This window comes from Triticum dicoccoides, chromosome 7B, assembly GCF_002162155.2.
Source record: "Triticum dicoccoides isolate Atlit2015 ecotype Zavitan chromosome 7B, WEW_v2.0, whole genome shotgun sequence".
Classification (NCBI taxonomy): domain Eukaryota; kingdom Viridiplantae; phylum Streptophyta; class Magnoliopsida; order Poales; family Poaceae; genus Triticum; species Triticum dicoccoides.
Genome location: NC_041393.1, coordinates 56790319 through 56847305, shown reverse-complemented (window position 1 = coordinate 56847305; position 56987 = coordinate 56790319). Strand labels below are relative to the sequence as shown.

The window sequence follows — 56987 nt, the reverse complement described above, 5'->3', positions numbered from 1 at the left end:
ACCACATCTATGTTCTGCTTGGATCCAGTTAGGTAACCCACCGATCTCTATCACGACTCCCGCCTGATTGCTTAAATGGCGCCTACAAAACATCATCATGCCTCCAAATCCCCACCGTCCCTACCTTCAGAGCATCGCCGCGCAAGCCCAACCACATGTCACGTGGAGGTCGAGGAGCTGATGGCGGTCCATGGCGTGATGGCCGCTGTGCGTGTTGACCCGGAGGAACACCTCATCACCGCCGCTGCCAACATGGTGTAGGCTCTGGCCCAGAAGAAGTGCCCCGGCGACTACCCCCCGGGACTTAACAAGTATGATCTGACCAACTAAATCTTACCAATACCACTTGCAATGGCTATGTTTTGTACGGTTGATGTATTAAGCATGTTCCTGCCTTGTTTATTTCAGTACTGCACACTATGTGATGTTCAAGTATTAACTATTCAGTTCAATTTAACCAATACCAGCAACAAACTTTGCTACCATGCTACTCTCCGCAATGAAGGTATACTAGAGATGCTTCCCATTTGCTATTTTTGGTGGATGCTAACCCTGTTGTACTTAACATGCCTATCCATGTACTTACGCAGGGCCATAATGGGCGATGTTGTTGTTTGTCGTCGAGGTTAGCTGTGTTCCATGTCTTACAATATTTTACATCATTTGTGCAATTGCAGTTTGGCTTCTAACATTTACTTGCTTCTTATAGGTACACATGTCGGGGGCACTGATCCACGCTTCGACCCGGAGGAAGAGCTTGCCTCGGCCGGCGCTGACTTTGGGCGGGCTCTGGCCAAGATGAAGTGCCCCAGCAACTGCCTCTCAGGACATGCCAAGTATGAACTCACCAGTTCAATCTTACCAATACCAGTTGCAATTAATGGCTATGTTTTGTACGATCGATGTCTTAAGCATCTTGTAGTAAACATGCCTAACATGTTTTACCTATTTCCCCTACCTTTTTATAGACAACTGGGCCATTATCTGCTCTGGCAGCACCTGCCTTGTGATGTTTAACTCTACCAATTGCATTTTTACCAGTACCGGTTTCAATGGTCATTAAGCCTGTTGCAATTAATAGTTGTATCCATTTTTAAACAGTTGTATTTCAATGACTACAAACTTACTAAAGATGAATTAGGATGTTGTTAAGCCTGTTGCAATTAACAGTTGTATCCATTTTTTAATCCGTCCATTTGCTACCGTGCTACTCTTTCACAATGAAGATATCACTACAGATGCTGCCATTTTATTACCATTTGCTATTTTTGGTGGATGTTAACCCTGTTGTAGTTAACATTGGCTTTCCATGTGCTTACATAGGGCTACAATGGGGGATGCTGTTGTTTGTCGTCGAGGTTAGCTGCATCCCATGTCTTATACACCATCTATTCCTAAATTTAAGAATTTTTAGAGATTCCAATATAGACTACATAAGGAGCAAAATGAGTGAATCTAGATTCTAATCCAAACTATATCTATAATTCTATATACATCTGTATGTAGTCATATAGAAATCTCTAAAATTACTTGTACTTAGGAATGTAGGTAGTTGTATTTTACATCATTTGTGCAATCTCATTTAGCTTCTAACATTTACTGGTTGCTTGTTGCTACGTCTTGAGCTTGCGTTGGTTTTCCTTGAAGAGGAAAGGGTGATGCAGCACAATAGCGTAAGTATTTCCCTCGGTTTTTGAGAACCAAGGTATCAATCCAGTAGGAGGCTCCTCAACAAGTCCCACGAACCTACACAAACAAAAAAAGAACTCGCAACCAACGCGATAAAGGGGTTGTCAATCCCTTCACGGCCACTTGCGAAAGTGAGACCTGATAGAGATAATATGATAAGATAAATATATTTTTGGTATTTTATAATATAGGTGCAAAAAATAAAGATGCAAATAAAATTAGATTGAAAGCTTATATGATAAAGAATAGACCCGGGGGCCATAGGTTTCACTAGTGGCTTCTCTCAAGATAGCATAAGTATTACGGTGGGTGAACAAATTACTGTCGAGCAATTGATAGAAAAGCGAATAATTATGACGTTATCTAGGCATGATCATGTATATAGGCATCACGTCCGCAACAAGTAGACCGACTCCTGCCTGCATCTACTACTATTACTCCACACATCGACCGCTATCCAGCATGCATCTAGAGTATTAAGTTCATAAGAACAGAGTAACGCATTAAGAAAGATGACATGATGTAGAGGGATAAACTCAAGCAATATGATATAAACCCCATCTTTTTATCCTCGATGGCAACAATACAATACGTGTCTTGCAACCCTTTCTGTCATTGGGTAAGAACACCGCAAGATTGAACCCAAAGCTAAGCACTTCTCCCATGGCAAGAAAGATCAATCTAGTAGGCCAAACCAAACCGATAATTCAAAGAGACTTGCAAAGATAACTCAATCATACATAAAAGAATTCATAGAAGATTCAAATATTACTCATAGATAAACTGGATCATAAACCCACAATTCATCGGATCTCGACAAACACACCGCAAAAAGAGATTACATCGAATAGATCTCCACAAGAGAGGGGGAGAACATTGTATTGAGATCCAAAAAAGAGAGAAGAAGCCAACTGGCTAATAACTATGGACCCGAAGGTCTGTGGTAAACTACTCACAACTCATCGGAAGGGCTATGGTGTTGATGTAGAAGCCCTCCATGGTGGAATCCCCTTCCGGCAGAACGCCGGCGACGGCTCCAAGATGGGATCTCGCGGATACAGGAGGTTACGGTGGCGGAAATATTTCTTCGGTGGCTCCCTGGATGTTTTCGGGGTATGTAGGCTTATATAGGAGGAAGAAGTACGTCGGTGGCCGCCCGAGGGGCCCACGAGATGGGGGGCGCGCCCTATAGGGGTGGGCGCGCCCCCCTCTCTCGTGGAGGCCTCGGTTGCTTCTTGACTTGCACTCCAAGTTCTCTGGATCAAGTTCATTCCAAAAATCACGCTCCTGAAGGTTTCATTCCGTTTGGACTCCGTTTGATATTCCTTTTCTTCGAAATACTGAAATAGGTAAAAAAAACAGCAATACGGGCTGGGCCTCCGGTTAGTAGGTTAGTCCCAAAAATGATATAAATGTGTAAAATAAAGCCCATAGACATCCAAAACAGGTAATATAATAGCATGAAACAATCAAAAATTATAGATACGTTGGAGACGTATCACTTGTAGGTATGTATATGAGCGATACTAATCCACGCTTCGATCCCTTTTGCGTATGGGGCAATGAGATATTCATGAACAAGCGTCAAGTGAAGAAACTAAGAAAGATTGTTAGGCAAAGAAATGGGTGATGGGAATTAAGCTCTTTATTTACACTTTGTCCAAGACATCAGTGAACTTTAGGATGGTAACTAATCGGTTGCCTTTTCCCCTGCCCACAACAAGTTACTTTATTAGACCTCATGATCTGATATTTTTCTCTTTTCAGTGGTTTCTGAAGCTATTTACTGGTGATTACCTTGCAACCAGGATAATGCTCTAGAAGTCTTCCTGAAGGCAGTGAAGGATGAACGGGCGATCGTCACAAGGGGTTGGACAAAAGTTGTCCATGCCTATGGCATGCAAGAAGGAACATTATGGGCATTCCGCTTATTCAACAATATTGGGAGTCAAAATGATTTACACTTGTCTCTTCACCTTTACCACCTGTAAATATTGTGGTTCATCATTGTTAATTGTTGTCTAATGCTGTGATTACTGAACATATTGTACTAACAATTTTATTTATGGATTCGTTGTTGAAACGTTGTGCTGAGAATTTGAATTGCACGTTTCATATTTCAAAAATTCCAATTCGAATAATAAATTACAGCCAAAAAAATTGTACAGGAGCGAATAAAATAATGTGCACACGGTTAGAAAGAAAACAGCGTGTGCGATGAAAAAATAAAACAAACGGTTCTATGACGTGAAAAGTTTGCGATGCCCTTCGGACGCACACATGGTTTCGTCTCATATGCGTGTGCGATTCATGGTAATACGGCAAATGTTTCAAACCAGTGTGCGTGTGTGATAGGAATACCAATCGCATATAGTTACAAAAATGTATACGTTGGCATTAGTAGAGGCACCGCACACATTTTATATTCTTGAACCGTGTACGATAACGTACCTATCACAAACATATCGGCAGATTAAATGTTGATGTCCACCTTTTTCACACGACTATAGCGGCCTAATCGTTTGGGATGTACATACGAACGGAAACATTTTCCTTGGATTGATTGTGTGGGATGTACATACGAACGGAAACGTTTTTCCTGGATTCACTGTGTGAGATGTACATAAGAACGCAAACGTACTCCTTGGATTGACTGTGTGTGATATACATACGAACAAAAATGTTTTTCTGGGATTCACCATGTGGGATGTACATACGAACGGAAACAATTGGGTTTTCATGCCTCGCCCGATCGCACATGAGCCAGCTTGTGGGCCAGGAGGGCCTTTCCCGGCGGTTTCTGGGTCATGTGGGAAGGACCCCCTATCGCCCACACTCATTTGGCGACGGTTCCAAATGCCATCGCGGAAAGGGGTTTAAAACCGTTTGTATAGCACCGACGTGTACCAGTGCTAGTACATATAAGTTGTATTTGTTCCAATAAGTTACTACCGATTTATAGACTATGGGCAACCAAGTCACACAAACTTCACAAATTAGTCGTATATTTTCTAAATTATTACATGACATGTTTAGAAAGCTTGATACCAAGTTGTTAGTTTTATGCTTATCCTGCTTTCCTGAGTTCAGCATGTGTTCTCTGTAGATGCCGAATAGCAGCGACAACACTCATGCTTCAGGCGATGTATCTTCATCTGATTTCAACAACCCTAGGTCTTCAGAAGATGGTGAGGAATCAAGTAATCTTGAATGGGATAGAGCTGCAGCAATTACCCTTCTGGTCAGGACACAGAGGAACGCTCCAAGGAAGCCCACACACCAGCCTAAAGGTGTATATGAAGTAACTGAGATCAATTTAAAGTCTTGTGCTCCAACTAAACCAGATAAAGCACACACGAGGTTTAGGGGTGTGTGTGGATTTGTTGGCATGGCAAGGCTCAACATAAATCTCCCGGGGTTTCGGAAGGCTGACATAGAAACATGGCGATGGATAGTCCGGGAGACCATGGATCACTTCAACGTTCCAGGGCAGTGGAGAATGCAGGTGGAACACGCTGCACTAAAGAAGGCTAGGGATTCTTGGAGAAACTGGAAACACGTGTTGTACAAGAAGTACTTGAGTGAAGGAAAGGACCCAATCCCCGGATACCCCCAAATCACAAAGGCAGACTGGGAAGAGTTCAAAACGGTCAGGGCAACTAAAGAGTTTGGTGAGAAGAGTTTCAAGCAATCGAAACTTCAGAAGAAGAACACACACAACCATCGTATGGGTGTGGCAGGATACTACAGCATGAAACCGATATGGGACCAGGAGGACAAATAAGTAGTAGAGGCGGGTGGGAAACCAACCTTTAGTGAAATCAGGGGAGAACGCGCCAGAGACTACTTGCGGGCACGTGCAAGGAGGCAAGTTGACGGAACTTATTACTTTAAAAACTCACATGACGAAGAACTGTATCAAGTGATGGTAGAGGCTTCCAAGATCCCTGGAAGGTTCTACAGGAACTCAGGGCCATGTGACATTCTGTACGTTGCTTTGGAAACAAGAGAGCCCCCTGGTCGTGCAAGGGGTATAGGTGTTAACGTCTCGCACAAGAGGGCTTTCACACTCAGCAAAGAAGAGAGGCTCAACATAAAAAGCGAGGAGTGAAATGAAGAAGAATGAATTGTATGAAAGGTTGAGGAAGGAAATGTATCCAGCTGTTCGAAAGGATCTTGAGCTGTCAATGATGATTGGGAAGACTTTAAGACTAACAGATAGCCAGCAGATGGGAGGGGAAGCGGGCATGGAGGATGCTTCTTATTGACCGACAACACAACACAAGAGTAGTTGTGCATCAGCTAACCCCAGCGACACTGAGACTGCAGTTGCTCGTGATGAAGCTATATCTGATCTATCTGGAATGAAAGACAGACTAAAGGGCGTGCTTACACATTATGAAGGTACATTAAAATGTGCAACAGCCTGGGTTTGCCCACCCTTCTTGGACGAGGGCCTCTTGTTGGACAATGTGCCATTGAAGTCGGCCTGTGTGAAGTGCTATGTGACTGAAGTAAAGCCTGGATTCAATGAATTTTCCCTCAATAATGTCCTAGGAGACTTTGATGAGCAAAGGACCTTGGGAGAAACACTGTTACATCACATCTAGTGGCCATGAAAGGAAATAGAGTTCATCGATGAGATCCCTGAAGCCTCGCCAAGAGCAACCAATGTCTCCCCTCAACCGGTGACACTCTCCTTGCCACAAAAACTCTCGCGTGCTTCCCCCAAAGAACCTAATACTCGTAATCCAACGCCTGATGCATCAACCTGTGATCAACCAGCCCGACTTTGTGGCGTATAGGCCATATCATCCTCTGCCCCAAAGCAGCCAGTGGCAAGGCCTACAACTGGTGAAGACGCACCACTGTTTCAGATGCCGTCCACTGAAGCAGCAGGGGGAGACCTAGCTGCAACACATACTTAGTAGACCAACCTGGTGGAATGGACTACTAAGCAGTCTGATGCTTTGGAACCGCCTGCTAAGAAGTGTGTAGGTCCAGAACCGACTGCTCATCAGTCTGTTGGTCCGTAGTCACATGATCAGCATACCAATGCGTCAGCACTTCCTGCTCAGCAAAACAATGCATTGGCACGGCCTCCTCAGCACACCGACAAGTTGGCACCACCAGCATAGAAACCAGACATAGCTTCAACGCATGGTCAGCTGTCCGATGCCTTTTCTCCTATAGCCCAGCAGTCCGTCACAGCAGCACCGCCAGCTTAGTGGTCCGGCAAAGATAAACCGTCTGCTCGGTAGTCTACCTTGTAGCCAACCAGACGTTCTGCCAGAAATGCTTCAAGTACCAAGAAGGAAGTGGCCAAAAAGGCTACTCCCGCAGAGAAGCGTGGAGGGAGAGTGAAGAGGGAAGAGAATGATTGGCTCTTGCTTAAAGCACTCATCGCCTGGAACCAAATTAACAGCAGGTTGTTCGAATCGGGGAGTAATATTATTTCTGACACCATGGATGATGAAGAAGTAGAATTGTTGCTTGCTAAAAGTAAAGCAGACATACTTGAAGTATGCAATTACGTCCATGGCCAGCCATTTCTTGTTGGCGAATACTTTGATGAGTGCAGCTCAAGTTGCCGCAAGTTACATGAATATTGCATGGATCAAATGCCACCAGGTCATCATGGTTTGCTAGTCCACTTCAACAAATATCATTTCCGACATGATGCTGGTTCATTCGATGTGAGTTTCGAGGACTTACATCACTTCTTCAACTTCAACGAGCTCGATGCCACTCTTGTTAGATGCCTGATTTTGTAAGTACATAACAAACTCTCATCAACTTCTCCATACAAGGATGTAAATGATAAACAGCTAACTACATTTTATTCCTCTCAGGGGATTGAACGCGTAGAGAAGAAAAAGGGAGAGTGTGTATTTCATAGATCTTGCATTAGCAAATGGCACATCATTGTTGGGGAACGCAGTAATTTCAAAAAAAATCCTACGATCACGCAAGATCTATCTAGAAGATGCAAAGCAACGAGAGGGGAGAGTGTGTCCATGTACCCTCGTAGACCGAAAGCGGAAGCGTTTCAATAACGTGGTTGATGTAATCGAACTTCTTCGCGATCCAAGCGATCCAAGTACCGAACATACGACACCTCCGTGTTCAGCACACGTTCAGCTCGATGACGTCCCTCGTGATCTTGATCCAGTTGAGTACAAAGGTGAGTTACGTCAGCACGACGGCATGGCGACGGTGATGATGATGTTACCAGCGCAGGGCTTCGCCTAAGCACTACGATGGTATGATCGAGGTGTGTAATTGTGGAGGGGGGAACCGCACACGGTTAAGAGAAACTTGTCTATTCTAGGGTGCCCCCTTGCCCCGGTATATAAAGGAGGGGGGAACGCCGGCCGGCCCTAGGGGCACGCCCCAAGAGGAGGAGTCCTACTAGGACTTCCTAGTCCTAGTAGGATTCCCCTCCAAGGAAGAGGGGGAAAGGAAGGATAGGGAGAGGGAGTAGGAAAGGGGGGCACCACCCCCTTCCCTTGTCCTATTCGGACTCCAAGTGGGGGGCGCGGCCTGCCCTGGCTGCCCTCCTCTCTCTCCACTAAGGCCCATGGTGGCCCATTAGTTCCCCCGAGGGGTTCCGGTAACCCCTCCGACACTCCGTTTTTACCTGAAACTTTCCGTAACACTTCCAGTGTCCGAATAACATGGTCCAATATTTCAATCTTTATGTCTCGGCCATTTAGATACTCCTCATCACGTCTGTGATCTCATCTGGGACTCCGAAAAAACTTTGGTCATCAAAACACATAACTCATAATACATATCGTCATTGAAGGTTAAGCGTGCGGACCTTACAGGTTCGAGAACTATGTAGACATGACCGAGACACATCTCTGGTCAATAACCAATAGCGGAACCTGGATGCTCATATTGGCTCCTACATATTCTATGAAGATCTTTGTCGGTCAAATCGCATAATAGCATACGTTGTTCCCTTTGTCATGGTATGTTACTTGCCCGAGGTTCGATCGTCGATATCATCATACCTAGTTCAATCTCGTTACCGGCAAGTCTCTTTACTCGTTCCATAATACTTCATCCCGCAACTAACTCATTAGTCACATTGCTTGCAAGGCTTATAGTGATGAGCATTACCGAGAGGGCCCAGAGATACCTCTCCAAAACACGGATGACAAATCCCAATCTCGATCTATGCCAACCCAACAAACACCTTCGGAGACACCGGTAGAGCATCTTTACAATCACCCATTTATTTTGTGACATTTGATAGCACACAAAGTGTTCCTCTGGTATTCGGGAGTTGCATAATCTCATAGTCTGAGGAACATGTATAAGTCATGAAGAAAGCAGTAGCAATGAAACTGTAACGATCATAATGCTAAGCTAACGTATGTGTCATGTCCATCACATCATTCTCTAATGATGTGATCTTGTTCATCAAATGACAACACATGTCCATGGTTAGGAAACATAACCATCTTTGATTAACAAGCTAGTCAAGTAGAGGCATACTAGGAACCGTATGTTTTGTCTATGTATTCACACATGTATTAAGTTTCCGGTTAATACAATTCTAGCATGAATAATAAACATTCATCATGATATAAGGAAATATAAATAACAATTTTCTTATTGCCTCTAGGGCATATTTCCTTCAGTCTCCCACTTGCACTACAGTCAATAATCTAGTTCACATCGCCATGTGATTTAACACCAATAGTTCACATCGCCATGTGACCAACAACCAAAGGGTTTACTAGAGTCAATAATCTAGTTCACATCGCTATGTGATTAACACCCAAAGAATACTAACGTGTGATCATGTTTTGTTCGTGAGATAAGTTTAGTCAACAGGTCTGCTAAATTCAGAGCCGTATGTATTTTGCAAATTTTCTATGTCTACAATGCTCTGCATGGAGCAACTCTAGCTAATTGCTCCCACTTTCAATATGTATCCAGATTGAGACTTTAGAGTCATCCGGATCAGTGTAAAAGCTTGTATCGGCGTAACTCTTTACGATGAACTCTTTATCACCCCATAACCGAGAAACATTTCCTTAGTCCTCATTAAGGATAATTTTGACCGATGTCCATTGATCTACTCCTAGATCACTATAGTACCCCCTTGCCAAAACCATGATAAGGTGAACAATAGGTCTGGTACACAGCAAAGCATACTTTATAGAACCTATGGCTGAGGCATAGGGAATGACTTTCATTCTCTTTCTATTTTCTGTTCTGGTCGGGTTTTGAGTCTTACTCAACTTTACACCTTGCAATACATGCAAGAACTCCTTCTTTGACTATTCCATTTTGAACTACTTCAAAATCTTGTCAAGGTATGTACTCATTGAAAAATCTTATCAAGCGTCTTGATCTATCTCTATAGATCTTGATGCCCAATATGTAAGCAGATTCACCGAGGTCTTTCTTTAAAAATCTTCTTTTAAACTCTCCTTTATGCTTTCCAGAAAATTTTACATCATTTCTGATGAACAATATGTCATTCACATATACTTATTAGAAAGGCTGTAGTGCTCCCACTCACTTTCTTGTAAATACAGGCTTCACCGCAAGTCTGTATAAAACTATATGCTTTGATCAACTCATCAAAGTGTATATTCCAACTCTGAGATTCTTGTACCAGTCTACAGATGGATCGCTGGAGCTTGCACACCTTGTTAGTACCTTTAGGATCAACAAAACCTTCTGGTTGCATCATATACAACTCTTCTTTAAAAATATCCATTTAAGGAATGCAGTTTTGACATCCATTTGCCAGATTTCATAAAATATGGCAACTTCTAACTTGAATCAGATAGTTTTAAGCATCTCTACAGTTGGGAATATCTCATTATAGTCAACACCTTGAACTTTGTCAAAAAACTTTTTCCGACAAGTCAAGCTTTGTAGATAGTAACACTACTATCAATGTCTGTCTTCCTCTTGACGATCCGTTTATTTTCTATGGCTTACAGATCATCGGGCAAGTCCACCAAAGTCCACACTTTGTTCTCATACATGGATCCTATCCAGATTTCATGGCCTCTAGCCATTTCGCAGAATCTTGGCTCATCATCGCTTCCTCATAGTTCATAGATTCATCATGGTCTAGTAACATGACTTCCAGAATAGGATTACCGTACCACTCTGGTGCGGACCGTACTCTGGTTGACCTACGAGGTTCAGTAGTAACTTGATCTGAAGTTTCATGATCATCATCATTAGCTTCCTCACTAATTGGTGTAGGAATCACAGGAACTGATTTCTGTGATGAACTACTTTCCAATTCGGGAGAAGGTACAATTACCTCATCAAGTTCTACTTTCCTCCCACTCACTTGTTTCAAGAGAAACCCCTTTATAGAAAGGATCCATTCTTAGCAATGAATATCTTGCCTTCGGACCTTTGATAGAAGGTGTACCCAATAGTTTCTTTTGGGTATCCTATGAAGACGCACTTCGACGATTTGAGTTCGAGCTTATCAGGTTGAAGCTTTTTCACATAAGCATCACAGCCCCAAACTTTAAGAAATGGCAACTTTGGTTTCTTGCCAAACCATAGTTCATAAGGCGTTGTCTCAACGGATTTTGATGGTGCCCTATTAAACATGAATGCAGCTGTCTCTAATGCATAATCCCAAAATGATAGTGGTAAATCGGTAAGAGACATCATAGATCACACTATATCCAATAAAGTGCGGTTATGACATTCGGACACACCATTACATTGTGGTGTTCCAGGTGGCATGATCTGTGAAACTATTCCACATTGTTTTTAAATGAAGGCCAAACTCGTAACTCAAATATTCTCCTCCACGATCAGATCATAGAAACTTTATTTTCTTGTTACAATGATTCTCCACTTCACTATGAAATTCTTTGAACTTTTCAAATGTTTCAAACTTGTGTTTCATTAAGTAGATATACCCATATCTGCTCAGATCATCTGTGAAGATCGGAAAATAACGATACCTGCCATGAGCCTCAACACTCATCGGACTGCATACATCGGTATGTATCATTTCCAATAAGTCATTAGCTCGTTCCTTTTTTCCGTAGAATGGAGTTTTAGTCATCTTACCCATAAGGCACGGTTCGCAAGTATCAAATGATTCATAATCAAGTGATTTCAAAATTCCATCTTTATAGAGTTTCTTCATGTGCTTTACACCGATGTGACCCAAACGGCAGTGCCACAAATAAGTTGCACTATCATTATCAACTTTGTATCTTTTTGCATCAATATTATGAATATGTGTATCACTACGATCGAGATTCAATAAAACATCAACATTGGGTGTATGACCATAGAAGGTTTTATTCATGTAAATAGAATAACAAGTATTCTCTGTCTTAAATGAATAACTGTATTGCAATAAACATGATCTAATCATATTCATGCTTTAACGCAAACACCAAATAACATTTATTTAGGTTCAGTTCTAATCCCGAAAGTATAGGGGGTGCGCGATGATGATCATATCAATCTTGGAACCACTTCCAACATACATCATCACTTGACCCTCAACTAGTCTCTATTTATTCTGCAACTCCTGTTTTGAGTTACTTATCTTAGCAACCGAACAAGTATCAAATACCCAGGGTTACTACAAGCACTAGTAAGGTACACATCAATAACATGTATATCAAATATACCTTTGTTCACTTTGCCATCCTTCTTATCCGCCAAATATTCGGGGTAGTATCGCTTCCAGTGACCAGTCCCTTTGAAGGAGAAGCACTCAGTTTCAGGCTTTGGTCCGGACTTGGGCTTCTTCTCGGGAGTAGCAACTTGCTTGCTATTCTTCTTGAAGTTCCCCTTCTTCCCTTTGCCCTTTTCTTGAAACTAGTAGTCTTGTCAATCATCAACACTTGATGCTCTTTCTTGATCTCTACCTTCGTCGATTTCAGCATCATGAAGAGCTCGGGACTCATTTTTGTCATCCCTTGCATACTATAGTTCATCACGAAGTTCCAGTAACTTGGTGATGGTGTCTAGAGAACTCTGTCAATCACTATCTTATCTGGAAGATTAACTCCCACTTAATTCAAGCGATTGTAGTACCCAGACATTCTGAGCATATGCTCACTAGCTGAGAAATTCTCCTCCGTCTTTTAGGCGAAGTACTTGTCAGAGGTCTCATACCTATTGACACGAGCATGAGTCTGAAATACCAATTTCAGCTCTTAGAACATCTCATATGCTCCGTGGCGTTCAAAACGTTTTTGAAGTCCCGGTTCTAAGCCGTAAAGCATGGTGCACTAAACTATCAAGTAGTCATCATATTGATCTATCCAAATGTTCATAACATCTGCATCTGCATCTACAATAGGTCTGTCACCTAGCGGTGCATCAAGGGCATAACTATTCTGTGCAACAATGAGGATAAACCTCATATCACGGACCCAGTCAGCATCATTGCTACTATCATCTTTAGAAACACATATACAAATATAGGGAAGCTATACGCGAGCTATTGATCTACAACATAATTTGCAAAATACTATCTGGACTAAGTTCATGATAAATTAAAGTTCAAGTAATCATATTACTTAAGAACTCCCACTTAGATAGACATCCCTATAGTCATCTAAATGATCACGTGATCCAAATCAACTAAACCATGTCCGATCATCACGTGAGATGGAGTAGTTTTCAATGGTGAACATCTCTATGTTGATCATATCTACTATATGATTCACGCTCGACCTTTCGGTCTCCAGTGTTTCGAGGCAATATCTTCATATGATAGGCTCGTCAAGTTAACCTGGGTATTCTGCGTGTGCAAAACTGGCTTGCACCCATTGTATGTGAACGTATAGCCTATCACATCCGATCATCACGTGGTGTCTCAGCACGAATAAATGTCACAACGGTGCATACTCAGGGAGAACACTTATACCTTGAAATTTTAGTAAGGGATCATCTTATAATGCTACCGTTGTACTAAGCAAAATAAGATGCATAAAAGATAAACATCACATGCAAAAAAATATGTGACATGATATGGCCATCATCATCTTGTGCTCATGATCTCCATCACCGAAGCATCGTCATGACCTCCACCATCTCCGGTGCGACACCTTGATCTCCATCGTAGCATCGTTGTCGTCTCGCCAACTATTCCTTCTATGACTATCGCTACCGCTTAGTGATAAAGTAAAGCAATTACATGGCGATTGCATTGTATACAATAAAGCAACAACCAGTTGCCGATAACTCTGTTACAAAACATGATCATCCCATACAAAAATTTATATCACATCATGTCTTGACCATATTGTCGGCGTTCTGGGAACGGGGGTCCCCAGACTTGCCTGCCTGCGGCCTGCGGCGTGGCTCAAAGGGGGGCCCAGCACGGCCCATCTTCATCAACACAAGCTCAAGACCCTCGCGAGGGGCCAAGCCTCGCGGGGCAGACGACAAGGAGCTTCCTCAGGCACGGCCTCATTAGGTTGGCTCACGAGGAGGCGGAGAGTTCAAGGCGGGGTACCTCGCGAGGTACCCATGATGCAAGCCATGACGACCAAGGGCGCCAGCCGGGCGCCAGCCCGCGCAGTGTCCTTCTTTCCTCTTTGGTGCAAGGGGAGCAAGTGCAGGCGAGAGCATCAAGCAAAGGCATCCATTTCGGTGCAACAAGACCAAGACCGGTCCAACGGCAGGATGGAGGTCACCGTGGAGCCCAAGCCGGCGTCACCACCAGAGCCTTTGACAGGCGAGGACCAACTTTAGTCAGGATAAGTGTACTAGATGTTCCCCTTCAAAATGACCAATTGTTGGTGCCCTTCCCGCTCAATATTTGGGAAGAGGCCCAGGGCCTTTGCCTATAAATAGGACTAGCCACCCACAGGGTAGAGGCATCGGGATAGGAATCTGGAGATAGGATAGGCATCTAGAATCAACCCCTCCAAAGGGACAACACCACCACAAGAACAGACCCTCGCGAGGCTGTTCTTCCTTGTATTGTTCATCATCAGCCCAAGAGGCAATCCACCACACCGCACACTGGAGTAGGGTATTACACCACAATGGTGGCCTGAACCAGTATAAACCCTGTGTCTCTTGTGTTGTTCTTCTCGTAGTTTAGATCCTAGCGATTCGTTGAGGAACAGGTAGGTAGAAGGCGAAACCTCCGCGCGCACCCCAGTGTTCGAACCTCAAGGGTCTGCCGGAACCTTAAATCCGACATTTGGCACGCCAGGTAGGGGTGCTCCGGAATTTGTCTTCTGTCGCCTTGTTCTTCTCCGACCGTCGCGTCCATGTCTAACGCACGCCGGGTTCGCGCCGAGCGCCGAGCCGCCCTCGCTTCCCGCATCGCCCAGCCGGCTCCCGTCGGCGGGCGCCCTCGTCGTTCCCCGTCGCCTGCCATCAACACCGCCACCGGCCCGGCGGGGAACGAGCAGCAAGCATCGTCCCAGCACCCGTCCATGAGGCGAGACGGCCGCACCGCTACACCCTCGCTCACCCCTGCTGGTTCTTCATCCCGCGCGCCCTGCGCGGCCATGGAGGCTGGAGCTGCGCTCATCGCGGCAAACGAGCTCCTGCGCTACCGCCCAATCGACGACGTCTACGAAGAATGGCTCGACCGAGTCGCCGAACTCGTCCGCGCCGCTGGGGGCTCCCCCGCGCCATCTTTCTCGCTGCACCGCGCCCCGCCATGTGCGGGCAATGAAGCTCCTTGGGCGCCTTAGCCGCCTCCCCCTCAAAAAGGCGCCCTGGCTCCAAGGCGCGCGGCCCCTGGGCGGAACCCGCCCCGTCAGGAACCAGCGCGGCAGGAGCAGAGCTGCCAAGAAGTCCCTCGCCCTCGACAAGCTGCCCGAGCGCTCCCTGCTCCGGCTCGTCCCGACCACGCTCCTACCCCAGCACGTCAAGACCCCGCGCGGCACCCAGCTGCGGCGCACGGGGACCCGCAGGACCGAGCCCTTCATCCTCCAAGGCCTCCCGTGGCCACAGCAGGCTGCCGCGCCTTCACCACCGACCTGCGCACCGTCGCGTGGCCCGGCAAGTTCAAGCCAGACCTGCCTCCTCGCTACGACGGCACGGCTGACCCTGCAGAGTTCCTCCAGCTCTACGAGCTGGGCATCGAGGCTGCCAACGGAGACGAGAAGGTCATGGCGAACTGGTTTCCATGGCTCTCAAGGATGGGGCCCGCACCTGGCTTCTGAACCTGGCCCCAGGCACGATCTCCTCCTGGGACGAGATGCGCACCCGCTTCATCGCCAACTTCCAGGGTACTCACGACCGGCCACCCGCCGTGAGCGAAATGCGCCGCATCAAGCAGCAACCAGGGGAAACCCTGCAGAAGTACATCCAGCGCTTCAACAACGCGCGCCTCAAGATTCCCAAGGTGACCGAGGAGGTCATCATCTCAGCCTTCTCTGATGGCGTGTGTAACGTCAAAATGAAGGAGGAGCTCGCAATGCATGAAGATCTGTGCACTTCCTTGGAGCTGTTCAACCTGGCGACCAAGTGCGCCAGGGCTGAGGAAGGGCGTCTCTCCCTCCTTGAGTTGTCTGCCGCAGAGCCTGAAGAGAAGAAGCCCAAGGCCAAGGACGTGAAGCGCAAAGGGGCTGCCGTGCTTGCGGCAGAACCAGACACCAAGCGGGGCAGAGATCAGCCCGAATCCTCCAAGGGCAGTCGGTACTGCGTCTACCACGACCTCCACACCCATAACACCAATGAATGCTAAGAGCTCTGGGTGTGCGTGAAGGGCGGACTGGCCAGCGTCCCGACCACAGCGACCGGGGCTACGGCCGAGGAGGAGCAAGGAACGCAGGACGCTGGGAAGACCACAGCCCACGTCAAGGGTGGCGCGACCGACCTCGCGAGGATCGCTGGCAAGACCCGCCTCATGAGGGAGGCTGGAGGGATCAGCCTCGCAAGGATCGCCCGCAAGGTAACGCAGGCCTCCCTCCGCTACCGCTGCAGCCAAGGAGAAATGAGGACCGTCATCAGGGCGAAGGGGCTGGGGGCTTCCAGGAACCACGTGTGATCGCCTACATCCTGGGCGGAGCTCAAGCCCCAGCCTCTCAGCGCATCTTCAAGCAGTTCGCCCGCGAAGTGAATGCAGTCATCCCCAAGCTCGAGGCCACGCGCCCTCTCAGGTGGTCGGCGTGTGCCATCACGTTCAGCTCAGCGGATCAGCTCAAGTGCGCGGCCACAGCCGGAGTCCTCCCGATGCTTTGTTCCCCAATCATCAGCAACGTGCTAGTTACCAGGACCCTCATCGATGGCGGGGCAGGGCTCAACGTCCTATCCGTGGAAACATTCAACAATCTCCAAGTACCCTACAGTCAGCTTCAGCCAACCAAGCCTTTCTCCAGAGTCACCGACGGCTCCACGGTCCCGATTGGGCAGGTCCGCCTCCCTGTCACCTTCGGGGCACGCGACAACTACCGCACCGAGCTCATCGACTTTGACATCGCCCACATTCGCCTGCCGTACAACACCATCCTCGGGTACCCAGCGCTGGCCAAGTTCATGGTCGTAACCCACCACGGCTACAACGTCCTCAAGATGCCAGGAAGTGGCGGAGTCATCACGGTGCCCTGCGAAGAGAGAGACACAGTGTGCTCCCTGGAGCGAGCCTTTCAGGCCGCATCACTGGAAGACCCGGATCGCGGAAGCAGGAAGCTTCTCGAGGCCGCCCCCAAGAAGAAGACATCGACCGGCCTGGCCCCTCAGGAGGCAGGTCCCTCAGGACCCGCACCTGCTCAAGGGGAACCTCCTTCCATCGCATAGGGAAGCGCGCCTGGCGCCCTCCTCAGGCAGGGCTCGGGGGCTCTCCCCTGGAGGGCCGTCGACCTCGCCAAGGTCACAAGGGAGGCGCTTGGGCACCACGTGGAGGCGTGTTTCAAAGCACGTTTCCATCAAGAAGGAGCAAGGCAAGGAGGGACAAACCCTCAGGAGTTTGTCAGCAAGGCCATTCAGGAGCTACAGGAGTCAAGGGTCATGAGAGGCAGCCGCCGCTTACCCGCTGTGGCCCCCCATCCAGGCGAGGATGGTGGGCTACGCGCCTGCATCGACATACCAGGGCTCAACCAAGCCGCGTCTTAGGAGCGCCTCTGGCCTTCGCGAGTGGGACGCTGCGAGGGTCCGCCTCACAGCTAAGTTCGCATGCCTTACGGCTCGCCGAACGCGGCTGCTGCGTACCAGTGCATCATGAGGGCCATCCTGGAGGCTCAAGAGGTCAGGCGTTCCGCAGCACTAGTGGAGATGGAGACGGTCCGCGAGGAGCCACCAGCGCCTCCGGAGCCTCCCGAGGCCCCAGGGCCTGGGGGCTCGTGAGGATCTGCTCCCGCAGCCCACCGAGTATGCTGCATCAACACCCCTTCGTCTTCAGCATCATCACGTGACATCTTTCAAGTTTCATTTCCAGCTGGGAGCGCCCTCAGGGCTGCATTATTCCCAGGCCGCGTGGGTCCGTCCCTGTGGCGTGTATCTCTTTTATTTCATGTTCTTAGCTTACTCAGCTGGGGGCGCCCCTCGGGCTGCATTATCCCCAAGCCGCTCGGGTCAGACCCAGTGGCATGTACCCCTCTTGCATTTATCTTAGGGCCATGTTTTCGACCCATCACGCTTGTTATTTTGTGCTTGTTCATGGTACCTTTTTCTTCTTGGATGTCGCAAGCTTGCGCGTTAAAGGGGGGGTGCCTGAGCATCGCGACTCAGAGTTCCTACCGGCTCTCCGGCCCTCACCCTCTGGTCTTCCCACGGCATCGCGCCCCGGCATACCAACGACGGCTGAGACCAGCCCGAGAGCCGGGACCCGAGGACGTAGAGTTTCGACATCTAACCCAGCTTGCGCGTTAAAGGGGGGGGTGCCTGAGCATCGCGACTCAGGGCTCCTACCGGCTCTCCGGCCCTCACCCTCTAGTCTGCCCACGGCATCGTGCCCCGGCATACCAGCGACGGCTGAGACCAGCCCGAGAGCCGGGACCCGAGGACGTAGAGCACCGGCATCTAGCCAAATTTGCAGGAACACACTTCAAGATAAGGCTCGGTGCCGGGCGCAGCCCGCCTTGGGGTAGGGCCCCGTGAGTCCCGAGCTGGATCGCGGGTGAACCAGTACACCTCGCCAGGCCTTTCATGCCTCGCCGCCTCTCCAAAGCAACTAACGGCTAACCGTCGATTATCGCGTCGAACTCTCTTTTCTTCTGTGATGAGCCTGCAGGGTCTCCCCAGGAGCGTCGTCATGCGAGGCCCTCACGGTGTCTCCTTCACTCTCGTCCATGCAAACCGCTTGCACATTAAAGGGGGGGTACCTGAGCATCGCGACTCAGGGCTCCTACTGGTTCTCCAGCCCTCACCCTCTAGCCTTGTCCATGGCATCGCGACCTGGCATACCAGCAACGGCTGAGACTCGCTCGAGGGCCGGGACCCGAGGACGGAGAGCAGAAAGGGGAGCAAGGGCGAGAGGAGAGAAGCACGTGATGACCACGCCAAGCAACCCCCCGCCGGCCAAGGCACGGACCTAGCGCCGCACCAGGAAGCGTTCCTGACCCTCAAGATAAGTCACTCTCCGGGAACACTAGCTATCGCAGCACCGTCCCCGCACTTAATGCACCCCCGTCTTAGCAACGTCGCTCTCCTTTCTCACCGAATGATGGCTGCTTGAGCGCCAAGGGGGACCTCTTGAGCATCACGACTTAGGGGCTCTTACCGGGCCTCGGGTCGCTCACCTCCTGGCCTTGACCACGGCATCGCGACCTGGCATACCAGCGACGGTTGAAGCCACCTTGGGACTGGGACCTGTCGGCGCAGAGCATCAAGCCCTCACGAGGTCTGACAGGAAGAAACTAAGCTAAGACGGAATAACCATCTCGCACTACTTCATAATGAGGATCATATTGACGAACGGAGCTGCAAACATCTTACAAGCCCCCACGGGGTAAATTCTCGGTTCCTCGCAGGGACAAAAGACGCGAATCTTAAGGAGTCCTAACTACGGGGACCATCGCGGCAGATGCCATCATCAACAGTGGGCCGTCCAGCACCGGTGCCAACCCCATCCAGCTCAGGGGCGGTGATGGCCGGACGAGCCCGCCCTGCTCCGAGAGCGGCGCAGGCTCGGGGGCTCGTAGCTGTCGTCGCTCGTCTCCGGAGTCGCGAAGAGCTCGGCAGAGTTGCTGGATCCTCCGGTGCCTTCATCGCCTAAGGAGCCGCCAAGGGAGCGATTGGCCGGCCTCTGTCTCGCTGCAGCAGGGTCCCGACCGCCTCTCCCGGGGCAGCACTCCAGCCGGCGCCCATCTTCGTCGAAGACCTTGAAGAGCATCGTCGGAGCGCCATCGAACTCCAGGTGGATCACGAGGGCGCCCCTCGTCCTGCAAACCCGGGCGATCTTGCCCCAGCCCCGGGTCATGAAGACCTTACCTGGAGCGACGACCTCGACATCCGCATCGGTCGGAGGAGCCTGGCAATCGGCATGCTGCAGCCAGAGCCTGAAAGTCCCCCTCGGCGGAATCTCAGAGGCGAAGGAAGGAGGAAGGCGAATCCAAGATGGAGGAGGCATGGCGGCGTGGAGCATAAACTCTCGGGAGGAGCCCTCGGTGTGAACTCCAGGAGGGACAACGCGCACCGCCGTAACCCGCCGGCGCCGACGGCGGCGTCATCCATGGCGCTCGACATCAGCTCCTGCAGGGCCCTCAAGGTGGGCGTACAAAGGCAGCGGGAACCCTGGCGGCGGTCGCTCGCACCAAGGCCTCGACACCTCCTGCCGCGCGCCCTCATCTCGGCGGCAGAGGACCAACCGCTTCTTCAGCGGAAGCGGGTCAGGACCCTCTCGGGGGGCCTTTCCCTTCTCTTCTGCGGAGAACCGGCGGATGGGCGCCATCATCGTGAGACGGAGCGATGGCAAAGATGAAGAAGAGGAGGAATAGCAGAGGAAGATTGACTGGAATGGCTCGCGCCGTTCCGTACTTATAGCCAAGGGAGGCCAACTGTCGGCTTCCACGATCGCAGGTAATCATGACCGGTTTTTTGTATGCAGGGACTTGTCAGTTCGTGCAGTTTCCAAGGCGTCGTGGGGGAGCGGAGCCGCCCATGTCCAATCAACCGCCACGCGGCGCCCAAGGCCGCAGGCTGTTAGGGCCCGCGACGCTTCGCACTTGCCCTTTCGCCTCTCTGCTCGGCCAAGTCCGGGTGCGCCTTGGGCCCGGGGGCTACTGTCGGCGTTCTGGGAACGGGGGTCCCCAGACTTGCCGGCCTGCGGCCTGCGGCGTGGCTCAAAGGGGGGCCCACCACGGACCATCTTCATCAACACAAGCTCAAGACCCTCGCGAGGGGCCAAGCCTCGCGGGGCGGACGACAAGGAGCTTCCTCAGGCACGGCCTCATCAGGCTGGCTCACGAGGAGGCGGAGAGTTCAAGGCGGGGTACCTCGCGAGGTGCCCATGACGCAAGCCATGATGACCAAGGGCGCCAGCCCGTGCAGTGTCCTTCTTTCCTCTTTGGTGCAAGGGGAGCAAGCGCAGGCGAGAGCATCAAGCAAAGGCATCCATTTCGGTGCAACAAGACCAAGACCAGTCCAACGGCAGGATGGAGGTCACCGTGGAGCCCAAGATGGCGTCACCACCAGAGCCTTTGACAGGCGAGGACCAACTTTAGTCAGGATAAGTGTACTAGATGTTCCCCTTCAAAATGGCCAATTGTTGGCGCCCTTCCCGCTCAATATTTGGGAAGAGGCCCAGGGCCTTTGCCTATAAATAGGACTAGCCACCCACAGGGTAGAGGCATCGGGATAGGAATCTGGAGATAGGATAGGCATCTAGAATCAACCCCTCCAAAGGGACAACACCACCACAAGAACAGACCCTCGCGAGGCTGTTCTTCCTTGTATTGTTCATCATCAGCCCAAGAGGCAATCCACCACACCGCACACTGGAGTAGGGTAATACACCACAATGGTGGCCTGAACCAGTATAAACCATGTGTCTCTTGTGTTGTTCTTCTCATAGTTTAGATCCTAGCGATTCGTTGAGGAACAGGTAGGTAGAAGGCGAAACCTCCGTGCGCACCCCAGTGTTCGAACCTCAAGGGTCTGCCGGAACCTTAAATCCGACACATATCACATCATAGCAAGCCCTGCAAAAACAAGTTAGACGTCCTCTACTTTGTTGTTGCAAATTTTACGTGGATGCTACGGGCTTCTAGCAAGAACCGTTCTTACCTACGCATCAAAACCACAATGATTTTTCGTCAAATGTGTTGTTTCAACCTTCAACAAGGACCGGCTGTAGTCAAACTCGAATCAACTAAAGTTGGAGAAACAGACACCCGCCAGCCACCTATGTGCAAAATCACGTCGGTAGAACCAATCTCATGAACTCGGTCATGTAATGTCGGTACGGGCCGCTTCATCCAACAATACCGCCGAATCAAAGTAAGACGTTGGTGGTAAGCAGTATGACTATTATCGCCCACAACTCTTTGTGTTCTTCTCGTGCATAAAACATCTACGCATAGACCTGGCTCGGATGCCACTATTGGGGAACACAGTAATTTCAAAAAAATCCCACTATCACGCAAGATCTATCTAGGAGATGCATAGCAACGAGAGGGAGAGTGTGTCCATGTACCCTCGTAGACCAAAAGCGGAAGCGTTTTAACAACGTAGTTGATGTAATCGAACTTCTTCGCGATCCAACCGATCCAAGTACCGAACGTACGGCACCTCCGCGTTCAGCACATGCTCAGCTCGATGACGTCCCTCGTGCTCTTGATCCACTTGAGGATGAAGGTGAGTTCCGTCAGCACAACGGCGTGGCGATGGTGATGATGATGATACCGGCGTAGGGCTTCGCCTAAGAACTACGATGGTATGATCGAGGTGTGTAACTATGGAGTGGGGCATCACACACGGTTAATAGAAACTTGTGTATTCTAGGGTGCCCCCTTGCCCCCGTATATAAAGGAGGGAGGGGGAGGCCGGCCGGCCCTAGGGGCGCGCCCCAAGAGGAGTAGTCCTACTAGGACTTCCTAGTCTTAGTAGGATTCCCCTCCAAGGAAGAGGGGGGAAAGGAAGGACAGGGAGAGGGAGTAGGAAAGGGGGGCGCCGCCCCCCTTCCCTTGTCCTATTTGGACTCCAAGGGGGGGCGCATCCTGCCCTGGCTGCCCGCCTCTCTCTCCACTAAGGCCCATGGTGGCCCATTAGTTCCCCCGGGGGGTTCCGGTAACCCCTCCGGCACTCCGTTTTTACCCGAAACTTTCCGGAACACTTCTGGTGTCTGAATAACATGATCCAATATATCAATCTTTATGTCTCAACCATTTAGAGACTCCTCCTCACGTCTGTGATCTCATCCGGGACTCCGAATAAACTTTGGTCATCAAAAACACATAACTCATAATACATATCGTCATCAAACGTTAAGCGTGCGGACCCTATGGGTTTGAGAACTATGCAGACATGACCGAGACACATCTCTGGTCAATAACCAATAGCGGAACCTAGATGCTCATATTGGCTCCTACATATTCTACGAAGATCTTTATCAGTCAAACCGCATAACAACATACATTGTTCCCTTTGTCATCGGTATGTTACTTGCCCAAGATTCGATCGTCGGTTTCATCATACCTAGTTCAATCTCGTTACCGGCAAGTCTCTTTACTCATTCTATAATACTTCATCCCGCAACTAACTCATTAGTCACATTTCTTGCAAGGCTTATAGTGATGAGCATTACCGAGAGGGCCCAGAGATACCTCTCCGAAACATGGAGTGACAAATCATAATCTTGATCTATGCCAACCCAACAAACACCTTCGGACACACCTGTAGAGCATCTTTACAATCACCCATTTACGTTGTGACGTTTGATAGCACACAAAGTGTTCCTCCGGTATCCGGGAGTTGCATAATCTCATAGTCTGAGGAACATGTATAAGTCATGAAGAAAGCAGTAGCAATGAAACTGTAACGATCATAATGCTAAGCTAATGGATGGGTCATGTCCATCACATCATTCTCTAATGATGTGATCCCGTTCATCAAATGACAACACATGTCCATGGTTAGGAAACATAACCATCTTTGATTAACGAACTAGTCAAGTAGAAGCATACTAGGGACCATATGTTTTGTCTATGTATTCACACATGTACTAAGTTTCCGGTTCATACAATTCTAGCATGAATAATAAACATTTATCATGATATAAGGAAATATAAACAACAATTTTATTATTGCCTCTATGACATATTTCCTTCAAACATTACATGGTAAGGACGAACGGGACTGGGTCGTTAACACGGTCGTTCGTATCTTCGAAAACACGTCCCACGCAAAATCATTTCTCTAGACATATCTGTAACGGTGAGTCAAGTATACAACCACGCATACACTGATTGTGTTTCAGATTTTGACATAATTCGTAAGTTCATGGCTTTCTTAATATGTAGCAGTCACTGGATATTGGTATTCATTGTTCCAAACAAGAACACAGTTTACTACATCAATTCTCTCAGAGAGTCAACAAACGCTCAGGATCTGATGCATCTTCAGCAATTCATGGATAGGTATTGAACTCTATGATGTCGAAATTAATTTGCATTCATATCTGGTTCAGTAATTATTGTTGTCAAAATTCATCTTCATTTGCAGTGTGCTCGCATTGTGGAAAACTAAACCAGGGAACCTGTTCAAGACGGAACAACCTCTGCAGCACGAGATTGTTTCTCCGGTAACACACCAAAATTCGTTATTTTTGGAAAATTTATCCAATGGTCTGCAAATACCTTTTCTTACGCTAGTCAAATTTTCAAGCATCTAAATAAACCTCTTTCTATTTTGTCCAAAGAAAAAAATACATCTAACACCGATTAGGTTGTTCCTAACAGGACAAATACATGACTAATTCTGTACAAAAAAATTCAGTGTCCTCAGCAAGAAGTAGAGACCAACCTTTGTGGATACTATGTTTGCATACGCATGGTCTTCATCTGCAAATCTCCTGATAGTTGTGATGATCCTTGCGAATTAGTACAAGTCTATCTTAATTAATATCTTCTACTCCACTCATATGGCACATTCTGATCTTAAAAATATTGCAACTCATCTTAGAACCAAGGACCCCTGAACCGCTCACGGCTGGTGAATTGTTGATGGTTCGGAGATTTATCAGCGACTTCTTCCTGAATCACTACATCAATCCTACTGGTGATAATGAAGATTTCAGCATGCCTTCTCCTGAAACATTGAGTAAGAGTTAGCCGCTAAACATATACGCATGGATCCATTGTTTTCCATCTGATGAGGTCTTCGTATTTCATACACTATGATTAATTATGTAATGCATATATGTGTGCACAAATCATTGGAATTTAGCTACCATATGTTGCGAAATCTGATAAATGTTCTTCATGTGGACACTATTTGTTCAATTGAATATTGTGGCGAATTTGCTTTTTGTGTGCCGATTCAAAATGGGATATTTTTGTTTATTTGTTCAATTGAATATTGTGGCCAATTTGCTTTATGCGTGCCGATTCAAAATGGGATATTTTTGTTTCTTTGTTTAATTGAGTATTGTGGCGAATTTGCTTTTTGCATGCCGATTCAAAATGGGATATTTTTGTCTTAACCTGGCAATTGCTCTGCACACGGTTCAACTAAATGAGTGTGTGCGATCCACATCGGAAAGCGTACATCAATCATAGCGGAACCATCGGTGATACAGAGCAGATCGCAAACGATTTGCAGCGCTACTATGTGTGCGTAGGCTCTTCGGAACCGTTTGTGATATCAAGTTATCGCACACGAGAACTCAGAGTAAACTGTGCCCAATGAAAAATACAATCCCAGTCGTAATTTTTTCAGGAAACGTGTGGGATCCCAAACGAAAAGCACGCGTCACTCTAGCCGCAACTATCGGTGATACACAACAAATCACAAACGGTCTGCAACACTTGTATGTGTGTGAAGGGGCTCTTGAACCGTTTGTGATAGAACATTATCGCAGACGGTAAATGTTGAGAGAACGCGTGCGATGGAGTCTTGCATGGCAGATGGGTTCCGCAGAAAACTCATGTGTGATAGGGCACATATTGCACATAGTTCATATGTTCGTCCGTGTGCCTTACATACTGTTTCCCAAACGGTTCATTACGACACACCATTTGGTTTCACTACGTCATTAGAAACGTTTAATCACCGATCCTACGCGTGGAAAAGAATTTAGTGTGTGCTGCATCGCATACGATTACGTTTTGCAAGGCCTCTGGATCATTGCTCCATATCCTCAATGGTTTCTGGGTCATGTGGGAAGGACCCCCTATCGCCCACACTCACTTGGCGACGGTTCCAAATGCCGTCGCGGAAAGGGGTTAAAAACCGTGTGTATTGCACTGACGCGTACCAGTGTGAGTGTGAGCCATGGACATTAGCACTACGAGTGGAATAGAATGCGGTGGTAGAGGTATATAAGGGAAGTCAGAAGGGAAGAAAGTTTTGCATCGACTCGGTGGATCGTTAGGCAATGGAGAGGCCTTCCAATCGATATCAATGCGAGGAGTAGGGATTGCCATGCAGTGGAAGCACTAGAGCTATAAGTGTATGAAAGCTCAATATGAAACTAAGTGGGTGTGCTTCAACTTGCTTGCTCATGAAGACCTCGGGCATCTGAGGTCCGTCATTGGAATATACAAACCAAGTTCTATAATAAAAAATTCTCACTAGTATATGAAAGTGATAACTCAGGAGACTCTCTATATGAAGAACATGGTGCACTTTAAAGCACAAGTGTGGTAAAAGGATAGTAACATTGCCCCTTCTCTTTTTTTCTATAATTTTTTAGAATAATATCATGAACTCATCCCAACATGACCCATGAACTATTTAATGCCCATGGGGGAGCGAGCTAAGCAGGCCAAAACCCAACCCATGATCGGTAAGTCAGTAAAGCGGTACACCATGTTTTAATCGTAACCGTTGGACCTCCATCCGACAATCGACACCTTTTGTGAATTGAATTCAAATTTTTTGGGTCTAGTGAATAAATGGATAGAGCTTGGCTTCAATTCTGGTAAAATAAAAAACAATGAGCTTAACTTCCTAGTTGGAATGATCCCTACTCTAATTAGGCCGTTAAAAATAGAGTAGTGTCGTAGATCTGATCTCAACCATCACTCTGGAATTGCCATTTTCTGTTGAAAATCATCAATAGTCATGCCCGACGCCCCTCTCCCACCCTGCTCTCTCTCTCTCTCTCTCTCTCTCTCTCTCTCTCTCTCTCTCTCTCTCTCTCTCTCTCTCTCTCTCTCTCTCTTCCATGCGGGGCCCACCTAATAGGGTTATCATTGACCTCCCAGGCAGCGAACGTCGCCCATATCTAATGTACGATATGATCTCACGCATGACAGAGGTAGTTGACTTGTCCTTTAAATAGAGCCCGCTGCCCTCATAACTTCGTCCCTGCTCATGCCCCTATCACCGCGAGGTTGTCCCATATTTAACCCAATGCCACCGCCTTTGTTTCCATTGTTGTCTGTCAAATTCCGGCAACCGAGACCACGACTTTCCAGAAAAGAGTCACATGCCATAAAACCCTAGCCACCAGAGGTGATCCAACGAGAGGAGAGAATGGCTACCTCAGACTCTAGCGTCACGCGCATTCCACCTTCTTCGACTACTAGGGTGGCGGCGGGATGGAGCGGAACCCCAGAACCATGTTTCATGTGTGTCCATTAGTCTTGGCGTCTCAGTTAGGTGTCTGATTGTTCATACCTTCAGCTTAAATGACGGTGATGGCGGTGCTCGACAACTTTCCTCCAGACCGTGATCTAAGCGGTACTTCGCTCGACTATCAGTGTTGAATCTAGGAGATTGTCTATGTGACCTCGGGGTCCTTCATGTCTTGGGGCCGCTTTTCCTGTCTTCATGTCGGTGCTGAGGTAATGCTCATGTTATTCATACTTTTTCGTGATGGTGGTGTTGCGGGCATCTAACGGTGTTAACAGCAGAATGATGGCCCTTGGGACCGGGGTGGTGTTCCCTCATGTTTCTGCGGCAAAGATGAAGTTGTGGCGTTGTTTCTCCCCTTGGTTGTCTCCCTGACGTGACATGTTTGTACTCTGGGTGTTGTTGCTCCAACTCTAATGTAGCTGTGTTTTCTCCGTCGTTGTTGAGAATGCTGAAAGTTTTATTCAGAAGATGGTTGTTCTCTTGGATTTTTGATCTACGCAGAGACTTCTACAATAGTTGCTTATTCTCCGGGACGTTGGTTCAGCTAGATCTTAGCACAAGGACATTCCCGGTCGCATGATACAACATTATACATGCTCTGACAATGGGGCAACAACAATAGTGTTGTTTCATCTCATGTTGAAGATTGAGTTTTTCTAGCTCTTGGAGGAACCGATTGTAGTTTTCAACAATATCTCGTATCATTGGAAGTCTTTTTACTACAAAGTCTAGGGCTCAATTGATAAAAAATAATATAGGTAGAAGCCCAACAGGTGATGAGCTACCCATAACACGTTCTCTAGTTTTAGTTGGCAAACGACAACAGTATTTGGTACGTTCATGACACCTCTCAACAGAGCCAGATCCTATTCGCCACCTTAAGCGTCGCTTGCTACGTATTTTTCATCTGGCGCGCCACCCACGCCCTATATCATAATGTGCCGACCCATCTGAGCATGTAAAGAGCAATCTCATCCTAGATTTTGGAAGCTCATTGAAGCTTCTGATTGTTTTGTTTTTGTTTATGTTTGTAGTATTTCTGGACTGGTTTTTCCGTTTTCCTTATCACTTTTTATTATTTGTTTTCTTTTTTTTCAAATGCGAGATTTTAGAAATTCAAAAGAAAAAAATCAACTTAATGAACTTTTCTCAAATTCATCAACTTTTTTCGTTTTAAAGAACTTTTTCCAAATTCATGAACATTTGGAATTCAATGACCATTTTTTAAATTAGTATTTTTCTATTAAAATTTCCAACTTTTTCTCAATTTTGCGATTTTTTTCCCTTTTTTGGTTATATTTTTTCAAATTCGCGATTTTTTTTAATTTATGAACTTTTCAAAATTAGTAAACATGTTTCAAAATTTAAATTTTTTAAATATCCATGAGTCTTTCACATTTTCCAATTTTTTTTACTATTCTTGCACTTTTTCATATTTTACGAATTTTTCCATTTTTTAAATTTTGCTCCATATTTATAATTATTTAAAGTCAATGGTCAAAGCTCTTAGCGGTCAACAGTTTAATGATCGAGCGGTCAACCCTGAAAACCAAGCGAGGGGGAGCAGTGCTGGGTTCCTTGCTGGGCAGGACCACTTGTGTAGCGCGTGAGCGCCGCTGCGCTTACCTGGTGCAGAAGGCGGGAATTAGGGGAGGTCTCCTCGCCAGAATATCTTATTCTTGGCCCGCAACGAAGCATAGAGTCAACACAGTACGAATTATGCACCCATTCGCAGTAGCGGGATTGACATTCTGACGCGACCTTGTTTTTCCGGCTGTCATCTTTTCTTGTGACAGCTCGTGTTTTGTTACGGTTTTACTTTTCGTCACAAGTTTTCGTTCGATTCTTTTATATTTTGGTGTTTTCTATTTACTTTATTCAGGTTTTCACTGAATTTTCCTCCCCCTTATTTCCTTCTGTTTTTTCTCTTTTGGTTTTCAAAAATACATGATCATTTTTTAAAATTTGAGATCATTCTTAAAATTTCATGAAAGTTTTGAACCCTTAAATATTTTTAGAAATTTGTGAATAGTTTTCAAAATCCATGAACATTGTTATCATTCATAAACATTTTTTAAAATACGTGGCTTTTCTAAATATATGACCATTTTTAAAAATTGTTATGATTTTTAAAATCATGAACGTTTTTAACCACAAACTCTATAAACTCTGCATTATTCTTTATTAATGAAAAAGACTTACATTAGGCGATATTCCCTACTGCTTTTGTTCAAATAGAAATGTACGGCATTTTCAAGACCTTTCAAAGAAACTAAAGTCGTCTTTTTCCCGAGCCATGCTAGTTTTTCAGAGGGACGAGCCCCACAAATAAAAAAACTAAGTAGCAGAGCGAGACGAGCGGATGATGATAGGGATGCATTCGGCGAAAAATGCCAATGGTGGTCGCGCTGCAGGCAGGCCGGAATCTCGGCCGCTGCATGTGCACGGGGATGCGTGCTGGCGTTGTATATGTCATGTATTTGATTTGTTTTTGGCTCGTATTGAACTCGTCTGGCCCCACGCACATGCAAAAGGCAGCTAGGCTCCTGCTCATCTGGCATGTACGCACAGCGACCGCAGGCTCAAGACCAGTGCACACCCTTGTGCATGCATGCCGTGGAGGATTTTTGGCCAACGGAGCCCACTGGTTGCTCAAGTATGGACGTGGACCATTTTCGCCCACGCCCAGGGAAGACACAAGTTTGTTCACCATAGCCACCGTCCACTGATTACTTTTATTCTGTTTCACGCTAATACTACTGTCTGTGGGGGTTAGCAAGTGCTACAATGTTTTTTGCTCTAAAAAGCATCACGACTAACTTGGCACTTGGGTTCTATGTGTTCTGCACGAAATAGCTTAGCGTCATCTTTAGTGCTAAACTGCTAATGGTTTATGCGATAGAACAAACAGATTATTCTCAACTAATCACGCCGGAGTGCCACGTTCATGCCTAATTGTTTTATGTTCATGTTTCATTTGCTAAGAAAATGTGTACTGCACCCGCAAAAAAATAATGTGTACTGAGAATCTGACATGCTACAGCGTCGAATGAGTGTATTAGTTGTAATACCCATGTTTATGTACTGATGCATAGTTGTAATACCCATCACCCACCTTAACAATTTGACATGGTTCATAAATGGTACAAATCCATTACAATAATTACAAACATATACCCGAGTCGAATGGATTGCTGAGAGGGAACAACAGCCAAAGAAACAGAGCTTGCGCAGCTTCAACCAGGGATTTTGCTGATTTGGCCAGAAGGCAATATTACAAGATCACAACAGTAGGAAAATGCATCGGATTAAACGCCTTCTACTTCAGGGTTCAGGATACAGACCATATCAGCATGGTTCTGATCAAGAACAGAACAAAAAATCGCTTCATTAGAGGATGCTCCGAAGTAAGTTGTGCAGTGAACAAAGAACATGCCAATCAATCAATGCATTTAGACATGTAAAATTCATTTTGTGAATAAAGAAAACCCATCCATGCATCATCATATTATTTCCAAATATCTAACCCATAGAATGTTTCTTGCACAAGTGGCACAGAAGCCATGGAATTTGATTTTATATGATACTGATTTCGGGAGTGAAATGTGGTTGTATTCAAAATCTAACAAAGAACAAGGCCGACACATACTATGTTCTGAATTAAAGGTTTTTTGGAGCAGAACATTTTAATCTGAAATACCTTCTTGTCCAGCCACTTGTAGCTCCCGAACCAGCGTTTCCGGCAAGGAATGTGGCCTTGCCGCCACGGCACACTTGACCATCAACGTTGCTCAGTTCTGTGACTGTAGTGGGAAAGAGGTCAACAAAACAAGCTGAAATCGATGGAACAGAAGATCTTTGCAATCGGTGGTAGGAATTCAAACTTTACCCCACTTGAATGAAATAATTATCAACCTTGGATTAGCACATCAAGAACAGAACATCAAATCCACTATTAAGTTCCAGTACGATTAACCATCGATTATCCAAGTTAGAGGAATCTAAGAAATCACAAAAATTAAGCCGGTCTGGCACATAAGCATGGTTATGAATAAAAAAAATCTCTATATTGTCTAAAAATACATCATGGCAAATTCGGATCTGTGCAACAACAAGATGAGGAGAGACCTATCCAATCCGGACAAAGGGGATTACAAGTAAACAAAAGAAAACCGCATCTGTACAGAAGGAATAGATGGAAGGGGATTACAAGAAAATAAAGGAGAGCATTCTATTTTGGAGTCAACAAGAAAAGTGATATGCATCTCGATCGAGCCATACTGCTAGATCACCCGTACCAATGGAATAGATGGAACAAAATAAAAATCACCAAAAAAGTTCAAATCTGAAACTGATGAACAATAGCTAGGAGAAAAGCGCAAGTAATTGACGTGTGATACAGCCTCACCGACCGAAACAACGAAGAAAATGATTTTTCCCCTCCAGATCCGTGGACGAGGGCCTTGCCCTTGGCAGATCCGGTTTTCTGCAGATTGGAGTTGAGCCGCCGCCGGAGCAGGGAACCACCTAAGTGCTCTGTTTCTCTTTGCCTACAGACTGAACAGAAGGATTACATATAGAATAAACACATCCTCAATGTCAACCTTAATTTGTTGTTACGATCCACACCCGATACCAGCTACAATTACAAAATCAAACCTCCAAACCGATGCACATGTTAATTTTGTTTCCTTTTGCAGCGTCCACAAACGAGAATTTTATCTAGCACCATAACATCATATTCTCGGTAATCCTAGAATCAAAAAGGAGCGTCCCACACAGCCCAGATTGTACATCCATACTACACTGCTTGCTAATAATAAAAAAAAGGTTACGAAGAGCCGATGTCTGTGCAACTCACAATTCTAACTATGATAACTCTACTATGCTTCCCCTAGAAAGGGAGATGCCTCAGAACAAAATCCTGTTTATGCCTCGACACATCAGAAACTGAACTAAACTGGGAGTAGCAGTTTAAGCTCAACAGCTGCGAATAAAGCATGATTGGGACCAGGAAAAAACGCACCTCCTCGTCCGGCTGCTGGTAGCTTCAAAGCAGACCTCGTATCTCTGTCCATCTCCAGCTCCACGTCCTTCGCCGCCCTTCTCGAGCTCAAGAACTGGTGCACTCATAGAATCTTGGGATTCCACTGGAAACATCACAATCCCATCCACCGATGTGTGCTCCCCCCTCCTGCGACCAAGATCTAGCAGCATCAGTAGATGAACTTTGCAAAAGAACGGGAGAAGGAACTCGGGGGAAGAGAGACCATTGAAGCAATAGGAACATACCCGTCGAGCTCAAGTCCGTCCGTCGACATATCGCCGGTGGGGAATCGCCGCCGCGCCGCGCCTGTGTGAAATTACAGAGCAGCCGCCGGTGCGAGCCTTGTGTGGGAGAGAGGGTAATGTGAGCCAACCTGGTCGCGTGGATCTACATGCTCCACATATGTCACCGGGTCCATTTAGATGTGCTGTTTCGAAAACGTCATCCTGTACCGAAATGCCGGTCCATGCCAATGAGTGATCGAGCGGGCCGGGGGACAGGAACATTTGCTGGGCCGAACATCAATACGCCTATGCGAGGCTAGGTGTATCAGGGACTGTATTTCATCCACTAGGCCTGCCACGCTGCTGCAATGACATTGACTGATCCACAATCCCAAAGCCCATCCCGACGGACCAGATTATGGCCTGCCTGTAGCCCGGCCACCAAAAGCCCTCACCCTGCATTCGGGCCAAATCGATATGGAGCGAACGACTGCTCCGAGCTTATGTCAACAGGTCACGTGTGCGGAGATTCGTGCCAGGTATCTGACGGCTAAAAGAGTGTTCCCAAACTGACCTGTGGCACTTATCATTGAGAGCAACTAATTGAGGAGCGCTCGTTCAGGAGCCTTTCCAAGGAAACTTGGGGCGGGCTGAGAGCGCGTCACTTGGCGCGATCTCAGCCCGCCGCCACGTTTTGCACTTTGGGTACTCCCTCTGAATTTTTTTTCCGCACGAGTTTTTGGCTTTTTAGATTATTATTTTTTGACTTTTCGGGTTTTCACTGGTCTTTCCTAGCTTTTTGACAATGCAATTAAAAAAATACGCGAAGAAACGTGTTTTCTTGGCTTCCGCGAGAGACACGGTTTTGCTTTCACGAAAGTCATGGTTTTACTTTCGCGAGAGGTACGGCCATGCCTCTCGAAAACGAAAAAACGCATTTCTTAAAAAAAATCCTTCCGCGAGAGGCACGGCCGTGCCTCTCGGAAACGGATTTCAAAAAGGGAAAAAAATATGCTCATGGTGTGTTTTTTATATCCTTTTTTGTGAAAATAAAAGTTCGTGAAAACATATCAACATGAGATCTTGTTTTGAAGATCTCGATGCAAGGAATCGAACAGTGAAAACGGATCGAGATCTGGACGCATGGTTTACGAGATAAAATGTTTTGAATAAACGGATCTAAAAAACTTAAAGGTTGCAATAAGTGGCACACATGCAGCGTGCCACTTTTTTTGAACCAATAATAATTTATTCATTAAATAATAGCCAAGTCATTTTACAATGGAGTGAGAAATAAAGTCAGGGATAAACGATTCCTATAAAATAGAAGATTTATCACTAAAGGATTTTTGCGCTAATCTGTGTGCCACCTCATTCACCTCGCAGAAGCAATGTGAGCATTCAACGTTAGCAAAATCCGAAGCTAGATGCTTACACTCAGGGGCGGAGCTACGTACAGCTAGCCGGTGTCACTGGCATCGGGTGCAATTTGCACTTACTTATTGATTTAGTATGTAGCCCATTCAATTGTTTGATACGTAGGCATGTGTTTTTCTATTTGGACACCGGGCAATTTTAAGTCTGGATCCGCCCCTGCTTACACTCTAACTGCAGCAAGTCCAGCATGAGCATCCGGATTTTGTACTGATTCGACCACAAAGCTATTGTCTGATCCAATTAGGACCTTTTTGCATCCGATCTTTCCCGCTAAGTATAGGCCATTATGGATTGCCGTTGTCTCCGCTGAGTCAACAGTGCTAACCTGAGGGATGTATTAAGTTGTTGCAGCAATAAACTTCCCTTGACTGTCGCGGGCGATCGCACCTGTTGCTCCTGACAAAGTTTCAGCTTGGAAGGACACTTGTCATAACATAGGAAAATGAAAGTGATCTTTAAAAGGAAATACCTCTCAATTAATGATTTCGTTTATCATTGGGATGAAAAAAAAACTAAGTGGCGGAGCGAGACGAGCAAGAGAAGCAAGCGCTATTGGGCCCAACCCACCACGCGTTAACGGAGGAAATTCGTCGCGCAAGGCATTGAAACGAGACGCGAGGCAGGGCCCAACGGCCTCCTTCCATTTGAACGGACTCGGTCAGTCAGCGACGGATTTTTTTAAAAAAAAAATCGACAAGGACTTGGTCAGCGACGTCGACACCACTGACTGGTGGCTGCTAGTGCCAGCACTAGTAGTATAGTCCCAGGATCGGAAAAGTGGCGCCCAAAGCATCGTGCGTTCACTCTATACGGTCGGGTCAAACGCCAAAAGGTCAGACCACCAGTAGTACACACGGACGGGTTTTCAGCCAGCGTCACTCCCTATCCACGTCCCACCCACTGACCCACGCAGAGTTCGCTTCAAAATCTCACTGATCGAGCCGAAGACGGAGAAAATTCTCCCGATTCAGACGGTTTGCCAGCTTCCCCAGGTGGCCGGCGACTGCTCCCCCAAAAGCTTCTGTTTGTAGCTACACGTACGTACTTGCGGTCTGATGACTCACAAGTTGATCACACTTGTGCTAGTGGAAGAGTACGAAAGGAACAGCCCCTCGTCCTGGATCTGACCGCCACTCACTCGTGGATTAACAATGTGACTTTGCTCTAGGAATTCACGCGGTGTATATGAATAAATGACGAACTTCCACCGACCCCGGCGGTAATGACGGTGTTGGGGCTGCGATGGTAACGATGATGTGGGTAAGCGATGTCGGAGTCACGACAATGGTTGATGTAGTCGGTTCGGTCTGCAGCGGTGGGGATGATGATAAGCATCAGGTGGTGTGTTCGGTGATTTTTGATGGCGTTGGCCTTTGCATAGTTTTACTTCGTACTAGCTCTTTGTCAGAGCTGTGTTGCCCTTGTCGCGAGTGGCAGAGTGCTTGGCATAGACTTCTCTCACGCACCCTCTAGGCCTCTACAGGGTGGGTTGGATTGACGGTTGTCTGTTGTGAAGTCGGAATCGCTTACTAATGGAGAAGGGACGGCGATAACGCTTGCTCACGAAGAAGTGTTGACGGTGACATTAATGTGCTAGCTCGACGAGACCTTCTTTATACTGTTTGTATGGATTATCTCCTGTGTGCCCCTTAACGTATTGTGGCGTTTTTCACCTGTTTTCTGTTAACTAACCGCACAATTATCTTCTTAATTAATGGATGAAACAAATCTTTGACCTTCATTTAATAAAATAAAATAAATAAATAAATGACGAATTGACCAAAATTGCATTCCAGAAGTTCTCATCCATGGCGACAAGGAAAGAAATCACATCAACAATCCAGCATGCACGAGGCATGAGTTCGTGCGTGCAATCCAATGCAACTGCGACGGAGCTAAGGCACGGACGCCGTGCAGGCATCACCGCGGCCTCCGCTTCTTCCAGAGGTAGATTATCAGAGAGAACCCGCCGCCGCCGTCCCGCAGCTCGGCCTCCTCCGCCGTGACCCACTCGGCCACGGTCGCCACGCTCCCGGCCAACGACGACGCCGCGGATGTCGACGCCACGGACACCGTCGAGGACGAGTCGGAGCCCGTCCTGAACGGGCCGCGCCTCCAAGATCCCTTCATATCGCTCTCGCCGCTGCTGTCGGCATGGCGGCTCCGGAAGGAGTTCTGCCTTAACGCGTGCATGCCGACGTCTCCATCCTCGATGTCGTTGTCGTCCACCGGGTTCGCCCCGTCAGTGTCGAAGCGGAGGACGAAGACGGCGGCGGCGTCCGGGGCGAAGAGCCAGCCGTGGAGATCCCACGTGACGCGGACGGACCGGCCGCCGCGCGGGAGCTCGAGCCACTCGCTGCCGCGGAACTTCCACCGGAGGCGGCGGACCTGGAGGGCTCTCTTGCCGTCCACGGCCACCCACATGGCCGCCTCCTCCACGGCGACGGACACCTCGTGCTCCTCGCCCGCGACGGCTACGGTGGTCGTGTACGCGCCGCCGCATCCGGGAGGGTAGGCGTTCTCGCGGCGCGAGAGGAGAAGGCCCGCGGACGCCGCCGGCGAAGGCAACGACGACTGGAGGTCTCCAGCGGCCAGGGCGAGCTCGCCGTCGATTGACACAAGCACGAAGTACCCGGACAGCGGCTCCGGCCGGCGCGGCGCGAGGCGGGCGCGCGAGAGGTCCCACGAGAAGGCGACGGAGTGGCCGGACGCGCCGGAGAAGCGCTTGGACCCGCGCCGCCGCCACGGGAGCAGTGGCAGGAGCACGAACCGCGCGGGCGCGGCGGCGCCGGCGAGGCCGATGTCGACGGTCAGGACGAGGCCCAGCGCGGCACGGGACCACGACAGGTTGATCGCGCCGAGGTGCGTCCAGTAGACGGACGTCGCCGACGAGGCCTTGGCGGCGGAGGAGTCGGCCCGACCGCTGGCGAAGCAGGAGAGTGGCATCTGGTAAGCGCGCTGGACGCGGAGACGGTGGTGGGATTGGTTTTTGAGTGGACGACTCAGCCGGAGGTGGAGCCGGGAGTTGTTGCGCCAGTGAGCACGTGGCGGCGACTTGATGGGAAAGGGTGCCTGCCGAAGGTTAACGGGATTTGCTTCCATTTTTTCTTCTTTATTTTGGGTCGCTGTGGCCCGCACGGTACTCTATTGTGCCGTGTTTTTCCTTTTTAATTTCAGGCTTTCTAAAACACCCGGATTGCCTGCTTTCTACGTATTGTTTCTGTCAGGTAATAGTATCTTCATTTTCTAAAAAGAGGGAGTAATAGTATGAATCTTCTACCGCTTTGCCATCGCGCAAAATCGCACTCAACCTCTCGACCGTGTGATTTGCGACGATGCGGAGCGGAGAGCCGAAGACGACGGAGGAGATGAAGAAGGTCCGTGGTACATGAGGAGGTGACAGGGGAAAGGACTAATGCGCAGGGGGAGATTGCATGATGTGGCGGGGTTAGAGGGATGGATGACGGCATCGACATGATCGCCTTTGGTTTGGGTGAGGGCGGGGCAACTACGTGACGTAGTAATGGCGCCGGTTGTGAATGTGGAAATGACCGTGGGATTTGATCATTTGCCATAGGTTTCGCCACGGTTTTCATCGTCATTTATCTTTTGCATGCCTTTGCTAGAAACTTTACGATTTGCCGTTTTACCTGGTTCACACAATTTTTGTATTGCGTAACTATTATTTTTACGAGGGACTTTCAATCTATTCATCCTTAATCACGGCAATACAACGAACATCAAAAATAATAAAAATTATATCCAAATCCGTAGACCACCTAGCGACGACTATAAGCACTGAAGCGAGCGCAACTAAATTGACTAGCTAAATACCCGGACGTTGCCACCGAGTGGAAAAAATAGTATATGTTGTGGCATCAATGTAGAGGTACCTCAATTCTTTTACCACCTCATGAGAAGAATGAACATCTCTGTCTTTGCCGACCACCATTTAACTACCACAATGAGCCCGACCCAACACTCTTGTTTTGTTTTGAAACAATATCAAATTGCATTCACGTTAAAGATGTCAAAATGAACTAAAATATTTTTCATTGTAATATTTTGTTTGGATAAACCATTTGGACCACAATTCACATACATAAATCATATGCATAGCAAGCACATGTCATACATAGATCCATCTGCCACCCACACTTGGTCCAACCCATAATTACAAATTTACTCAAATATAACATACTCAAACACAACAGAAGCACTGCTCACTTCGGCTCCAACCCTTTATTCCGGAAAAATTCAGTACTTTCCTTATTATGAAGACAACTCAACTCATAGGAATTGCCAAATTATTTTTAGACATGTATTGATTTTATTGTCTGAAGAGTTCACCAAATCCTATATACCTAAGAAGTTCATCCCCACTATCTTATTTATCTTAACATACATCATATCCACCTCATCACATATGTCCCGCACATGCCACCTCTCATTTAAATGCACATGCAAGTCATCCACGTCATCAAGCATATGCAATCAATCAACTTTTCACTTTTCACCAGATGCCCGCCCTCCACAATCATCAAGCACCCATGCGACCATTCAACTTTTCACTTTCTACCATATGCAAGCCCTTCACATCATCAAAGAACATGAAAGCCCTCCACATAATATATTTTTTCAACAATAAATAATTGAACGTGAATGTCAGAAGACAATTTAACATGCATCCACTCTCCCTGTACCTCTAGGTTGAATGTGATGTGGTACTGTTCTCGTATATTCTAATTTTATTTTTGATAAGTTAATTGCTAAAAATATCGCAGTAACGCACGGGGCGTTATCTTGTTATTTTAGAGCTAGTGTCACTCTACAACTATCATGAACAACCGTAGAAGTACTACCTTATATGTGCACATGGATGCTAATGGGGCATATACCTACCGACAAATATTATCATTAAAGCATAAATGATAAAAACCATTCATATTGGTCCAGTTTAGATAATCTTAAGGAAAAAGGGCACTGAAATCCTAGTTGTGATTATTCACCGAAACACCATATGTCACACTGGTTCATAGTATTTTTCTTTATTCAAGCTCATCCATGGTTTTCCATTAAGTGCAACTTCTACTAGTATAACAATCAAAATATGGTTCAGCCTGTCACTGGTTCAAAGTGAGTGTTCCTCCTCATTTTGTAGATTTGTGGTCTCTTCAATTATTTAAGGATGAGCTGATATCCATAAGTCTCAACTCTCAACTTCACATTCCCGATGCCATTCTAGGATGACCCTGCTTTTCTCCTCGTTTTGCAGATTAGTAGTTTCATCAATTATTTTCAGGTCATCATATTGTTACGGTAAATGCAGCTAACCCAACAAGACATGACAATTGACATAATGGCATCATGCAAGAATAGAACATAATATAAACTGATTGAAAACAAATGTATTGTTCTCACCCTTCATGTACCGTCTCCTTCCCTTTTCCTGCTACATATCGATCTTCTTAGCCACAAGCTTCCTCATTGTAAAAATGGAGTGACAACATTCATTCAACAAGCATTTGAAGAGAGCTCTCCAAACAAAATATCCAGTTACCTACAATATAAATATTGGAAATTAAAAATCAGAAGCGCATTGAATTTCTCAATTTGTTTTAGAGCATCTCCGATTCTACCTAGGTGAAGAATTTTTTCACGTAAGTGATTAATTATTAGGGAATATTTCATAGCGAAACCTCATATGTATTTTCTTGTAGCATCTCGTTCATGGTGGAAACGATGGGTGCAACCAATGGTAAAGACTGCAATGAAAATAATTTTAAAATGAACTGCAATGTAGAAGTACAGATATTCCACAATACTTATTCGTGGGCTTGTTAAATACTCATGTGGAAAATAAATCACAGTATCACAACCATTCACCAAAAAATTGAACAAAGCTAGTTACACATTTAGGAACAAACCATTGTCAATGTAAATGTATCGAAGCAAAATCATCTCATTATTTGCGATAAAAAGATCTTTTGTTTACCTTTTTATTTGACAAGAATAGAGCAAGCAAGGGTGTACAAGATAGCATGTTGTTGGAGATTTGCTACAGCGGGGGAGAGAGGTAGCGCTATAGTTGTAATCTGAGTTGTGATGAACCGGCCCGCGTCCTCGATGGCGTCTCACACAGGACGTCCACAAGAGTGAGGTAGCTACCGGGGAGGGGCTACTCTCTTAGAAGACCTCGAGGTAGGTGCTACAGGTGTCCTGCACGCAACCCTCCAAACCCCGTTGCCAAGAGGTTCTCCATCTCCACGACCTTCTCATAAATCCATCCTTCCCTCACTTTCAATTTACTACTACCGATCTAGAACCAAGTTGACTGCAGGAATAATCACCGCCTACCCCACACAATTCATGGGTTGTGTGGCTAGCCGGGGTGAGTGTTGGCCGCAGTGGTCGTGGCCAGCTAGGGGAGGACGTGGGATGACAGTGATCATGGATAGTGAGCAGATGGTGTGCGGCGGCACAGAAGAGAAGCGCAGGGAGAAAAGGTATTTGGGATCAACCATGGCACTAGGGAAAGGGATGAGTCTTTTTTGCAAATCATTTTTATCCTCAAACCTGCATGAATGAAAGGAGGGGCGTGTCAGAGGACGAAAGGTAAAGGGGATGACGGATGAAACAAAAAAAGTGAACTACATACACCAACTCGCCTTTTAATAGTAGAGAAGAGACGACAAAATTGTCCTCCAAATCAATCAATTGATGTTGTCCTCGCCACCACAACTAGTTGCTCTTCGTGTCGTGCTTTCCTGCTAATCATTGTGCTTTGCTCCTCTCACCATCGGGCGCCTCCAAGTCGGGCAACTGCACAAAGCAATGTGTTTGAGGCCGCCATGCCATGGGTACAACAACAATAGACGACAGAGCATCACTTCAAACGAGCTTCTGTAGTCTTCCAATATCAGGGCCATGTTGCTCCTATGGTGGCGCTTAGAGGCCACCTGCTCAGCTCCATCTCTAGTGATCTCCTCATCAAAGGTGTAAGGGTTAACACCTTCTGAACTGCGGTTGTTGTTTCTCCTCTCCCCAAGAAGGTGTGCCTATGCCGTCGGCCAGGGCCGACCCTGAGGGGGGGGGGGGCGCCCTAGGCCCCCAATGCATTTGTTTCCTATATATATGTGTGTGATGTTTAACCTGTCGATTGATTCTCCAAAAGGAAATAAAAATTAACTCATCGATTAATTATCGGCTTATCGCACGTCATGTAGTCTTTTGGGCTTATACTTTCCCTCCCCAATTGGCAACAAATCGGCCATGCCATTGATGATGGCGCCCCGCCCGCTTGTCTAATCATGATTTTCGGCTGCTGGGCCTCATTAGTGGAACTATGTAATGCGGTTTCCAGATTCATCAATCTTATCTTCAACGCATAGTTTCACTTTCCTTCACTTTCTATGTTCTTGTTAGATCATTCATTCGTTTCCTAAAGATCCTCGTACATATCTCTTTCTCACTCCTATTTCTTGTATTGATTGGGATTAGAAAAGAGAAACTTCGCCTTTTGTTCGTGAACCTCGTATGCATCAGCAAAATCTTGCGATTACTAATTTTCTAGCCATCCAGGTACCTTGTCCCATGCCTTTCATAGCACTTCTTTCTAATTAGCAGCGCCCTTAATTTCTTGCATCATATGTTGTGTGTTATTTAGCAATATTGCTATTTATTTCACAAGATGCTATCAAGAAAGAATGCATCTGATAATGAGGAAAAAATGGGCATATGAGTTGATTGAGTCCAACATGAGTTGTTAGCATTTTATTAGAGCGGATACAAGTGTTCTACCGATTCCCCGCAAAAAACAATATTTCTACTGCTAGGAATTCCCAGGAGTTAGCTTTAGTTCTTGTTCAAGAACAACTAGTGAAAACTTTAGGAAGATAAAATTTGAGTAGGCATGTAAGTGTTACTAATTTACCTAATAGAAAAATATATATATGTAGATTTACAGGATCGATCAACTAGAACTGTGAATGTTTGTGACCCCAGTTTAATACTCAAGAAGACAAGACACCACAAATCAATAGTGTACCAAATATTTATTTGCAGTTGAAATAGAAAAATAAATATGCATATGTTTATGTGGCTTCATGGCCCCTCCGTGTTGTGTTGCCCTGGGCCCCCGAAATCTCAGGACCGGCCTTGCCGTCGACTCCTGATGAACTCATCTACCCAAGCTACGAACCATGCACCGGGTTAAAGATCGCCGAGAACACCTCGCATGGCATGCCCAGGAGGAGGCTGAACAAATAGAAAGTCGCCATATGAGCAAACCGGTCATTGCACGTCGAGCCCGACCATCGTGCGTAGTGCCGCCTTCTCATCTGTACTTCTTCGCCCTCCTCTAGCACCCTGCTTGGGGAGGTCCAAATTTTACATGCTCACATGGGATCATCGACCTCACCATCCTCATGCTCAATGACAACGATGACATGTGGGCCGCTCCTTCAGTCGGGTGAGCAACAAGGACGATGTGGGTAGAGGCACATCCACCTGTGCCAGAGCAGCAATGGTGGCGGGACCTATGGCTCCGGCTCAGGTCTTCCACGTTGAGATCCCCTTCCCAGCCGCCGCTGCTACCTCTACTCTGCTTGCTGGGATCCCCACACCTCCTCTCCGCCTTGTCTATGCTCCCTTCCACCCAACATTTGCATTTCTTGTCCTACAATCCCTTCCTGCATAACAATACAAGCCATGACATCAAGAGATAATATTGTCGGTGAGAGATGGTCTTGTTCGAGCCGAGGCTCAGCAGGGCAGTAGCATTTTGGACATTTTATAGTGGGTACATCTTGTCAGGGGAAACTCAAGTTTCTGGCAAAGGTGTAGCATAGGATCAGTCATCAATGACAATGAAAATAGGGGCTAATTATCAAAGCACAAAGATATCTAGGGCAAAAAATCAGCCCCCCTCAACAACCGGTTTGGATAGGTAAGGGCAACTCCAACATCATTCAACTAACGGACGACACCAAATGTCCGCGGACACATACATGTACACATGTGTCCACGGACAGCGGTCAAGGAATGCATCCAACCCACCGCACCAAATGTATGTCTTTTCTCCAAAAGAAAAATAGAATAAAACTAAACAAAATGTCTGCCATGCATCATCACTTTGAATCATCAATCAATACCAATTCAACCATACATTTAAATCCTAAAGCGCCGGATGTTCAAAAAGTTTTTAAATTCATTGATCCCAAATTCAAACATACTCCTTGAAAGCTGCCTTCGTCTCAAGCTTCATCTCCGTGAGTTTGAACTTCATAGACACCTCTTGTTTATCCCATTGCTTTGACTATTGAGCTTCATCCAACAATGCGTCAATGTGAATGACTTGCCCTTCATCCTTTGTACAACGTGCATGCGCATCCGGACTATATGATGACATGATCAACAAGTTGCAACATTGAGTAAATCAATGAATTGATGACACATTAAGTAACAAGAAGCAAAACTTACTTGCTATATGAGTGGCACACCATTTCGCCACCTTCTTTCCACTTGTACAATCGCACCATAGTACTTCATGATGGCGCTTTGAATGGTGTACCATCGATGGAGTAGCGACTTTGCATTGCAATCATGGATCACATCAAATTGTAAGGCACACAGTGCTTGTGCTCATGAAACCAATGAATATTTTGCCCAAACATCGTGCCCTTTTGCTTCATGCCTACAAACTCCGCACTTGTGGCCAACCATACATCATACAACAATTCATCCTCCCTCACCGAGTAGCCTGCCATCGTGCTTACTTCATGGTAAACAACTAGAATGTAAAAAATTATTCTCAATGGCATTTGGTCGAACACTTGCTGGGCGTGGTGTCTATGAGGGACAATGTTAGAAGAGGAGAACGATGCGTGGGATGCGGCCGGATCCGACATGCAACAACGGTGAAGTACAATGCGCCTGGGTGGAGCAGCGACAACCGGTGGGTGCAATACAGAGGGGAGGGGCGAAGTGGGGGAAGTGGAGATAAGAAGGGTTTTGGGTGGACCAGGTGTGTCAGAGTCCGACATGGGCATGTCTGGACTCCTCCAAATCTCCCACAAGTTTGCTTCCGGTTTGAGAGACTTTGGACATCCAGACAGGGTCGCAGACGTTTGATGCACGACGTTGAATAGGCAAAAGTGTTCGGGCTGTGTGATCTAGACATTTAGGGGCGATTTGATGAACCAAGTTAGAGTTGGCCTGATAGGACAATGGATGGAAGTTGACCTGAAGGTTGAAGACGAAGATAGGTCGTCTAATCGATTGTGACTAAGTTTTGTTGGACTTTCAGATGGTTGTTGTTTAGTTAGTTCTTATCTTCTAAGAGAATAATAATTTATTTTGATACTTAGACTATACAATTCTTATCTCCGTTTAGAGTTTATAGAGCTCGTTTGGTAGCCTAGAACCTTGACACGACTTGTTCAATATTCAAACTAAGACTTACATAGTTTGGAAAACACCTATCGCCTTGTTAATTAATTAACTTGTAAAAGGAAAACACATGTTGTGCTCTGTTTTTTCTAAGGGGCTTCATTGTACTTTGGATGTACGTACATAGCTTGTTCTTTCCTGACAATGTGACGTGTTGTAGCTTTCACAAAAAAAGACGAACAAGTAAACGGAGTACGAGTGTGTTTTTTCCCCAAAACCCTAAAACGCTCTAGCGGCGCTCAGGCGATTAGGTTTTTGACCGTGGAAACCAGGGTTCTGCCCGGAGATCCGTCGCCGGGGCTGATCGTACGTGCCTGCAAGCGCGGGCCGGTGGCTGCTGCCAACGCCTTTATGGGGGCGGGAGGGAAGATGACGAGCAAAGAGGTCGGGAGGCCAAGAAGAAACTAGAGGAAGCTTTGGGCAAACTTGATATATCAGAAGAAGAAGCAACTCCCCTGGTGATCGACGATCGGGTAGATGGCGGGCCGGTGAAGTGGCTATTGGCGGGTAAGGTTCTGCACAGAAATCACTTCCCCATCCAGACTATCACCAATGCGCTCCGACCGGCGTGGGGCAACCCATGGGGACTAAAGTTCAGATCAGTTGGTGTCAATATGTTTGTTGCTGAATTTGAGAATAAATGTGATAGAGATCGAGTCTAGGGTGGATCACTGTGGCACATTAACAAAAACGCCGTGGTGTTAGCGGGGTTTGATGAAAGCATGCGGCCAGACGAGGTCAAATTCGATCGTATGCAAATCTGGGCTAGGGTTGTTAATCTACCATATAACCTTAGAGATGAATCTTGGTGGTTGCCCATAGCTAAGCAGATGGATAAGTATGCCCAGTCTATTGTGTTTGATCATAATGTTGGTTTTCTGCGAGCACGAATTTCAATTGACGTTGAGAAACCACTTAGGAGATGGATCCTCATTGATTCTGCCAGGAGGAAGAAGGTGGACATGTATGATATTCAATATGAACAAGTTCCCTATTTATGTTTCTCCTGTGGCAAGTTGGGTCACTCAGATCTCTATTGCCCAACACCGGGGTCCCGAGATGTGAATGGTGACCTTCCGTTTGGATACTGAGAGCGCCCGAGGACTACAGGAAGCCGGCGTCTTCAGAGAATCCTCCAGGGAGCATAATGCAAGTAGCAAGACTAAAAATTCGAGCACTGCCAAAGAAGCTGGAGAGGAGGTGAACTCACGTGTAAAGACAAGCAGCATCATAAACGCAAGGAGGCTCCAAATCAGGTGTATAGGCCAGTTGCAAAAACTACGCTACTGCTTATGGATGGAGGTGCAGAGACTGATACGTCCATTTTGCATCATGCTTTTATGTCAATATTTATTGCATTATGGGCTGTTATTACACATTATATCTCAATACTTATGGCTATTCTCTCTTATTTTACAAGGTTTACCATGAAGAGGGGGAATGCCGACAGCTGGAATTCTGGCTGGAAAATGAGCAAACATTGGAAACCTATTCTGCATTGCTCCAAAAGTCCTAAAACTCCACGAAAAATGTTTTTGGATTTATTAAGAATTATTGAGCGAAAGAAATACATCAGGGGGCCCACACCCTGTCCAGGAGGGTGGGGGGCGCGCCCCCTCTACTGGGCCCCCCTGGTGGCCCTCCGATGTCCATCTTCCGCTATATGAAGGCTTTTACTGTGGGGAAAAATCGTGGGCAAGCTTACGGGACGAAACTCCACCGCCATGAGGCGGAACCTTGGCGGAATCAATCTAGGGCTCTAGCAGAGCTGTTCTGCCGGGCACACTTCCCTCCGGGAGGGGAAATCATCACCAACGATCCTCTCATCAGGAGGGGGTCAATCTCTATCAACATCTTCACCATCACCATCTCCTCTCAAACCCTAGTTCATCTCTTGTATCCAATCTTGTATCCAAAACCACAAATCGGTACCTGTGGGTTGCTAGTAGTGTTGATTACTCCTTGTAGTTGATACTTATTGGTTTACTTGGTGGAAGATCATATGTTCAGATCCTTAATGCATATTATTACACCTCTGATTATGAACATGAATATGCTTTGTGAGTAGTTACGTTTGTTCCTGAGGACATGGGTGAAGTCTTGCTATTAGTAGTCATGTGAATTTGGTATTCGTTCGATATTTTGATAAGATGTGTGTTGTCTTTCCTCTAATAGTGTCATGTGAACGTCGACTACATGACACTTCACCATTATTTGGGCCTAGAGGAAGGCATAGGGAAGTAATAAGTAGATGATGGGTTGCTAGAGTGACAGAAGCTTAACCCTAGTTTATGTGTTGCTTCGTTAGGGGCTGATTTGGATCCACATGTTTCATGCTATGGTTAGGTTTACCTTAATACTTTTGTTGTAGATGCAGATGCTTGCAATAGGGGTTAATCATAAGTGGGATGCTTGTCCAAGTAAGGGCAGTACCCAAGCACCGGTCCACCCACATATGAAATTATCAAAGTACCGAACGTGAATCATATGAACGTGACGAAAACTAGCTTGACGATAATTCCCACGTGTCCTCGGGAGCTCCTTTGTCATTATTAGAAATTGTCCAGGCTTATCCTTTGCTACATAAAGGATTGGGCCACCTTGCTGCACTTTATTTACTTTGTTTACTTTTTACTCGTTACTATTTATCTTATCACAAAACTATCTATCACCTACAATTTCAGTGCTTGCAGAAAACCTTATTGAAAACCGCTTATCATTTCCTTCTGCTCCTCGTTGGGTTCGATACTCTTACTTATCGAAAGGACTACGATAGATCCCCTACACTTGTGGGTCATCAAGACTCTTTTCTGGCGCCGTTGCCGGGGAGTGTAGCGCTTTTGGTGAGTGGAACTTGGTAAGGAAACATTTATATAGTGTGCTGAAATTTTTTGTTACTTGTTACTATGGAAACTAATCCTTTGAGGGGCTTGTTCGGGGCATCTTCGCCCTGACCAGTAGAGCAAAGAGTTGCTCCTCAACCTACTGAACTTTATGAAAATGTTTATTTTGAGATTCCTTCGGGTATGATAGAGAAACTGCTAACTAATCCATTTGCAGGAGATGGAATGTTGCATCCCGATTTACACCTTATCTTTGTGGATGAAGTTTGTGGATTATTTAAGCTTGCAGGTATCCCCGATGATGTTGTCAAAAGGAAGGTCTTCCCTTTATCTTTGAAGGGAGATGCATTGACATGGTTTAGGCTATGTGATGATACGTGATCTTGGAATTATAAGCGATTGAAGTTGGAATTTCACCAGAAGTTCTATCCTATGCATCTTGTTCATCGTGATCGTAATTACATATATAATTTCTGGCCTCACGAAGGAGAAAGCATCGCTCAAGCTTGGGGGAGGCTTAAGTCAATGTTATATTCATGCCCCAATCATGAGCTCTCTCGGGAAATGATTATTCAAAAAATTTATGCTCGGATTTCTCTTGATAATCGCAACCTGCTCGATACTTCCTGTACTGGTTCTTATATGCTGAGGATTATTGATTTCAAATGGGACTTATTGGAAAGAATTAAATGCAACTCTAAAGATTGGGGTTCCGACGATGGTAAGGTGTCAGGTATTGATGTCTACTATACAACCTTCTTCTTGTAGACGTTGTTGGGCCTACAAGTGCACATGTTTGTAGGACAGTAGCAAATTTCCCTCAAGTGGATGACCTAAGGTTTATCAATCCGTAGGAGGCGTAGGATGAAGATGGTCTCTCTCAAACAACCCTGCAACCAAATAACAAAGAGTCTCTTGTGTCCCCAACACACCCAATACAATGGTAAATTGTATAGGTGCACTAGTTCGGCGAAGAGATGAAGATACAAGTGCAAAATAGATAGTAGATATAGATATTTGTAATCTGAAATAATAAAAACAGCAAGGTAACTAATGATAAAAGTGAGCGTAAATGGTATTGCAATGATAGGAAACAAGGCCTAGGGTTCATACTTTCACTAGTGCAAGTTCTCTCAACAATAATAACATAGATAGAACATATGACAAGCCCTCAACATGCAACAAAGAGTCACTCCAAAGCCACTAATAGCGGAGAACAAACATAGAGATTATGGTCGGGTACGAAACCACCACAAAGCTATTCTTTCGGATCGATCTATAAAAGAGTTTGTACTAGAATAACACCTTAAGACACAAATCAACCAAAACCCTAATGTCACCTAGATACTCCATTGTCACCTCAAGTATCCGTGGGCATGATTATACGATATGCATCACACAATCTCAGATTCATCCAACCAACATAAAAGTAGTTCAAAGAGTGCCCCAAAGCTACTACCGGAGAGTCAAGAACGTGTGCCAACCCCTATGCATAGGTTCATGGGTGGAACCCGCAAGTTGGTCACCAAAACATACATCAAGTGGCACATGATATCCCATTGTCACCACAGATAATCACGGCAAGACATACATCTAGTGTTCTCATAAAGACTCAATCCGATAAGATAACTTCAAAGGGGAAAACTCAATTCATCACAAGAGAGTAGAGGGGGAGAAACATCATAAGATCCAACTACAATAGCAAAGCTCGGGATACATCAAGATCGTGTCATAGAGGAACACGAGAGAGAACACGAGAGAGAGAGAGAGAGAGAGAGAGAGAGAGAGAGAGAGAGAGAGAGAGAGAGATCAAACACATAGCTACTGCTACATACCCTCATCCCCGAGGGTGAACTACTCCCTCCTCGTCATGGATAGCGCCGGGATGATGAAGATGGCCTCCGGTGATGGGATCCCCCTCTGGCAGGGTGCCGGAACAGGGTCCCGATTGGTTTTTGGTGGCTACAGAGGCTTGCGGCGGCGGAACTCCGGATCTATGTTCTGTTCTGGAAGTTTTAGGGTACGTAGGTATATATGGGTGCAAGAAGTACGTCGGTGGACCGAAGGGGGGGCCACGAGGCAGGGGGCGCGCCCCAGGGAGGTGGGCACGCCCCCCACCCTCCTGGGCACCTCCCTTCTTCCCTGACGTGCACTCCAAGTCCATCGGGTGGCTTTCCTTCAAAAAATAACTTCTCCAGTTGATTTCGTTCCATTTCGACTCCGTCTGATATTCCTTTTCCTCGAAACACTAAAATAGGCATAAAACAGCAAATCTGGGCTGGGCCTCCAGTTAATAGGTTAGTCCCAAAAGTAATATAAAACTGTATAATAAAGCCCATAATCATTCAAAACACATAGTAATATAGCATGAATGCTTCATAAATTATAGATACGTTGGAGACGTATCAGCATCCCCAAGCTTAATTCCTACTCGTCCTCGAGTAGGTAAATGATAAAGGAAGAATTTATGAAGTGTGATGCTAGAGGTGCACATATTTGATCAATGATAATTGCAATCGCCTTTTCTAGCATGATAATATGTCATAACAGTAGTTCATCTCATAAAACTTTTCACGAACTAGTAACAAGCAATTCACATGTTAAAGCATAGACCATAAACCTTCTTGAAAACTAGCAAACTTCATTCTTAGTCATCAAAACAATTGCAATTCATCTTATTTTCAGGAATAGCAAACTCCACATACTCAACTATCATATAGTCTTCTACAATTGCTAACACTCATGCAATACTTGTGGTTATGAAGTTTTAATCAGACACAGAGAAAGATTGGGGCTTATAATGTTGCCTCCAAATGTATTCACCTTTGGGTGATGTCAACAATAATAGTTCATGCTAATGTACATCTAATTGGATATATATATTAGGATCACCCTAACACAAAGTGCTTGCCAAAGGATAAAATGAAAAAGGGAAAGGTGAAGATCACCTTCACTCTTGCATAAAAGTAAAAGATAGGCCCTTCACAGAGGGAAGCAGGGATTTGCAGAGGTGCCAGAGCTCGATCTTTAAAATAGAGATAAATAATTTTGAGATGTATGATCTCAATGTCAACATAACAACCAAGAGTTCCCAATATCTTCCATACTACATACATTATAGGCGGTTCCCACGCAGAATGGTAAAAGTTTATACTCCCCCAACCACCAACAAGCATCAATCCATGGCTTGCTCGAAACAACGAGTGCCTCCAACTAACAACAATCCTGGGGGAGTTTTATTTAATTATTTTGATTTGATTTTGATCTTTTTGATCATGGGACTGGGCATCCTGGTTACCACTACTTTCTCGTGAATGAGGAGCGGAGTCCACTCCTCTTGAGAATAACCCACCTAGCATGGAAGACACTGACGGCCCCTAGTTGCTACATGAGCAATTCGGGCATACAAAACAGATTATAATTTGAAGGTTTAGAGTTTGGCACATGCAAATTTACTTGGAATGACATGTAAATACCGCATATAGGTAGGTATCGTGGACACTCATGGCAAAAACTGGGTTTAAGGATATTGGATGCACAAGCAGTATTCTCGCTTAGTACAGATATTTAGGCTAGCAAGGGGAGAAAGGCAAGCTCAACATGTTTGAATGATCCATGACAATATACTTTAACTGAGATGCGAGAAAACATAACCCATTACGTTGTCTTCCTTCTCCAACATCAACTCTTTAGCATGTCATACATAATGAGTGCTCACAATTATAAAAGATGTCTATGATAATATATTTATATGTGAAGTCTCTCTTCCTTCAATATTCTTTCATGAATTGTTCAAATGACTAATACAATGCTTGCTAACCATCAATAAATTTACAACCTCTACTTCTTAGATGTGAAGTCATTACTCCCTATGGGATAAGAAAATGAAACATATATAAATTCAGATTTATGACATTCAACTCATTCAACCATTTACTCATAGGATATAAGTGAAGCACACGAATAAATGAAAAACTACTCCAAAAAGATATAAGTGAAGATCAATGAGTAGCTAAATAATTATGCAACTATGCAAGGACTATCTCTCATTAAAGAATTTCAGATCCTGGTATTGTATTCAAGCAGCAAGAAAAACAAAATAAAATGACATTGCAAGGATAGCACAACTCATGTGAAGAAGCAAAAACTTAGGCTCAACCGATACTAACCGATAGTTGTTGAAGAAGAAAGGTGGGATGCCTACCGGGGCATCCCCAAGCTTAGATGCTTGAGACTTATTGAAATATTGTCTTGGGGTGCCTTGGGCATCCCCAATCTTGAACTTTTGTGTCTCCTTAATTCCTCTCATATCATGATTTCTCTTCTTTTTATCAAAAGCTTCATTCACAACAAACTCAACAAGAACTCGTGAGATAGGTTAGTATAAACCAATGCAAAACCTTATCATATTCTACTGTAACAAATCACTTAAATTATTATTCAACATTGAATACTAAATGCCTCTGCATATTTGATACTCCTATCATCAAATAGAATCATTAAACAAGCAAACATATGCAAACAACGCAAACATAACAGCAATCTGTCAAAACAGTACAGTCTGTAAAGAATGCAAGAGTATCAATACTTCCCTGACTCCAAAAATTATGAACTAAAATTCCCACTGTAATAAATTTATCAGAGCTCAATACGCAAAAAGATTCAACATTAGACCATTCTCTGATTTTTCTAGGGAATTTTTGCAACAGCGGTAAACTTTCTGTTTTCAAACAGCAACATGCAAACTAGCAAAATAAGCATGCCAAAGGCTATCCTTGACTTTTTTATTGAAACTAAAGAGGCAAAATACAATTCTAACTAACAGCAAGAAAAAACTAACAAAATAAAATGACGCTCCAAGCAAAACACATATTATGTGGTGAATAAAAATATAGCTCCAAGTAAAGTTACCGATGAACGAAGACGAAAGAGGGGATGCCTTCCGGGGCATCCCCAAGCTTAGTTGCTTGGTTGTCCTTGAATATTACCTTGGGGTGCCTTGGGCATCCCCAAGCTTAGGCTACTGCCACTCCTTATTCCATAGTCCATCGAATCTTTACCCAAAACTTGAAAACTTCAACCACACAAAACTCAAAACAAAACTCGTAAGCTCCGTTAGTATAAGAAAATAAAACCACCACTTAGGTACTGTAATGAACTCATTCTAAATTCGTATTGGTGTAATATCTACTGTACTTCAACTTATCTATGGTTCATACCCTCCGATACTACTCATAGATTCATCAAAATAAGCAAACAACACATAGAAAACAGAATCTGTCAAAAACAGAAAAGTCTGTAGTAATCTGTATAAAACGTATACTTCTAGAACCCTAAAAATTATGATATAAATTGCTGGACCTGAGAAATTTGTCTATTAATCATCTTCAAAAAGAATCAACCTAAAAGCCCTCTCCAGTAAAAAATGGCAGCTAATCTCGTGAGCGCTAAAGTTTCTGTTTTTCACAGCAAGATCACATAAACTTCACCCAAGTCTTCCCAAAGGTTCTACTTGGCACTTTATTGAAACAAAAGCTATAAAACATGATCACTACAGTAGAATAATCATGTGGACACACAAAAACAGTAAGGGTAAATATTGGGTTGTCTCCCAACAAGCGCTTTTCTTTAATGCCTTTTAGCTAGGCATGATGATGACAATGATGCTCACATAAAAGATAAGAATTGAAACATAACTGGAGCATCATGAAGAATATGACTAGCACATTTAAGCCTAACCCACTTCCTATGCATAGGGATTTTGTGAGCAAACAACTTACGGGAACAATAATCAACAAGCATAGGAAGGTAAAACAAGCATAGCTTCAAAACTTTAAGCACATAGAGAGGAAACTTGACATTATTGCAACTCCTACAAGCATATGTTCCTCTCTCATAATAATTTTCAGTAGCATCATGAATGAATTCAACAATATAACCAGCACCTAAAGCATTATTTTCATGATCTACAAGCACAGAAAATTTTCTACTCTCCACATAAGCAAACTTCTTCTTTATAGCATACGTATCATCACAATAATCATCATAAATAGGAGGCATGCTTTCATCATAGTAAATTTGCTCATCAAAGCTTGGGGGACAAAAAATATCATCTCCATAAAACATAGCTTCCCCAAGCTTGTGGCTTTGCATAACATTAGCATCATGGATATTCAAAGAATTCATACTAACAACATTGCAATCATGCTCATCATTCAAAGATTTAGTACCAAACATTCTATAGATTTCTTCTTCTAGCACTTGAGCACAATTATCCTTTCCATCATACTCATGAAAGATATTAAAAAGGTGAAGCGTATGAGACAAACTCAACTCCATTTTTTTGTAATTTTCTTTTATAAACTAAACTAGTGATAAAACAAGAAACGAAAAGATTCGATTGCAAGATCTAAAGATATACCTTCAAGCGCTAACCTCCCCGGCAACGGCGCCAGAAAAGAGCTTGATGTCTACTATACAACCTTCTTCTTGTAGACGTTGTTGGGCCTGCAAGTGCACAGGTTTGTAGGACGGTAGCAAATTTCCCTCAAGTGTATGACCTAAGGTTTATCAATCTGTAGGAGGCGTAGGATGAAGATGGTATCTCTCAAACAACCCTGCAACCAAATAACAAAGAGTCTCTTGTGTCCCCAACACACCCAATACAATGGTAAATTGTATAGGTGCACTAGTTCGGCGAAGAGATGAAGATACAAGTGCAAAATAGATAGTAGATATAGATATTTGTAATCTGAAATAATAAAAACAGCAAGGTAACTAATGATAAAAGTGAGCGTAAACAGTATTGCAATGGTAGGAAACAAGGCCTAGGGTTCATACTTTCACTAGTGCAAGTTCTCTCAACAATAATAACATAGATAGAACATATGACAAGCCCTCAACATGCAACAAAGAGTCACTCCAAAGCCACTAATAGCGGAGAACAAACATAGAGATTATGGTCGGGTACGAAACCACCACAAAGCTATTCTTTCGGATCGATCTATAAAAGAGTTCGTACAAGAATAACACCTTAAGACACAAATCAACCAAAACCCTAATGTCACCTAGATACTCCATTGTCACCTCAAGTATCCGTGGGCATGATTATACGATATGCATCACACAATCTCAGATTCATCCAACCAACATAAAAGTAGTTCAAAGAGTGCCCCAAAGCTACTACCGGAGAGTCAAGAACGTGTGCCAACCCCTATGCATAGGTTCATGGGTGGAACCCGCAAGTTGGTCACCAAAACATACATCAAGTGGCACATGATATCCCATTGTCACCATAGATAATCACGGCAAGACATACATCTAATGTTCTCATAAAGACTCAATCCGATAAGATAACTTCAAAGGGGAAAACTCAATTCATCACAAGAGAGTAGAGGGGGAGAAACATCATAAGATCCAACTACAATAGCAAAGCTCGGGATACATCAAGATCGTGCCATAGAGGAACACGAGAGAGAACACGAGAAAGAGAGAGAGAGAGAGATCAAACACATAGCTACTGGTACATACCCTCAGCCCCAAGGGTGAACTACTCCCTCCTCGTCATGGATAGCGCCGGGATGATGAAGATGGCCTCCGGTGATGGGATCCCCCTCCGGCAGGGTGCCGGAACAAGGTCCCGATTGGTTTTTGGTGGCTACAGAGGCTTGCGGCGGCGGAACTCCCGATCTATGTTCTGTCTGGAAGTTTTAGGGTACATAGGTATATATGGGTGCAAGAAGTACGTCGGTGGACCGAAGGAGGGGGCCATGAGGCAGGGGGCGCGCCCCCACCCTCGTGGGCACCTCCCTTCTTCCCTGACGTGCACTCCAAGTCCATCGGGTGGCTTTCCTTCCAAAAATAACTTCTCCAGTTGATTTCGTTTCGTTTCGACTCCGTCTGATATTCCTTTTCCTCGAAACACTAAAATAGGCATAAAACAACAAATCTCGGCTGGGCCTCCGGTTAATAGGTTAGTCCCAAAAGTAATATAAAAGTGTATAATAAAGCCCATAATCATTCAAAACACATAGTAATATAGCATGAATGCTTCATAAATTATAGATACGTTGGAGACGTATCAGGTATGACACCTAAGTTCGATTGTGTTAAATCTTTTATGGACACCGATGCTTTTCGTGGATTTAGCGCTAAGTATGGACTTGACTCTGAGATAGTAGCTTCTTTCTGTGAATCTTTTGCTACTCACATTGGTCTCCCTAAAGAGAAGTGGTTTAAATATAATCCTCCTGTTGAAGTGAAAGTAGTTGCACCTATTACAGTTGAAGAAAATACTATCACTTATAGTGATCATATTGTTCCTACTACTTATGTTGAGAAACCACATTTTCCTGTTAGGATAAAGGATCATGCTAAAACTTCGACTGTTGTTCGTAAAAGTAATACTAGGACTTATACACCTCCTGAGCAAATCAATGTTGAACCTAGTATTGCTATGGTTAAGGATCTCTTGGATGATAATATAGATGGGCATGTTATTTATTTCTGCGATGAAGCTGCTAATATTGCAAAACCAGACGCTAAGATACATAGACCCATTGTAGGCATGCCTGTTATTTTTGTTAAAATAGGAGATCATTGTTATCATGGCTTATGTGATATGGGTGCTAGTGCTAGTGCAATACCCTATGACTTATATAAAGAAATTATGCATGATATTGCACCCGTTGAATTGGAAGGTATTGATGTTACTATCAAACTTGCCAATAGAGATACTATTTCACCAATTGGGATTGTTAGAGATGTTGAAGTCTTGTGTGGGAAGGTTAAATATCCTGTTGATTTTCTTGTTCTTACTTCCCCTCAAGACGACTTTTGTCCCATTATATTTGGTAGACCCTTCTTGAACACTGTTAAAGCTAAGATTTATTGCAAAAAGGATGTTGTTACGATTGGCTTAGATGATATGACTCATGAGTTTAATTTTGCTAAATTTCATGGACAACCCTGTGATCGAGAATTATCTAGTAAAGATGAAATAATTGGTCTTACTTCTATTGCCGTGCCTCCTACTGATCCGTTAGAACAATATTTGCTAGACCATGAAAATGATATGTTTATGAAAGAAAGAAGCACTACAAAAAAAGACACATCCGTGACATTTTGGGCTGAACGAATTTTTTTCTGTCATACATATGACACTTCTATGATGATAATTGTGATAAAACCCGGTATCATCATAGATGTGGTGGGCTCCTACTTCTATGACAAAAAATCATGACAGAAAATGGGCTTTTCGTCCTGGGCGGGCCGGAGACGAAGCTGCATGACATTCTTTGGGCCGTCCATGACGGAAAAAACCGTGGTAGAAGCGAGGGCGGGGAAAATTTTGGGGAGTTCCCGGTTACGGTGGGAGGTCGGGGGCCGAGCGATGCGCGTTTTTCTCGTGCACGTACGCGCGTGTGTGCGAGGCGTTGGCTCTAACTGAACCCGAGCGAGGCGTTGGGCTCTAACTGAACCCGAGCGATTGCACTGCAAGCTACGCGTTACTGAACCCGAGCGATCGATCCATGGCAGTTAACTGAACCCGATCGAGCGATTCCTTTGCTACTGCTGCTAACTAAGGCCGATCGATGCCGCCTCTCTGGATGAATAGTGAGC

The 56987-nt window shown here is 45.6% G+C and overlaps 2 protein-coding genes across 6 annotated transcripts; both read right to left on the bottom strand.

Annotated features, from left to right (window-relative positions):
• Positions 1-30461: 30461 nt before the first annotated feature.
• LOC119338168 lies at positions 30462-32818 on the bottom strand. 5 transcript variants are annotated; one of them, XR_005163819.1, is made up of 5 exons: positions 32659-32817; positions 32393-32560; positions 31779-31916; positions 31067-31169; positions 30462-30725 (listed from the first exon to the last, which is right to left on the bottom strand). XR_005163819.1 is itself a non-coding variant. In XM_037610468.1 (4 exons), the coding sequence occupies exons 1-4, from the start codon at positions 32685-32687 to the stop codon at positions 31148-31150; spliced, it is 357 nt and encodes a 118-aa protein (XP_037466365.1). In that variant the 5' UTR covers positions 32688-32818; the 3' UTR covers positions 30462-31147. The 5 variants fall into 5 exon arrangements, 2 of the variants coding, with proteins under 2 accessions (XP_037466365.1, XP_037466364.1); XR_005163821.1 differs by having other exon boundaries at positions 31256-31923; positions 32659-32815; XR_005163820.1 differs by having other exon boundaries at positions 31067-31923; positions 32659-32814.
• Positions 32819-35857: 3039 nt separating this feature from the next.
• LOC119341740 lies at positions 35858-37213 on the bottom strand. Its single transcript, XM_037613596.1, has one exon. It carries the CDS (start codon positions 37174-37176, stop codon positions 35995-35997), a length of 1182 nt encoding a protein of 393 aa, XP_037469493.1. The 5' UTR covers positions 37177-37213; the 3' UTR covers positions 35858-35994.
• Positions 37214-56987: the final 19774 nt, after the last annotated feature.

Excerpts from the sequence above, each read along its gene's own strand:
- LOC119338168 (XM_037610467.1), bottom strand. The coding sequence starts at position 32,687 with ATGTCGACGGACGGACTTGAGCTCGACGG. Across the intron at positions 32,561-32,658 it reads GACGGACTTGAGCTCGACGG|GAGGGGGGAGCACACATCGG; the intron begins GTATGTTCCTAT and ends TCTTGGTCGCAG. Across the intron at positions 31,917-32,392 it reads ACCAGCAGCCGGACGAGGAG|GCAAAGAGAAACAGAGCACT; the intron begins GTGCGTTTTTTC and ends TTCAGTCTGTAG.
- LOC119341740 (XM_037613596.1), bottom strand. The coding sequence starts at position 37,176 with ATGGAAGCAAATCCCGTTAACCTTCGGCAGGCACCCTTTCCCATCAAG.